The 68,835-nt window shown below is 40.3% G+C and overlaps 9 protein-coding genes, 1 long non-coding RNA gene and 1 other non-coding gene across 12 annotated transcripts in view; 2 read left to right on the top strand and 9 right to left on the bottom strand.

Moving 5' to 3' along the window:
• The window catches only part of LOC149107180 (uncharacterized), a 3,574-nt gene extending 383 nt beyond the window's left edge, over nt 1-3,191 (bottom strand). Inside the window, exons 1-3 of the long non-coding RNA XR_016209552.1 lie at nt 3,086-3,191; nt 1,149-1,261; nt 1-29 (exon numbers count right to left, since the gene is read on the bottom strand). The exon at nt 1-29 is cut by the window's left edge and continues 383 nt beyond it. This is a non-coding gene — a long non-coding RNA (uncharacterized LOC149107180). The remainder of the gene's footprint in view (nt 30-1,148; nt 1,262-3,085) is intronic.
• A 3,161-nt stretch (nt 3,192-6,352) lies between these two features.
• LOC149107181 (uncharacterized) lies at nt 6,353-8,802 on the bottom strand. Its single transcript, XM_089297040.1, has 3 exons — nt 8,678-8,802; nt 7,829-7,941; nt 6,353-6,729 (listed from the first exon to the last, which is right to left on the bottom strand). Exons 2-3 carry the CDS (start codon nt 7,929-7,931, stop codon nt 6,500-6,502), a joined length of 333 nt encoding a protein of 110 aa, XP_089153166.1. The 5' UTR covers nt 7,932-7,941; nt 8,678-8,802; the 3' UTR covers nt 6,353-6,499.
• A 9,865-nt stretch (nt 8,803-18,667) lies between these two features.
• Nucleotides 18,668-18,745, top strand: Trnat-ugu (transfer RNA threonine (anticodon UGU)). The gene has a single exon. It is a non-coding gene; the product is annotated as a tRNA-Thr (tRNA).
• On the top strand, nt 18,685-22,142 carry LOC149107182 (uncharacterized). Of its 2 annotated transcripts, none has more exons than XM_089297063.1 (3): nt 18,685-18,828; nt 20,326-20,432; nt 21,780-22,142. In XM_089297063.1, the coding sequence occupies exons 1-3, from the start codon at nt 18,800-18,802 to the stop codon at nt 22,001-22,003; spliced, it is 360 nt and encodes a 119-aa protein (XP_089153189.1). In that variant the 5' UTR covers nt 18,685-18,799; the 3' UTR covers nt 22,004-22,142. The 2 variants fall into 2 exon arrangements, with proteins under 2 accessions (XP_089153189.1, XP_089153190.1); XM_089297064.1 differs by lacking the exon at nt 18,685-18,828 and adding an exon at nt 19,958-20,065.
• Nucleotides 22,143-24,329: 2,187 nt separating this feature from the next.
• LOC149107183 (uncharacterized) lies at nt 24,330-26,091 on the bottom strand. Its single transcript, XM_089297042.1, has 3 exons — nt 25,936-26,091; nt 25,389-25,500; nt 24,330-24,663 (listed from the first exon to the last, which is right to left on the bottom strand). The coding sequence occupies exons 1-3, from the start codon at nt 26,002-26,004 to the stop codon at nt 24,443-24,445; spliced, it is 402 nt and encodes a 133-aa protein (XP_089153168.1). The 5' UTR covers nt 26,005-26,091; the 3' UTR covers nt 24,330-24,442.
• A 5,148-nt stretch (nt 26,092-31,239) lies between these two features.
• LOC149107184 (uncharacterized) lies at nt 31,240-34,002 on the bottom strand. Its single transcript, XM_089297220.1, has 3 exons — nt 33,814-34,002; nt 32,658-32,769; nt 31,240-31,628 (listed from the first exon to the last, which is right to left on the bottom strand). The coding sequence occupies exons 1-3, from the start codon at nt 33,880-33,882 to the stop codon at nt 31,408-31,410; spliced, it is 402 nt and encodes a 133-aa protein (XP_089153346.1). The 5' UTR covers nt 33,883-34,002; the 3' UTR covers nt 31,240-31,407.
• Nucleotides 34,003-38,659: 4,657 nt separating this feature from the next.
• Nucleotides 38,660-41,397, bottom strand: LOC110041963 (protein phosphatase 2C-like domain-containing protein 1). Its single transcript, XM_020747284.2, has one exon. It carries the CDS (start codon nt 41,125-41,127, stop codon nt 39,394-39,396), a length of 1,734 nt encoding a protein of 577 aa, XP_020602943.2. The 5' UTR covers nt 41,128-41,397; the 3' UTR covers nt 38,660-39,393.
• A 1,332-nt stretch (nt 41,398-42,729) lies between these two features.
• On the bottom strand, nt 42,730-45,704 carry LOC110041962 (solute carrier family 35 member G1-like). The gene has a single exon (XM_089296813.1). The coding sequence runs from the start codon at nt 45,404-45,406 to the stop codon at nt 44,201-44,203; it is 1,206 nt and encodes a 401-aa protein (XP_089152939.1). The 5' UTR covers nt 45,407-45,704; the 3' UTR covers nt 42,730-44,200.
• A 2,195-nt stretch (nt 45,705-47,899) lies between these two features.
• Nucleotides 47,900-50,183, bottom strand: LOC110041952 (uncharacterized). The gene is made up of 3 exons (XM_020747275.2): nt 49,927-50,183; nt 48,482-48,587; nt 47,900-48,283 (listed from the first exon to the last, which is right to left on the bottom strand). The coding sequence occupies exons 1-3, from the start codon at nt 50,026-50,028 to the stop codon at nt 48,063-48,065; spliced, it is 429 nt and encodes a 142-aa protein (XP_020602934.2). The 5' UTR covers nt 50,029-50,183; the 3' UTR covers nt 47,900-48,062.
• An 8,928-nt stretch (nt 50,184-59,111) lies between these two features.
• LOC149107185 (solute carrier family 35 member G1-like) lies at nt 59,112-62,019 on the bottom strand. Its single transcript, XM_089297036.1, has one exon. It carries the CDS (start codon nt 61,847-61,849, stop codon nt 60,635-60,637), a length of 1,215 nt encoding a protein of 404 aa, XP_089153162.1. The 5' UTR covers nt 61,850-62,019; the 3' UTR covers nt 59,112-60,634.
• A 1,582-nt stretch (nt 62,020-63,601) lies between these two features.
• On the bottom strand, nt 63,602-65,649 carry LOC149107186 (uncharacterized). The gene is made up of 3 exons (XM_089296949.1): nt 65,539-65,649; nt 64,210-64,312; nt 63,602-63,986 (listed from the first exon to the last, which is right to left on the bottom strand). Exons 1-3 carry the CDS (start codon nt 65,647-65,649, stop codon nt 63,766-63,768), a joined length of 435 nt encoding a protein of 144 aa, XP_089153075.1. The 3' UTR covers nt 63,602-63,765.
• Nucleotides 65,650-68,835: the final 3,186 nt, after the last annotated feature.

The raw sequence follows: 68,835 nt of genomic DNA on the forward strand, positions 1-68,835 counted from the left end.
GGTGTCGTGAACTTTTGGCAAAACCTCATCTGAAATTAATATGAACAAGAGTGGATGAGACAATTAGTTTCGAGATGAACAACTTTTTATTGTAATACACATTAAAAACAAAGTGTTCATAGGTGTACGGGCACCGTACGAGGAGGGGGGGAGGGGCGGTGAACTTATTGCCCGAAAAAGTTACACAATGCTCGAAAGCGTGACTGTTACTCAAACGCACTCAAATCGCAGTACAAACAAAAAACGTTCACAATTCTCACGTCTAATGAAAATGTTATCATTCCAAAGATAGTTATCTTGAAACCTTGCATACCCTATTTTACATACCTTGATCGAAAGCTTAGTAAAATCAGAAACTCAGGAAAGAAACACTTAATTTTTCCTTGTACGGCGAAAAGTTCATGATCATAAAAAAATTTTAAAACGGCTCTTTGTGGAGTGGAGTCATTCAAAATGACTCTTCATGATAATAAAAAATTTTAAAACGGCTCTTTGTGGAGTCATTCAAAATGGCTCTTTTCAGAGACACCACAAAAAAGTCTCGGTCTTCGTTTGCTTTGATTCTTTCGTCGTTGTTTTGTTGATGGAAAAAATATCCATATCGCGGATTTCCACGATACACATTTAAACGATAATAAGCTTTTCCAAAACAGAATACTTGATCCTTACATCATTTGCCATGACCTCAACTCCGTTTTGACAAGGCAAACGTCAGAGAAAGTAGCCTACAAGCCTGGCCTTCACTGCCTCTTACAATGTTTTCTCCCGAGTAATTTTGCCAGAATCGTCAGCGTTTTGCCTGAAAAATTTCAAAAATTTCTGAAACTGAGGGAGCTGCACCCCCCCCCCCCCCCCGCCCCATCCCCGGCCCGCACGCCTACCTTCCCTAACTTTCCATGGTCATATTCTTTTACCATCTGTTCAAGCGATTAATACGCTTTATTTTGTCGATTACGAGCAAAGGAGTGTCTATAATTGAAATTGTAAATTAAAGTTAGTGTTTATTTGAACACAACTTTTATTGGGGGGACAAGGCGTGATATGGTCATGTAAAATTATTTCTTAGAAAGAAAAAAATCATTATCTTAAATGAAATTATCAGTAAAAACCCTAATTTGGTTCACATAGACAACAAAGCGAACCATTACCGGCTTTCTGAGGTTTGCTTTTATTTCGTTTGATGTGTTTCCCATGAGCTGATAGAAATGTGACGTGCAACAGCCAAACGACACAGGTGTACTTGAAAACCATCTCCAGTTTCCTGAGTGAGTGAAATTTACAAAGTGAAAAGAAAACTTGAACTAAGACCATGCCTAGTACAGCATGGGGCCCAGTTCTCGGCCACAAAAAACGTAAACTTGTATTTCTCACCTTGGAATAGCCGTAAGGAGTTAAAATTTCACGCATAACTAGCTTCAGCATTCAGTTTACACATGTAGAGCTATCGACTGCTCAACGCTGTTTTCTCCCGAGTAATAACGAAAATGGAGGCGTCGTTCGTGGACCCAGTTATCAGCCAGCGGGCCCAGTTCTCGGCCACAAAAGAGTGCATGCGATTCCTCAGAATGAACAACGCTTTATTACCATTTTTTGTTTTTAAATCAATTATAAGGCTTGTGTTTTGATATTTCGATCACAAATTATCCTTAAAGAGCTTTGTTTCATTTTAGAAAAGGAAGTTTTTTGCACACCTAGTTTTTCTCTTAAGTGCAGTCAAGCGAGGCTAAAAGGAGTTGGGTATTTAAAACGGGGTTAAGTCACAGCTCATAGTTTTCAGCATGCCACCCCATTACAGCTTTATTTTTGCAACTGACTTGACACGAATACTCCGCACAAAACTATGAGCGCTTTTAGTGTTGAAGGCGAGCAGGGTGGCCGAGAATAGGCAAATACGCAAAAGTACTAAGGAAATATTGAGGAGTGAATTTAGGTCAAAGAACTAAACACGCCAGGAAAAGTTTATATTTAACAGATAGCTTTATCACTCTACGTTCTTTATGCCAAGAATTGGCTCATTTGGGCTTTCTAGACGGACAAAATATAAACTTGAATTAAACCATGTTATTCGAGTAGCCGTAAACAAATACGTTTTCGGGGAAACCAAATTCACCTACCTTCGCGTCACCTGGATGCGGTCACAGAAAAACTCGGCAGGATGAAACAAAACTCGGCAGAACGGAAGACAAGGAATCAAGCTACCTTTGGAAACAATTGCTTTTTATCCAGATTCATTTGTGACGCGAAAAATAAACGCTGAACAAAAAGTGGCCGAGAACTGGGCCCCACACTGTACAGTAAGCCAGAGAGCTTTGTAAACGCAGCTCGTTTATTTCTACGGCTAGGCCTACCGTCCACACTTACCCGTCACGAAAACGGAGCTTTTCGAAAACGCTCTTCAAACCGGAGGAATTTGAAAACGCTAGCTTTTCGTTTTCGTGTAGACATCTGGAAAAAAATTTGAAAAACGTTGGCGTCATGATAATCATGTGATTTCCCTGACTGAGTTTTCTTCAAACAAAAATCCAAAATGACCGGTTATTGTTGCGTTTCTATATTCCTCCGGCTTAGTGTTGACGGGAAAACATTTGATACGTTTTCAGAGTAATAACTCTGCTTTCAAATTCCTCCGGTGCAGTGTACACAGGGCCTTATTTTGGAAATAGTGTGAAAATCCAATACGGCATTGATTTGATAAGCTGAGAGTAAATGCAGATTCAGATTCAGCTTCAGATTCATCGCTTTAAGTCAAATTTTTAGCTTAATTTAATACAAGCGGGCTGTTCAATAACATACATTTAATACTTTAATTTATTTTCAGTGAAGTTTTGTTGCAAAACTAAAATCATCTTTGGACTTGATTGTGCAAAATGATTGCACAAATAATTGTCGCTCTTTGTTTTCGTCTGGAAATCATTTTTATACGGCAGCTGTTTGAAAAGAAAAGTAAAAAAAAAGCAAAAGCAAAGCAATAGAGGAAACAAGGTTGTTTGATGGCAATAATAATTACAATACTGGTCAAATTGCTATACCGTCAAGGGTCTTACAAATTTATATTGTCAAAAAATCTAAATCAAAAAAAACTTACCTTCAAAGAAATACGTTTAGATGTTTGTATGATGTTCTTCTCTATGATGGTCTGAACGAAGAATGAATGATGTGTACATAGCTTGGATAAAAATATAAGATCTTCGCGTTAGACGTGGAATTCCACAAGCTGTGTTAACCCGCAGAGAAGACTCTCAAACACGTGGTGATATAATTCAACACCAGCTTTTGGAACTATTGGAGCACAAAATACCAGTTAAGGAATTAAACGCGTGGTTACTTTGTATACGATTCCCTGGACTCGGTCGATCGTTGGTCGGTCCTTGCGCTTCTTAAATATTTGACCTGGTCTAAAAGCTGGCCGAATGTAAAACGTTCCGAGAGGACGCGACTCACGTGATCAGATGCACCCTTTTCCTAAGGAAGGATCGCTAACCCCAGTGGAAAAATGGTCACAATCTCTCTTTATAAAAATGACTTCTCAAACTCATTTATAATTCATCAAGTTTAATCAAAGGAAATCATGACCGTGACGATGTTTTGATATCTCATCTTAATTAGCATAGATTTTTTACGATTTTAACTCTCCATTTCTCCTTAGCTTTAGTTTCGATGGAGAAGATATACTAAACACTCAAGACAGTGTTTGACCACTGCGCGTCGCATTTTTCAATTCTCTTCTCGGTGTTTGGAGATGTGGTCAAACATGAGGTCTTTTGTAATTGATATCTGTTACTTTATACCTTCTTGAAAACAAAAACTGATTTCTTGATGCGTTTTAAGTTACATAGTTACATGGTCACACACGAGAAGCGTTTTAACACCTTAAAAGGCTTAGCGGTGTACCTATAGGCATAGAATATATAAAGAGGGTTTGTGGAAAAAATGTGTCTTCGCACCGAAGACAATTTCTTGTATACTGTGGGGAAATAAGGGCTTCGGAGACCTTCTTATTGTCAATTAATTATATTTTATCCGAAAGAATTGATTCATTGCACCAGTTTTCCATTAGTGATAAGAAAGTGTTGCTACTTACCGGGAAAATTGGCAAGACATATTAAAGTTCAAAATTGTTTTTTGTTCACATGATCGATGAAATTTGGGCCATGTTTTTAAACTTGGAGACAAAACTCGCGCATGCTTATTATGTTCCTCTGCTCTGAAGGCTAGCGGAACTTGTCTAGCCGGATTTACTAGTTCCCAGGGGTCCGTTTCTCGAAAGCCCCGGAAACTTCTCGGGCCCGGAAAGCCATAGCAAAATCTCGAACCCTACGATTACAGCGCTGTTTCATTCACATTTTCTTAACATGGACATAGGTTCCCTTCATACAAGAAGTTTCAGGCGTATACACTTCTCCGTTTTTAGATACAGATGAACTAAGAATGGCTTTACGGGCCCGAAAAGTTTCCGGGGCTTTCAAGAAACGGGCCACAGAGCCGTATGCGTGCCCCGAGGATATTGAGCCCAGTTCCTCTTACATCAGCCCAGCCGCGTTCCGAGACGGCAAGATCCAGTGTGATGGATACTGCGGGCAGTATGGTCATTATGATCAATCGCATGTACATATCAGTGTCGTGCGATTTTTATTTTGGGTAAAAAAAGAAAAAAACACAGAAGGAAGAAAAGCCGTCAGGGCAAGCAACCATTCCTGGTTAGCTAAGTAAAAGTCATTTGATATATAAACAAGACTAAAAGCTAAAAATTAAAGAGCGGTTTTTTAATTGAGCGTCGTAAAAACAAAATCAAAGTAATTTCTCTAGCCAATCACAAAGGACACAGACAATACAATGAATCAATCAAAACTCGAAGTAATGACATGTAGCTGACGCGAAGCGCGGGAAAACGTGTGCAAGCGAGTCACGATTGGTTTTGGTTTAACTTCTGATTGGCTTTAAAATTGGCCCGAGATCGCCTAGCGTTGAAAGTGCAAAACCAATTATTTTTCTAAACTCAAGTGATAACCGCTATAAAACCAAACGTTTTCGATTTATTGTGATCATCAAGGTTAAAGATCATTTATAACTAAAGTGCACCACCAATTGCAGAGGTCTGAAAAAGAGTATCTATTGTGTGGGTCAGGTCTGAAATAGGTTATCGCAAATAAGATATTTTGGTTTGAAATAGGGATGTAACGGTTTTTAAAAACAGGCTACAAAATTTTGGGTAATATTCCCCAGGAAACTTGGGTAGTTTCACACGCAATCGGGAAACCAGGAAATGACAACCGGTGTGGTTCATCGTATTTTTATCATGAAAGTCTAACCACTTTAAAGTTAACGGCAAATTCAGAATCAGAATTTAGTGGCTGACAGTAAATATTTGTTTTATATTCGTCCCCCGTGGACGATTCATAAAACTATGATTATTTCGCTAACTGCTGAGGGTGATTCCCGGTTGGCGCCAAGCGATTTCCTGACCTCAGTCGAGAGTGATAAAGAAATTAAAACCGTCCAGCATTTAAAAATGTCAATGAATCGATAACATGGCCAGTAAGACGAGTAATTGAGTGCAAATTGAATGATTCCATGATATGGTTCAGTATCGGCGTAAAAAAAACCAACAACAACAAAAAAGAAATACAACTTCCAAATCACGTCAAGCAGAGCCTGGGTCTTACACCTTGAAAACATCGAAAATTAAAAGTCTTATCACAAAAAATCTCGCTTTTCACATACTAAAGCGTGAAGCTCTTGACTGCAATAGTTCGAACGTAGAATGAATGATAGTTCCCCACACAGTATAGATAATGAAAGTCCATCTCTATGTTTATATCATGGACGTGGGGACGAGTTATTTGCCTCAAGCTGTGTCAACCCGCTGAACCGACAGGTTCATATAATGAGAGGATTCAACTCCAGCTTATAAGAACGAAACCTGAGTGAGGGTCCCAAGTGCATCCCTTCCTCTTGTGCCACGATGGGGAGGTTGAATTTGCTTGCACGTCCGATGCTGGTTGAAATAATTTTCTGAAACGTACACAGACCAAGTTACTTCGGTCCAATTTTATGAGTTATTCATGCACACCATTCGTCGATATTCCCCGGCCGCAAAAATACAGCAAATAGGCTCGAGGAAAACTTGCTGAACTATTCTTTTAATTTATTATCAGAAAAGGCCCGTTTTACGGCTAAAGGGTAAACTTTTCCGATTTTCACGCCTAACCGCTAAATTTTTGGCCCGTTTGACGGCTAACTGTTAACCCCGTTGAGACCGTCGTTTGACAGTGACTCCAGCTGGGTCAGGACCTGAAACTGAGGTCTTTGGTAATCGTTTCGTGGCCATATAAGATAACATCTCACCAAGGAATTTTTTCTTTTCTTTTTATTTTACGGATAACGAAACTAACAACAGTATCATACTTAACACTTACAATGTCACGAAGGATACTTAATGAACCATGCTTTTCGCAAGCGGTGTCTACTTCGTTTTCGTTAATTAGTTTCAGGAGATGCATTATTTTCTATGATCATGGCAGTCGCAGTCTTCATCCTTCATGTCGCGGTAATCGTAATTTTTATTCTTAATAAAACAATGATATGTGCCATAGCAGTCCTGGCCTCCAGTGCAAGCTAGAAACGGGCAACCGCACCATGTGCCAAAATTATTTGTGGTGTGGAAATGATCACAGTTGTAGTCGTTCCCCTTGAATTTAATGGTGTCGTGCACTTTCGGCAAAACTTCATCTGAAATGAATACGCATAGGGATAGTATAAACATTTACAAGTAGTTTCATGATGATAAACAACGTTTTATAGCGGAGCCCCAGATTCATATAGGAAAGACAAGAAAAGCCACAAATGGATTTTCTCATGGTTATCATGGCTAGCGGTATTGCTCGTGGGCGCGTACGCACGACGGCGACGACGGCGACGGAGTCGCGCAACATGGCGGCCATAGTCCTGCTAAAAGGTTAACAGGGACATGCAGCCTTGATTTATAGCCTCCTTCTTTGATATTGGACATCCATGTTATGGTCAATTGACACCTGTCAAAACAAGGTATCCGCTGACCGGTATCACGTGACCATATCGCGAGCTCAAGTTTTGAGCTTGTCGAGGTAACGTGTTTTTTTGAAGTTGACCGCTGACCAAGAGCTGGTTTTCTATTGGATCGCGGGCTCGTGTTAGGTTAACTTGTTGCAAACGGGGGCCGGGTTGTTCGGAAACCGGTTAACGCTAACCCAGGATTAAAAGTTAACAGAAGGATAACTATTTGTTGTATACAAATGTTTTGTTTTGTGTATTTTCAGATTATTCAAACTCCAAACAGAAGGCCAAACAATATACAAAAGATACAAAACTAAAATCAAAATTCTCGCTTAACCTGGGTTATCTTAACCGGACTTTTAACAACCCAGCTCAGGAGCTCCGCTTTTAGGCTTGCCTAAATCTATATATTACCATGCCATAGAAAATACAGCAATCAGAATACAAGAAAGCCGTTGTACTGTCGACGGTATTACACCCAGCCTTCCCACCGTACACCACGCGTACTGTCCCATTGATTCTGTAAGCCACTGCATCTTCTTTAGCAATCATTTGTTGGTACATATTGTCTTCAATGAGGTAATAAATAGTAAAAGCACTAAGATTAAGGTCCCGTCCACCGTACGCCGAAGGAATTTGATAACGGAGTTTTCACTCTGAAAACGCATCAAATGTTTTCCGTCCACACTACGCCGGAGGAACTTAAAAACGTAATAATCACTGTTCATTTTGGTTTTGTGTTTGAGGAAAACTCGGTCAGGCAAATCACATTATTATCTGTGAAAAATGACATTACCGGCTTTCTGAGGTTTGCTTTTGTCATGTTTGTGGTGTTTCCCTTGGGCTGATAGAAATGTCACGTACAACAGCAAACCGGCACAGGTATACTTGAAAGCCATCTTCAGTTTCCTGAGTGAGTGAAATTTAAAATGGGTGAAATAAAAATTTTAACTAAGGTCCTGTCTACATTACGCCGGAGAAATTTGAAAACGCAGCTTTATTTCTATGGTTAGGCCTCCACTCCAATCCCTCGCGAAAACAGACCCTTTTCAAAAACGCTTTTCAAAACCGGAGGAATTTGAAAACGCCGGCTTTTCGTTTTCCTGTGGACGGAAAACATATGTTGAAAACAGATCTTTTCGAAATTTGATGGGTCATGATAATCATGTGATTTCCCTGACAAAAATCCAAAATGACCGGTTATTGTTGCGTTTTTAAATTCCTCCGGCTTAATGTGGACGGAAAACATTTAATACGTTTTCAGAGTAATAACTCCGTTTTCAAATTCCCCTAGTGTAGTGTGCATTTTTAGTTACGTTTAATGCAAGCCCCTTACTGTGAGACACAGGTTGTTCAATAACATACATTTAATACTTTAATTTATTTTCAGTAAAGATTTGTTACAAAACTAAAATCATCTTTCGTCTTGAAAAAACATGATTGTACACATAATTGTCGTTCTTTCTTTACGTCTGGAAATCACTTTCATGCGGTAGTTGTTTGAAGAAAAGACACTTAAAAAGCAAAAACGAAGAAATAAAGAAAACAAGGTTGTTGATAGCAATAATAATTACAAATCACTATACCGTCAAGGGTCTTACAAATTTATAATGTCCAAAACAATCTAAGCTAAAAAATATATTACCTTCAAAGAGCTGCCGTTTAGATGCTTGTATGTTCTTTGCTGTGGTAGTTTGAAGGAAGAATGAATGATCTGCGCCTAGCTTGGATGCAAAATAAGATCTTAGCGTTAGACGTGGAATTCCACAAGCTGTGTTAACCCGCAGAGAAGACCCTCACACACGTGGTGATATAATTCAACACCAGCTTTTGAAACTATTGGAGCACAAAATACCAGTTAACGAATTGAACGCGTGGTTACTTTGTATACGATTCCTTGGGCTCGGTTGGTCGTTGGTCGGTCCTTACGCTTCTTAAATATTTGACCTGGTCTAAAAGCTGGCCGAATGTAAAACGTTCCAAGAGGACGCGACTCACGTGATCAGATGCACCCTTTTCCTAAGGAAGGACCGCTAGCCTCAGTGGATAAATGGTCACAATCTCTCCTCATAAAAATGGCTTCTCCAACTCATTTATAATTCATCAAGTTTAATTAAAGGAAATCATGGCCGTGAAGGTGTTCATTTTCTCCTGAGCTTAAGCTTCGATGGAGAAGATATTTTCGTCGCATTTTCCAATTCTCTTCTCGGTGTTTGGAAATGTGGTCAAACATGAGGTCTTTTGTAATTGATGTGTGTTACTTTGTACCTTCTTGAAAACAAAAACTCATTTCTTGATGCGTTTTAAGTTACACAGTTACATGGTTACACAGGAGAGGTGTTTTAACGCCTTAAAAGGCTTAGCAGTGTACCTATAGGGATACAACACGTAAAGAGTGGCTTCGCACCAAAATTTCTTGTATACCGCGGAGAAATAAAGGGTTCGAAGACCTTCTCATTGTCAATTAATTATTTAATAAAGTGTATTATCGTTTGTCTCACAATGTAGTCACTTGAGATGTAGATCGCGACGTTTCGACTGCTTACTGCTAGTCTTCTTCAGGCGATAAGGTCGACTGATTGCACGGTATCATTTATATCACAAAGGTCGGCTGTGATTGGTGCATTTCGATCCTCCTATTGTTCCATTGTTCCGGCGAGTAGCTGTTCCCTCAGTGGTCCGCTGTTGTACCCTTCTCCTGTTGTTGTGTTTCCTGATCGTGGGTATCCATGCTTTAGGAATTTCAATTCCACTGTCCCTGTTGATGTTGTTAGGGTGAAGTCTTATGTGAATAGCTTCCTTGACCCTACGTGTGTACCAGTGAGGATCTCGATCAATAAACTTGACCTCATTCCAGATAGGATAGTGGCCGGTCTCGTGGGTGTGTTCAGAAACGGCGGAGGTCTGGGTACGGGCGAGTCGTATATCCCTGTCGTGTTCTTTGATCCTCTCCTGCATAGATTTCCCTGTTTCCCCGATGTAGACTTTGCCGCACTCACAGGGAATCCTGTAGACAACACCATCTTGTTTAGCCGGGTTGACGGTGTCCTTTGGTCGCACTAAGTGTGACCGAAGTGTCGTGTCGGACTTAAAGACGGTGCGAATGCCTTGTTGTTCTAGACAGCGGCGGAGAGACTCCGAAACTCCTTGGACATAAGGTAAAACGGCGGTGGATTTAAATTCCGCGACAGGCTCTCTTCTTGGGGTTGTTCGTGCCTTTGTGATCTTCTGTACAAAAGAGGAGGGATATCCGTTAGAAACAAGTACAGATGACAGATGTTTCTTCTCTCCAGCGGTTACTGATGGTTTGGTGACGAGACGTTTAGCCCGGTCGTACAGACACTTCACAATACCGCGCTTTACTGACTTAGGGTGGTGTGAATCATACGCTAGGTACTGATCAGTATGTGTTGGTTTCCTGTAGACACTGGTGGTAAGGCGGCCATCAGGTTCTCTGTAAACTAACGTGTCGAGAAAGGCGATCTTGTTGTTGTTCTCGATCTCCATGGTGAAACGGATTGATGGTTGTTGACTGTTCAGGTGTTGCAGGAAGACGTCAACTCTATCCCGATCCAGGATGGTGAAAGTATCATCTACGTAGCGTTTCCAGATCTTAGGCTTGCAAGGTGCGGACTCTATTGCTTGTTCTTCAAATATCTCCATGTAGAGATTAGCAATAACCGCGGATACAGGGCTCCCCATGGCTGTGCCGTCTCGTTGTTCGTAAATCGATCCGTTGTACTGGAAGTACGTAGATCTTAATACGAAATTCAAGAGGTCCGCGATTTGAACTGGTGTAAGTGTCGTGCGGTCAGCCAGGCCTGCGTCGTTCTCCATTTATTGTAGCGCGGCTTGTACGGCGCCCTCGATCGGTACGTTGGTGAACAGTGACTCTACGTTGAAAGACACCATGATCTCGTGGTCCTGGATCTCTTCACTGGCGATGGTGGAGGCGAAGTCAGTTGAGTTCTTCACTGTGAAGTTCGAGTTACCTGCAAGACAAGATAATACGTTAGCCAAGAAAGCAGACAGGTCGTATGCAAAGGTGTTGACACACGACACAATTGGCCTAAGCGGTGTGTCGGCCTTGTGGATCTTCGGCAAACCATAGATCCTGGGTGGTTGTTTGTGTCGGGGTCTGATCTTATAATAAACCGCCTCTGATATGTGTCCACTCCGTTTCAGGGTTAGCAGCTTCTCAGATAGCTTCCGGGTCAAGCGGTCTGTCGGATCTTTGTTGAGAAGCTGGTACGGTCCGTAATCAATTAGCGCTGACATTTTTGCGTGGTATGTGTCAGCGTCCAGGATTACGCTGGCGCGTCCTTTGTCGGCCGGAAGGACCATGATGAGTTGTCCTCTTTTAAGCTTTTAAGAGCCTCCTGCTGTTCCTTCGTGATGTTGGGCGTGGGTGGTTGTGCCTGTTGAAGGATGGTGTTGACAGATCTCCTGACTGTGTCTGCTCGCTCCGCATCTAGTGGCCTGACTGCTGACTCAATCTTGGCGATGATCTCGGTGGCTGGGACGCTCGTAGGAGTCACGGCGAAATTTAGACCTTTCTTCAGTAAGGACACCTCAGCTTCGTTAAGGGTCCTGGATGACAAGTTGATAGCCCACTGCCTTGGCTCTCTGCGTCAGTCTGATTCTTTCCCTCAGGAATCTCATGGATGCTAGTTCAGTGACTCTGCGTGCGCCTCTGGTGGGAACTGGCGGCCGAACTTGCAGATCTCTTGGAACAATGTGGTTCTTAATGCACCTTGTGAGAAAGGTGAGATGGTTGGTATAGCGTGCGAGCTTGCGTGAGCAACGCTCATGTCGACGAATCAACCTTAGGGCTGTGCGCCCATATTTCTGGTCAATGTCGAGGAAAAGGTTGTTGTTATTCATCGTGGTAGATGCAATAATAAAGTGTATTATCGTTTGTCTCACAACTTTTGTTGACAAAACAAAGTGGGCTATCAACTTGTCATCCAGGACCCTTAACGAAGCTGAGGTGTCCTTGCTGAAGAAAGGTCTAAATTTCGCCGTGACTCCTACGAGCGTCCCAGCCACCGAGATCATCGCCAAGATTGAGTCAGCAGTCAGGCCACTAGATGCGGAGCGAACAGACACAGTCAGGAGATCTGTCAACACCATCCTTCAACAGGCACAACCACCCACGCCCAACATCACGAAGGAACAGCAGGAGGCTCTTAAAAGCTTAAAAGAGGACAACTCATCATGGTCCTTCCGGCCGACAAAGGACGCGCCAGCGTAATCCTGGACGCTGACACATACCACGCAAAAATGTCAGCGCTAATTGATTACGGACCGTACCAGCTTCTCAACAAAGATCCGACAGACCGCTTGACCCGGAAGCTATCTGAGAAGCTGCTAACCCTGAAACGGAGTGGACACATATCAGAGGCGGTTTATTATAAGATCAGACCCCGACACAAACAACCACCCAGGATCTATGGTTTGCCGAAGATCCACAAGGCCGACACACCGCTTAGGCCAATTGTGTCGTGTGTCAACACCTTTGCATACGACCTGTCTGCTTTCTTGGCTAACGTATTATCTTGTCTTGCAGGTAACTCGAACTTCACAGTGAAGAACTCAACTGACTTCGCCTCCACCATCGCCAGTGAAGAGATCCAGGACCACGAGATCATGGTGTCTTTCAACGTAGAGTCACTGTTCACCAACGTACCGATCGAGGGCGCCGTACAAGCCGCGCTACAATAAATGGAGAACGACGCAGGCCTGGCTGACCGCACGACACTTACACCAGTTCAAATCGCGGACCTCTTGAATTTCGTATTAAGATCTACGTACTTCCAGTACAACGGATCGATTTACGAACAACGAGACGGCACAGCCATGGGGAGCCCTGTATCCGCGGTTATTGCTAATCTCTACATGGAGATATTTGAAGAACAAGCAATAGAGTCCGCACCTTGCAAGCCTAAGATCTGGAAACGCTACGTAGATGATACTTTCACCATCCTGGATCGGGATAGAGTTGACGTCTTCCTGCAACACCTGAACAGTCAACAACCATCAATCCGTTTCACCATGGAGATCGAGAACAACAACAAGATCGCCTTTCTCGACACGTTAGTTTACAGAGAACCTGATGGCCGCCTTACCACCAGTGTCTACAGGAAACCAACACATACTGATCAGTACCTAGCGTATGATTCACACCACCCTAAGTCAGTAAAGCGCGGTATTGTGAAGTGTCTGTACGACCGGGCTAAACGTCTCGTCACCAAACCATCAGTAACCGCTGGAGAGAAGAAACATCTGTCATCTGTACTTGTTTCTAACGGATATCCCTCCTCTTTTGTACAGAAGATCACAAAGGCACGAACAACCCCAAGAAGAGAGCCTGTCGCGGAATTTAAATCCACCGCCGTTTTACCTTATGTCCAAGGAGTTTCGGAGTCTCTCCGCCGCTGTCTAGAACAACAAGGCATTCGCACCGTCTTTAAGTCCGACACGACACTTCGGTCACACTTAGTGCGACCAAAGGACACCGTCAACCCGGCTAAACAAGATGGTGTTGTCTACAGGATTCCCTGTGAGTGCGGCAAAGTCTACATCGGGGAAACAGGGAAATCTATGCAGGAGAGGATCAAAGAACACGACAGGGATATACGACTCGCCCGTACCCAGACCTCCGCCGTTTCTGAACACACCCACGAGACCGGCCACTATCTTATCTGGAATGAGGTCAAGTTTATTGATCGAGATCCTCACTGGTACACACGTAGGGTCAAGGAAGCTATTCACATAAGACTTCACCCTAACAACATCAACAGGGACAGTGGAATTGAAATTCCTAAAGCATGGATACCCACGATCAGGAAACACAACAACAGGAGAAGGGTACAACAGCGGACCACTGAGGGAACAGCTACTCGCCGGAACAATGGAACAATAGGAGGATCAAAATGCACCAATCACAGCCGACCTTTGTGATATAAATGATACCGTGCAATCAGTCGACCTTATCGCCTGAAGAAGACTAGCAGTAAGCAGTCGAAACGTCGCGATCTACATCTCAAGTGACTACATCGTGAGACAAACGATAATACAGTGTATTATTGCATCTACCACGATGAATAACAACAACCTTTTCCTCGACAATTAATTATTTGTCCGAAAAAGATCGATTCGCCGCCAAAACATTGCACCAGTTTTTCAATAGTAAGGAGGAAATGTTAGGAAAACATATTAAGTTCGAAATTTTTTTGTTTACATGATCGACGAAATTTCGGCCGTGTTTTTTTAAACTTGGAGCCAAAACTCGCGCATGCACATTACGTTCTTCCACTCTGAAGGCCAGCGGAACTGTTGTCCAGCCGGCTTTACTAGTTCCCAGGGTCGTGTGCGTCTTCTGAGGATATTGAGTCCAGTTCCTCCTACATCAGCCGGCCGCATTCGGAAACAGTAGGATGCAGTGTCATGGATACTGCGGGCAGTATGGTCAGTGGATCAATCATCTGTACATTGCAGCGTGTTGTACGTGGTAAAAGCAACACGGTATTTCTTCCGCATAACAGAGAACCCAACGCTAGAGTATTATGGAACTAAAACAAGCCTTATTCTATAAATTACTTATAGAACTGGTTCGCTATGATGTCTGTGATGTAATATCATATCTGAAACTCGAAGGATCGTGTTTTACTACATTCCCAGACACTGAGAAGAGCAATGAAACTACAACGCGAAGCGGAGTGCCTTTGACGAACTTCGAGGTGTCTGAAAATGTTATCTAACACTCAAGTGAAACACGGTCTCGAGTGTTTGATATATCTTCTCAATCAAAACCAATACTAAGAAGGAAACGTAGAAACATAATCGTAAAGACCTAAACTAATTAAGATCAACCTCGATCCCAGGCTCTCTCTCTTTTGCCTCCCTTGTCGTTGGAGAGAGAGGGAGGCAAAGGAGAGAGCGCCTTCGATCGAGTTTGAATTAAGATCAGATATCCAAACACCACTAGAATTTTGGGCAGTATCCCTCAGAAAACTTGTTTAGTTTCACTCACGACTACACCATAACAACTGGTGGTTTATTGTATTTTTATCATAAAAATCTGGTTAGGCCTATTCTTCCACTTTAAAGTCAACGGCGATTCAGAATCAGTATTTAGTAGCTGACAGTAAGTATTTGTATCATATTTGTCTCTCATGCATGATGGCCAAAGGTTAAAACTTTCCGATTTTCACGCCCAACGGCCAAATTTTTGGCCCGTTTGACGGCTAATTGTTAACCCCATTGAGACCCTCGTTATCACAGTGACTCCAGCTAGGTCAGGACCTAAAATTGAGGTCTTTGGTAAACGTTTCGTGGCCATATAAGATAACATCTTACCAAGGAATTTGTTTTCTTTTCCTTTTTTTTTATTTTACGGATACTGAAACTAATAACAGTATGACCCTTAACACTAGTTACAATCTCAACAAGGAGACTTAATGAACCATGCTTTTCACAAGCGGTGTTTACTTCGTGTTTCGTTAATCAGTTACAAGTGATGCATCATTTTCTATGATGATCGCAGTCGCAGTCTTCATCCTTCATGTCGCGGAAATCGTAATTTTTATTCTTAATGAAACAATGATATGTGCCATAGCAGTCCTGGCCTCCAGTGCAAGCTAGAAACGGGCAACCGCACCATGTGCCAAAACTATTTGTGGTGTGGAAATGATCACAGTTGTAGTTGTTCCCCTTGAATTTAATGGTGTCGTGCACTTTCCTCAAAACTTCATCTGAAATGAATATGAATGGGGATAATGTAACAATTACATGTAGTTTCATGCTGATAAACAACGTTTTATACTATGGCATAGAAAATGCAGCAAATCAGAATACAGGAAAGCCGTTTTATCCTCGAGGGTATTACACCCAGCCTTCCCACCGTGCGCCACGCGCACGGTCCCATTAATGGTGCTGGCCACTGTATCTTCTTTAGCAATCATTTGTTGGTACATATTGTCTTCAATGAGGTAATAAATAGTAAAAGCACTAAGATTAAGGTCCCGTCCACAGTACGCCGAAGGAATTTGATAACGGAGTTTTCACTCTGAAAACGCATCAAATGTTTTCCGTCCACACTACGCCGGAGCAATTTGAAAAAGCAGCAATCACCGGTCATTTTGGTTTTGTGTTTGAGGAAAACTCGGTCAGGCAAATAACGTTATCAACGTGACGCCATCGTTTTCGAAAAGCTCCGGTTTCAACGTATGTTTTCTACCCACACGGAAACGAAAAGCCGGCGTTTTCATATTCCTCCGGTTTAAAGAGCGTTTGCGAAAAGCTCCGTTTTCGTGACGGATTAATGTCGACGGTAGGCCTAATCGTAGAAATAAAAAAACCGCGTTTTCAAATTTTTCCGTGACAGTGTGGACGCTGTCTTAAACAAGAAAGCATACAAAGAAAAGTGAAATTATAATGATGGGTAATCGCAAGCAAACGGTACCCTTTTGAGGCTTGCTTTTGTCCTTCCCTTGAACCGATAGAACTGCTAGGGACAGGAGCAAAAAAATACACGTGTACTTGAAGCCCATCTTCAGTTTCCTAGGTGGATAACAATATAAATATATGCAATGAAAATTTTCACTATGGTACGCTAATCAAAAAGAATGAGTCTTGGGTGAGTAACTTAAAATATTATGTTAAAAATGTTAAATGTTGAATGTTTATAGCGGTCGATGTAGTTAGCTACAACTAGCTAGTTTTCAGGCATGCCACTTAAACTGGAAGAGAGAAATATTACAAATAAACATAATAGGCTTAAAAATCGATCCCAACTGGTGGGAGGCAGACCAGTTAGCTATTTACAAGCATGACCGAGGAGTTGAACTAGGGTCTACCGAGAAACAATTCTAGCTTAGTGGTCAGAGCGAGACTCGAACCCGCGACCACCGGATTTCAAGTTCGGCGCCCTAACGCTGCCTCCGCTTAAAAGTATAAGCTAGTATAAATATCCGATAAGGCGTATATCTGCTAATCACATTAGATAAAGTTTCAGATTCATCTGCAAGGAATATAGCCCGGTTTGACGCAAAAAGACTCCAAGCTTTTTTCCTGCGTTAAAAGCGCTTAACTGTAAGACAGGTTGCTTACTAAAATACATTGAGTAGTTTTATCGGTTTAAGTATGGATTTGCTATTAAACTGGAATCATCTCAGTTCGACTAAAAAGACCATGCTTACAAAAACAATTGTATCTCTTTCTTTATGTCTTTAAGTCTCATTCTTAAGGTAGTTATTTAAGAAAAAAAAAAGCAAAAACAACGAAATAAAGAAAACAAAAGTTGTTAATAACAATAATAACATCACTATATACTGGCGAGAGTCTTACATATTGAAATTATCGAAAAACTCTTATACCTTCAATTCAAGTCTTACCTTCTACAGAAATACAGTTTTGACGCTGATTCTCACACTGATAACTTGAACGAAGAATAGATCTTATGCAGGGCTGAGATGAAATACGATCTTAGTGTAAGACGTGGAATACCTCAAGCTGTGTTTACCAGCAGAGCATACCAGAAGCGCGTAGTCATATAATTCGACACCTACTGGACCATAAAGCAGCAGTTAAAAAATCGACGTAAAATCGTCAAGAAACAAACGCATCAAGGCTTATACCGCAGTAAGAACGCACGCGTCACAAATACACTCAAAATTCACTTTGAGCCTGAATTTTCGAATATATCACATGCTGTGTCAAACCAAAAGTCATGGTGGAATCTGCAATGCTTTTTAACCGTCGAGGAGGGCTGGTATCCATTCTCGTCCCCAGAGCCACACTGACGTATTTTGGCGCGAATGAGCTGGTATTGATAATCCCGTTTATCTTGCACTCCCTCACTTGCTTATGCTCATGCGCTAATGGAAAAAACCATCCTATAAAACTACAAATACAATAAATAGAAACGCCAAAAAAATATGTTCGCACCTGTAAATACCGACCTTAGCTTTGTCGTGATTTTATACTTCAATTACCATGATTTATATTTCATATTTTTATACTGACCACATTATAAACTTATATTCAAGAGGTTTCGAGTGTTGTTTAAGATGAAAATGACTTCACCGCCAACCTAAAACCTGCAATTTTAGATTAATCGCAGATTTAGACACTTAACAAAGTGATGCATTACGTAAGTGCATTTGTTGCTTTAGATTGTCGAACAGTAATTTATTAGAAATGTTTATATATGAATTTCAGAGGTCTGAAAAATAGTATCTATTGTGGGTAAGGTCTGAAATAGGGTATTGCAAATAACATAATTTGGTCTGAAATGACGATTTGATGGCTTCAGAAAACTGACCACCACGTTCCATCAAAAATTTTGGGCAGCCTCCCTCAGTAGACTTGTGCAGATTCGCAGGCGACTAAATCAGGACACAACAACTAGTGGTTCATTGATTTTTATCATAGAAGTCTGATTAATACAAGACATGATTGATCATCATAGTTATACTTACAACAAACAAAGCTGCCTAAATTGTGTGTGTAACCACGATCATGTTGATCAATCATGTCTTCATATCTATCTCCGAAGTCCAAATAAGCGATCTTTCATATATTCATTTGTATCTTCGAATCCCCCATCTACGCGTATGTTACGCTTCCAGTCGGCTGCGCTTGATAGCTCAGTTGGTAGAGTACTGCACCTGTATCGCAGAGGTCGTGGGTTCGAATCCCGTTCAAGCCTGAATTTTTTTCAGGCTTATATTTCACAGCTGCTTAAGTTGTGTGTATAACTTCGATGATTAATCATGTCTTCAAAACCAAACAGTACGTATTGTTACAATGTGCTTTGTTCGGTGTTCAGTATCAAAGAGATCTCCCGCATTTTATTTTGCTATTGTCTAAAAAAGCTCTCAAGCTGGTAAGAAAAAACTAGGCACGCTACCTTCTTAACAGATTGCTACATAGTTTCCTAGCATATAACTTGGTTTTCATCTATAGAGGGGTTTCCCCATTTAATCGTCACTAGGGAATTCGAAGCGCTTCTGAAATGTTTGTGCAAATGGACGCCATTCCTGGTTAGCTAACTAAAAGTCATTTAATAGAAAAGTGTACGAATTTCAGAGGTCTGAAAAATAGTATCTAGTGTGGGTCCGGTCTGAAATAGGGTATCACAAATAACATATTTTAGTCTGAAACAGTGATGCAACAGGTTTAGAAGGCAAGCCACACGCCCCACCAAATTTCAGGGCGATATCCCACAGGAACCTTGTGTGGTTTCACGCGCGACTAAACCAGGGTAACAACTGGTGGTTTACTGTATTTTTATCATGAAAGCCTGTATAGGCTTTTTTTTTTTTTACCACTTTAAAGCTAACGGCGAATTCAGAATCAGCATTTAGTAGTTGACAGTAACTGTTTGTTTATAATTTTGTCTCTTAGGGATGATAGCTAAAATATGATTATTTTACTAATTACTCTGGTGGCATGTATGGGTTGTCACCCGTTACGACCTGATCTTCTCCCTCCGCTGAATCACTACAAAAAGTTTAACGAGTAAAATCAAGGGAAGGCGATACTCTATAATTTCCTTTTGCCACAAAATTCGCCTCCGTGAGTTCATTATTCAAAATGCCGGCATTTGTCTATCCTCACTACATTTCCATTGATGTTGTTTATACAGTTGAACCACGTTAATTCGGTCACCAACGGGCCACAAAATTCTGGTCGTGTTAACGGGGTGGCCTTATTAAAGGGCTTCTTTAAATACGAAAATGACTGATTTCGCTTTTGTTCGGGCAAGAATAAAGTGGCCGTAACAACGAGGTGGCCGTATTTACGAAATAGCCGCAAGGCGGGGTTCCACTGTAGTACTCTAGGTTAAACAGCGGTAGGTGTGGAATTATTTCACAACGTGTTTCTGGTGAGGTTCTGCGGGTCAACACAGCTTGAGGTATTTAACGTGTTGCACCCAGATGTTGTGTTATCAAAGCCTCGCGTAAGAGAATTCATTCTACGTCTAAACTGTTCACCGTCAAGATCTCTAATTTTTATAACTTAGAAGGTAAGAGTTGTCGGAAATTGCAAATTTGGTAGACTCTTTTTGGGGGAGCAATTTGACCAGTATCGCTATTGACAATACAACCCTGTTTTCTTTGTCCAATTTCTTCGCCTTGTCTTGTTTTTTTGTTTGTTTGTTTTATTTTTTTCCAACAGTATCTCGAAGAAAGATGGCTTTCATCTGCAAGAAAATGAAAGAACAATTCACAAACACAACAATTCATTCGTTTTATACATTTTTTTTATTATTATTCGTTTTTCCAGGCAACTAAATATGGGTTTCAAGTTCACCTGTGTTGTTTTGTTGCTGTGCGTGATATTTCAATCTTCCCAAGCCAAGCACCTCAAAAAAGAAAAAAGCACGAAAAAGGGTATGGATTTACTTTGAGTTCGCTAATTTTAAAATAGAAACAGAATTTTTTTTATCAATTGTCTTTGTTTTGGAGGGGGCTGCAGGCGCAAGTGGAAATCAGAAAACGTTCTTTCTGTTAATTTTAACAAGTACAGCGAACCCCTGTTTGCTTCGAGAAGAAGCCCGATTTACCATTAAGTGACTATGCTGCGGTTAGTGGGATTCTTTTCAAGGAAAATACCTTCTTTTCTTGAAAGACGTTACTACAGGTAAAACCACGCTGCATGAGATTAAACATTGTAGCGTCGTTTCTTTAAAATTCTCTCCTGGCTCCTCGGACGTGTACGGTTCTGTTTTCTGACTCCATTCCTCATTTTAGTGTTCCACAAAAAGCTATTGATACAGTCTGAGATAAATTTAAGGATCTTCTTTGGATTAATTAGAAGCTAAGGTGGCCTGCTACAGTTTTAACAGAGGAGAAGAGCCCAACTTTTAACTTTCTCACCTTTCTCGGCTAGTCAAACTTGCCAAGACGATTGATCTAAGGACAAAACCGTCTTGGAAAATTTGACCCAAAAAAAGAGTCAAAAGTTAAACTCTTTTAATATTTTATATTATAATATAAATGAGTTTTGAAGCTAAATGTTTCAAGCGAGATTTAAAGTTATGATTCAACTCATGGACTGGCGTTCGAATCTCTAAGAGAGTATACAACACAGAGGAGGTGATAGTACTAATGTGTTCATGTCAAACAGACCCCTGTTGCCGTCACAAGAAAGCTACCGGTCCATTGTTCTCGTTTTTCGTTTTGATTGGTTAGCTTCCTTCTAGGTGACTCGGGCCCGTGAATTGGGCCCTTATACTCCCTAAAAGCTGTAGTAAGTCACATAAGGGAAATCCTTGTTTACAATATTTGCCTCATTAGCATAAGCAATTCAGTTTCTGATGGAGCTACAAATAAATCAGTTCTGAATATTGAGAGGTCATAGTACGATTAACTCTGCCAATGAATATGAGCCTGATGTATTAAATACTTTTTGTGCAATACGGGTTTAAAAACTCAAAATTTTACAAAGAATGTATGAGTCAGCTCATTAGTGTGCTTTTGCCACCAAGAAATTTTGCAGTTTTTGAAAGAAAATATCTCCTTGAATATTCCACCCAAAGAGCTAAAAATTTCACCATGGGATAAGTTTCACTAGCTCTTTAGCTGTTAGGAGTCAATTTGTATCTGACATGTTTCCTTCTATCCGCAAAGCCGTATGCAAATGGCAAAAATGTAAACAATCACGTCAGCATGAACCCCCCTATAAAGTAGTATGGTCTTTGAACTAGACGTATTTGCGCCTTGTATTCCTTTTTACAGTGAACGATTTTCCCAAAGTGCATGACGAAATTGTATGGAAGGGCAGAAAGTACGAATGCGGCCCCATAGTTGACACCGACACCGGCACTGGCATATTCTGTGGCTGCCCGTTTCTGGCTTGCTCTGGAGGCCAAGACTGCACAGGGAATTCACTTCACTGTTACATTGTCAATAAAGATTATAATTTCCGTGACATGAAGGACGAGGATTGCGACTGCAAGTAAAAATGTACTAGCCTAAAAATGCAGTATCTATAACATGTAATACGTGTTAAGGTTAACGGTGTGAGGGAGAAAATGGCATCTTTGTAATTTCGTTTTGAAGATATGGCTGTTTATCAAATAAAGACAAATCATTGAATAATTGTGGTAGACTGACCTCATATGAGTCGCACGTAAATAACTTGAACTTGAATTTTATTTTGTTTTCTTTCATACAGTTGCAATTGCTTTTCCCCGCAACTAGTTCAGGAACTAATCGAGGCGACAGCAATGGTTTATATTAAAAAGGAGATAAAGAAAAATATAATGATAGAGCTGAAATGAGCTGCGCTCGATTTGGGGTTTAATTTGCTGTTGATTGTCCTGTTGGTTGTCTCGGAACACCCAGGGTTTTTCCCCGGGTTTTTCCGTTGTTGTTGTTGTTTTTTTCCTTCTCCCACCTGAAAAACCAACCGTTTCCAAAATCCAGATTTGAACTGAATAGAGGACCAACGTGAAAACCAGGGAGGGCCGATTTGGTTTCCTTTCTAAAAATTGCAATTTGTTTATCGATTATTTATCAATTAGACTCTTGATGTATTAAATTAATCAAAATGGTGCTGTTGTTCAAAGCAACTTTTTATGTGAATTTGGAAAAAGCAAACAGCCTCATCTACAAATGACAGAACCGGCTGGATATTTCACAATGCTTTGCATAAAGCTTTTTAAACTTTATCATATAAACTCTTTTTCTTACGTCGCTTGATTAAGAATATAACACAAACAGCGGTGATAAACATTGTGTTCCAACGCATTTAAACCAGTGCTGCAGAACATTTTTCTCAGTTCAGGTTCCAGACCTCCAATATTTTCGATCCAAATAGTTTTCAAAAAATTGTAACGGTCACTGTCGAAAATGTACGTTGAATAGCATACGAAACGTCAGGTAAAGGTAAAGTCTGCATGCGGGCCAAGTGGCCCATCAGGCCGGAGCTTATCCCGGTTTCTGTAGCATGAAGCGACTAGGAGTATTTCTACTCCCCCCTGGATGGGATGCTAGTCCATCGCAGGGTTACCCCCAGCATTAAGTTCGCCGGTACCCATTTATACACCTGGGTGGAGAGAGGCACTGTGAGAGTAAAGTGTCTTGCCCAAGAACACAACACAATGTCCCCGGCCAGGGCTCGAACCCGGACCGCTCGATCTGGAGACGAGCGCACTAACCATGAGGCCACCGCGCCTCCCTATACGAAACGTCAACTCCACTATTAAGATGCGTTCAAAGAGAAGGTTTATCACCACTGTTTTTGTTATATTTTTAAACTTTACATTCATATTTCCCGAGCTAAGATACCGGTTACCCATTGAAGATTAGATGGATCATGGAAACCAGGCGATAGAGTTCTTGAAGCCATCCAAGGGTTTGGGAATCATCCCGATTTTCCCCCTGGTATTCTTGTCGCTCCCCAAGCACCACTCGAAACAAGCTTAGACAGGTTCCACCACTTAAGGCCCCATCCACATTACTCTGGAGAAATTTGAAAACGTAGCTTTATTTCTACGGTTAGGTCTACCGTCCACACTTAATCCGTCACGAAAACGCAGCTTATCGAAAACAGTCTTCAAACCGGAGGGACTGATTTGAAAACGCTCGCTTTGCGTTTTAGTGTAAAGGGAAAATATTTTGAAAACGGAGCTTTTCATAAACGGTGGCATCACGATCATCACGTGATTTCCCTGACCGGGTTTTCGTGAACAACAAATCCAAAATGACGGATTATTGTTACGTTTCCAAATTTCTCTGGCGTTGTGTAGACGGAAGGATAACGAGTTTTCCGGCGGATAGTGTTATCTACCCTTTAATCTTTAATATCGATTTACTCCTTTCAGTAGCTGATAAAGGAGTAGCGGTCCATAAAATTTTGTGATACTAATGTCAATGAAATCGTAATAGCCAATTACAACAGACTTATTTGTCAACGGAGCAGATTTCACAGAAAAATGCAATTTTGGCACGAAGAGCAAGCGCGTGACTAAATCGTGGATCTGGCTCGGCCCCAGAAGTCTGTTGTGCCCTCGTAAAGTATCAAGGGCGAGAGTCGGCTGAGGGAGACAGGGTGAAACGCCTCGCTCGCTTCCGTCCCTCAAATAAACTCTCAGGAGAAGATTGGAGATGAGTCAGATCTTGGATAGCTTTTCATGTGACTAGCACAGAAACTGGTGTAAGTTTATTTCGGCAAGTTTAAAACAAAAAATAAGCAAATGTGAATTTCTTTCGACAATGGATATCCGTGATAGTGCAGTAGCTCCTGATGGTGTTATAATTATAAATAAACTTGGAACAGCGTCATTTTGTTTTTTTTGTCATGTTCTTTATTATGCACTACATCCGTAAATTCTACTGTTGAACACCACTATTTCGGACTGTTTAGGCCGGGTAACGAAGGATTTCTGTATGCTCCATCACTTGCAACACGCTGCGATGTACAGCTCTCCAATCCACTGGCCATACTGACCGCAGGATCCATGACACTGAATCTTACTGTCTCCGAACTTGGCCTGAGTGATGTAGGTGGAACTGGCTGCGTATATCTTCAGAGCTCGCATATGGCCCTGGGAACGAGTGAATCCGGCTGGACAAGCTCCACTAGCCAGAATACAGTAATGCCCAGGAGGCCATTGGCCTGTAAGAGAAAGACACTTGATTTGTTCGTTAAGGAAATGATGAACTCGTGTGCCTGATCAGATATTGAGAACGTGTGGTGACTCATCAAGTCGGTGCTTAGAGCTATTTTTTTAACATGTGTATGGCAGAAAGGCGGTCCGTATCAGATACGCAGGTAGAGGATCTCACCCAACAACAACAACAACAACAACAAACTTTATTTACTCGTACAATTACAATTTTGCAAAAATACCACTCAGTATAAATCTTCATATGCAATAGGGTATTTGCACCTTAGAAAGTTGGATTTTTTTATAGGGAATTCATTTATCGCGCAGGTAGCCAATCAGATTGTCCTTTCGTATTAGATTACCGCAAATGATCATGTATTTCATCCCCTCTTAATTTAATGGAAGAATCGGAGTCCCACCATTTACACAAGATGTGGATAGGATAACCGTATCGCGGGAAAAGTCGACCGCCTATAAAATTAACATTGTGCATGTCATTTTGTCTGATACAATTTCCTGGATCGATAGCTTTACTTCCAGTATTTTGTTAGAACTTATTTCCCAACTATTAACTGGACTCCAAAGAAAATGATTTTTGCTTTCAGAATATAGCTGCGGGCCCAAGAAACTACAAGGACGCTTTGTTGCTGCATTCAGACCTATATCAATCCAAAATGAAAACACGTTTTCCTGAATAGATTAGTTTTACAGTAAGGCAGCAGCAGGAACTTACCAATGGCTTGTTGCAGTTGCTGTTTAGTGGCAGCAAGGTCACTTTTGACGGCGTTCAACATGTTTTCCTTGTTCTGAAGGTAGGTTGCCAGGGCAGGTAAACACTGGGGTACCTATTCGAATGGGAAGGGGATCGTTTTTGATACTGGTAGAAAGTAGCTAGGCGTAGTCTTTTTTACACTTTATGGTCTTGAAAACAAGCTATGTCTAGAACTACTGTGAATGTTTTTCTAAGATACGTTTGCAACTGACTTCAAATATAGCATCGTGGCGAGACTGTGAATTGTTTTCTCGCCTTTTGAAACTGCCCCGCCTTGAAAAAAGTGCTACAACCAGATTATTTGAGTTCCCTTTAATTTAAAAATACTGAATTCATGACCAAACAAACTACAGGAGATAACCATCATGAAGTTTCAGGCAGAAAAATATATAGTGAGAATAATAGCTGAGAAAAGGGAGAATGAAAGGTTTTGACGAAGTTAGCAATTCAGACAAGCTCATTCAGAAAATTTTCAATAGTCCTTTAACACGAGATTAATCTTACTTACCGAGGCATGGGCTTCGCTTGGATTGTCCAAGAAGTAGACAAAGACAGCCAGGACGAGAAAGAACTTCATGTTCTCTCAGCTCAGAAGAAGGATTTTGTCTCAAACGAAGTTGGCGGATCGGAGACGAACACCAAATGGCGCAACCAAATAGCGTGAAAGCAGTATAATATCGATGACTGTGGGAAACTAAGGTGTGTGTTTACGAATAGTTAATTGAGAGTAAAAGGTTTTTGTGGACTCATATTTAGACAGCTTTCGAAAGTTTGTGATAGAACATGCAGTAAGTCATCGGTCAACATTCAAAAGGGTGTTAGTTTCTGGATCAAGACTTACTAGTGACTCCATTCGATTAAACAAGCATTGGATCAGAGGTATTAAGTTTTGAACAGCTGATTTCATAAAACATCTCTTCACTCTTCAAAAGTCATCGATTTTTTTTTTCGGACAGCTCGGCACAATTGAGTGTTTAATTTTTTTCGCTTAAATTTGATGAATGCAAAGAAGGGTCAGACAAAGTGAACCTTTTCGCTGGTTCTTTTTCAGTGGGGGTCAAGTTTAAGGTTCTGTTCTAACCCCTAGTCAGATTCAAGCAAAGTCGTGCCCCCGTAATAAAAGATGCAAAAGAAAAAAATTTCAAAAGTGCACTAACAATTGTTTTCCCTTTCAATAAACTGATATGACTTTTAAAAAATTAAGCAAATGAGTTTAAAGATTTTCAGAATGGACATCGTTTTAACTTGTTAGCTTAGTGGTGCGAATTAATAAGATTTAAGACAAATGGTCGACCATTTGTTTTTTTACTTAACATGTTTGCTTAGACATTAATTGCTTAGAAATATCTCTCGCATTTCGATTTACACACTGTATTTACTTTACAAAAAACTGCTGTCCGGTCTTTTTCACGTACATCAAAATAAAATAACGCTGAAATATTTTAACGCAAAGTGAGTCTTTTTAGATTATTAGGTTATTCCTTGCATTTTCAGGGTAGTTCCTCTAACTTGTTTTTTCCTTAATGGAGAACGAAAAGTCGACTTAACAAAAGCAGATGATTTGTAGCAGTATCTATGTTAAGCAAACAATTTGTTTAACATTTCTTAACATCGTGTTATTTTTCAATATTTTGACGGTGTATGTGTGTGCGGAGAGTTGATTGTGAGTAAAAGGTTTTTGTGGACTCATATTTAGACAGCTTTCGAAAGTTTGTGATAGAACATGCAGTAAGTCATCAGTCAAAATTCAAAGGGATGTTTGTTTAATTTCTGGATCAAAAGTGACTAGTGATCAGAAATATATCAAGTTTTGAACAGCTGGTTTCAGAGAGCGTCTCCTCACTTTTCAAGAGTCATCGATTTTTTTCGGACGGCTGGGCACAGTCATTGACAAACATTTGAACTCTCTTCAAAGCTAGGATTCTTATAAAGATCACACTTTTCGACTGATATTGCCGGCTCATAGTTCATCTGGGATGAAACTCTCGGAGAAGAGGGAGAGACTCCCCTAAGAAAAGGTCAGGGATGCTCGGCGGAAATTTGAGCTAAACCCCTAAAAGAGACCAATTTGGGTGTGGCTCAAGTTTTATCTGACGCCTAAACGATACCCCTAAAAACAGAATAAGCTTGATTACCAGCCGCTGTTCAGGAAAGGAGCCGGCGCGAGTAGACCGAACTCGATAGACCAGCAGAAATCAAGCCTAAAAACGGAAATAAGATGTTTAATTCTTTCGTTATTATTTCTTTGGGTGCACATTTAAGTATAGTTTGACAGCTGAGAATAGTGCCGTTTCGTCATCAACAACCTAAGTGAGACAAGAAATCTTGATTTGTACCCCTAAGCGAGACGGCGAGCATCCCCGACCTGATCATATAGGACTCCCCCAACCCCCACCCCAAGCCCCCGTTTCAGGCTGAAACTACAACAGAATAACCATGTTAAGATTGGCCTTGAGCCGTCTTTTGGAATCTTTCAAATCATTGGATAACACGTTAATGATCGAGTATGCCGCCCTAAACAATCACAACACCAAGACGATGTTAAAAAATCTTTATTCAAATGAATTGTTGGTCTAATTAGACCAAAACGTTACTAGTTACTACATCTGATTAAACACGCATTAGAACTGACGATACGATTCTCAAACGAGTATCACTTTTCGAAGCGTAAAGTTGTTAGTTAAAACGACTTTATTTTTGACACCTCTTTGAAGTCCTTCGAGGTTTTTTTTTTTTTTTTTTTTTTTTTAGATTTAATGAATGTAATGAAAGGTCAGACAGAGTGAAGCTTTACGCTAGTGAACCGGGCCTCGGTTCTTTTTCACTCGGGGTCAAGTTCAGGGTCTGCTCTAACCACTAGTTATTCAAGCAAAGTCGTGCCACCGCAGTAAAAGGTACAAAAAAAAAAATTCAAAAGTACGCTAACAATTTTTTTTTTCCCTTTTGAATAAAATATATCACTTTTGAGAAATTTAGCAGATGACTTAAAATATTTTCAGAATGAAGAGCATTTTCTCTTGTTAGCTTAGTGGCGTGAATTAATGAGATTTAAGAGCAAACCATTTGATTTTTCTGAATTTGTTTGCTTAGACAATAACCGCTTAGAAACATCCCTCATCATTTCAATTTACCTAACATTTTCTCTTTACAAAAACTGCTCTCTTTTTTTCACGTAAATCAAAATAAATTTACGTTAAAAATGAAATAAAACGATGCAGTGGTCATTTTGGATCAGGTTATTCCTTGCATTCTCAGTGTAGTTCCTCTAACTATTCGTCTGACATTTTCGTTAATGGAGAATAAAAAGTGGACTTTTTCAAAAAACAGATGATTTCTAGCTTTGTCTATATTAAGAAAACAATTTGTTTAACATTTTCTTAACATCATTTTATAATATTGTGATGGTGTTGGTCTTATTTATCATTTACTCAATAATTTTAAAGACCTGGAAGTATCTATAACGTGTAATGCTAACAGGCCGAGGGTGAATATAGCATCTGTCAGTATATAATTTCGTGTTGAAGATATGGTTGTTTATCAAATTGAACGACTCAGTGGTAGACTGACCTCATATGAGTTGCATTTATGAAACTTGGAACTTGGCGGCTTGAACTTTAATTTTATTTTGCTTTCTTTCATACAGTTACAATTGTTTCCCCCTGAAACTAATTTCAGAACTAATCGAGGCGGGGGCAAGAGTTTACATCAAAGAGGAAAGAAAGAAAAGAGATAATGACAGAGCTGAAATGAGCTGCGCTGAATTTGGGGTTTAGTTTGCTGTTGGTTGTCCACTGACTCCGAGAACTTTTCTCCGAGTTTTTTTTTCCGGTTTTCCTCCCTCTTGAAAAACCAATGTTTCCAGATTTTAATTCGACCTGGATAGAAGACCCGCGTGAAAACCAGCCAAGGCCAATTTGGCGTCTTTTTTTAAAAATTTGCAATTTGTTTAAACCTTGATGTATTAAATCAATCAAAAAGGTGTCGGCTGTTCAAAGCAACTGACTATGTATATTTAAAAATCCCAAACAGCCTCGATCATCTAGATCTAACGACAGATCGAGAACTGCATGGTTGAATATTTCTCATTGCTTTGCATAAACCTTTATAAACTTTACTTTCATGAGTACTTTCCAAGTTAAGATACCGGTCACCCATTGACTTGGAAGATTAGATGGAAACCAGGCGATAGAGTTTAAAGTCGTTCAAATGATTTTAATCATCCAGATCGCCGCAATTTTCGTTCTGGTAGTCTTGCATTTTCGTCCCCATAGCCCTTTTCGCTTCTCGTAGCCGGCGGGGCCTTGATACGAAAAACGAAGGGCGTTCGTTCTCATGCCAAGGCCCCTCCGGCTAAGAGAAGCGAAAAGGACCATGGGAACGAGAATGGTAGTCTTGTCGCTCCTCAAGCACCGCTCGAAACAAGCTTAAACAGGTTTCCCTGACAGAAAAACAACGGGCCCCGGTGGTTGACCTGCACCACTTTAAATTAAAGCTCTATTTTCATCGTTCTTGTTAATCTTCCTCTCCTATGTCCTCAGGGCAACATGGGGAGCATTGTTTGTGTTCTTTAGTTATTGTTTCGCTTGTCTAATTATAAAAACTCTTGAAAAAGGTGCAGGTAGCTTCCTCCCCCCTCCCCCTCCCAAAAAAAAGCGTAGATAACGTTAACGCACCTGTTAAGGTGGCCGAACACAGTTTTCGCGCGCGCTTTTGCTGACGCAATTCAGCGCGCGCACGAGGATTGCAAGAAACAAACATGCCGTCAATAGAGCGATTATTTTATTTACTCAACACTCGCAGTATCTGTGCTATTTTTCTCTATATTTGAACGTAGTGTATTGGTGGCTTTAGTCTTTTACTACAAAGATACATCAGCTTTTTCTTTGTTACCGAAAGAACCCAGTTAAATGCAGCGCATGCGCAGTTGCTCGAAAAATTGAGACCGATTGCTTTAGCAGAAACTTGCCAATTTCTAACGATCCAGTAGTTAGAATTTCAAGAAATTTGGCAAAAAAAAATAGTTCAGAAACCACGTGAATGATCTATCAGAAAAAATCTGAATTTTGACATAGGGAATTTTAAATAATTCAGAACATGCAGTGAAAACGATTTACGGCGAATTACGAAAATCGTCTATGTCAAAATTTTATTAGAACAGTGTTGACAGAAGGGATTTAAAGTCAATTCGTAGTGGGCAAATGATGAAAAAAATCTGACTGGATTTTTTTTAAATACACAAAAACCATTTTTAAGCCTTGTTTTTAACCAGCCCCGTTGCCATGGCAACAGCACACACCTTAGCCAAAATGCGAGAATAAACCCTTCTGAGGTTAACCTTGACTCTTGCAAAAAACGGACGCCAAAGCATAAATAGTTTAAAAGTAATGGTGAATTAGGCATGGGCACTTGAAAACTGCGTTTGGCCACCATAAAAGTCACTATTAAGTAGATATCGTATTTGTTTTGTCAACAGTTATTCACTGGAAAGCGATTGGTCCAGTAGATAACATTATTGGTCCTTTGGACAACTAGGCCCTGAATTACAACCTCTTTGTAAAAAGAAATAAACATGGTAGCTCTTCGTCTTTTGTCAAAAATCTTTAAAAATTCTCACGCTTTTTTCAAGTTTTTGAATGGCGTATTAAGCAATTGGGAATCCTTATGTGATATAAGGCTAGATTGCAACCATCATTTTAATACTAGCGGGACTTCAAACGCGATGTTTGACGAGTTAGCTGAAAGGCCTCTGATGAGTCCTTTGGCAGGGACGAAACATACGTGTGTAAGGCTAGCCATTGTAAAATTCTCACACTTTTTTTCAATATTATTTTGCAATGCCCTTTATTAGAATATTACATCTACCATACACATTCGTTTGATTGGTTAGCATATCGAATACCCTATATCCCTAAACCCGACTGTTTAACACCATTGTGTAGGACTGCTTAGGCCGGATAATGAAGGATTTCTGTGTGCTCCATCACTTGCAACACGCTGCGAGGAACAAATCACCGACCCAATTATCATGCTGACCGCAGCGTCCATGGCACTGGATCCTACTACTTCCGAACGTGGCCGGGGCGATATAGGTTGCACTGGCGGCATATTGTTTCAAAGCTCGCAAATGGCCCTGGGAACGAATGAATCCGGCTGGACAACCTCCATTGGCCAGAATACAGTAATGACCAGGAGGCCATTGGCCTGTAAGAAAAACACATTCGGTGTGTTCGTTAATAAAATGTTAAACTCATGCGCTTGATAAGGTATTAGAGGACGTTTGGCAATAACACGTTAGGTCCTGTTTCTGCAACATGAACAGGAGAGTAAGGCTGTCCATCGAAGGCAAGTAGAGGTTATAACCCAGTAACCTTCATCTGCAACAGCGTATTTACACCTTGAAATATTTTTTTGGAATCATTTTGCAGCGTTAGCATTTAACCTTCTCGATTAGGCAGCCAATAAAATCGTCATTCCTCTGTTAAATCTATCGAATGAAACTAGCACAAATTATGTGTCCGCTCTTTTTTTTTTTTTACGGAAACTGTAGACGCAGCTAAGATCAAAGCATTGCCGTTAAAGTCAACCTAAAAATAGCATTGTGTATTTTGAGATTTATGCAGTAGAGATGGGCGCTCCTTGGTTATCAGCTCCAGGGTATTTAAACTTCCAGTATTTTGTCAGAATTTATTTTCATTTATTTGCTGACCTCTATTTAGATAAATAAAAAAAACAAATTATTTGGAGAGGAAACCACATCAGCTTTTGCCGGTTTTTATTCGGGTCCTCTATCCTGGTCGACTTGAGTTTTGAGATTAGTTTTTGCTAAGGGAAGGAAAACTGGAGAACCTGTAGAAAAATCCTCGGCGGAAGACGAGAACCAACAAGAAGCTCAATCCACGTGCACACATGGCACCAGGTTGAAATCGAAACCGGGTCACATTTGTGGCGAGGGCTCTCACCACTATGCCATCCCTGCTCCCCCAATATCTAATTTATGACAAAAACTTCGCCGTACTCAAGTGGAAAAATTGTTGTGGGAATGCTTATTTGTTGTTCAGCTTCGTGGCCATGACGGTCCAATGCAGATTGAGCTCTGACAATTGGTTTGTTGCGTGCCTTTGGCTCACAAAAGACCTCAAGCTGTTTGCCCACATTTACATTTGAAAGAGCAGTGGAGGTGCTGATTAGCAATGTTTATATCGAACCCTTATGAAAGCTTTGCAGACTTACCAATAGCTCTTTGCAGTTGCTTTTTAGTGGCAGCAAGGTCACTTTTGACGGCTTTCAACATGTTTTCCTGGTTCTTAAGGTAGGCTGCCAGGGCAGGTAAACACTGGGGTAGCTGTTCGAAAGGGAAAGAAAGCGCTTTTGGCACCGTTAGAAAGTAAATACACTAAATGGTAGATAAACGTCCTTGGTAAGGTAGGTTAAGTCTGCTTACGAGCCAAGTGGCCCATCTGGCTGGAGCTTATCCAGGTTTCTGTAGCAAGCAACGACTAGGAGTATTTCTACTCTCCCTGGATGGGATGCCAATCCATCGCAGGGTTACGCCCTGCATTAGGTTCGCCGGTGCCCATTTATACCCCTGGGTGGAGAGAGGCACACACAACACAGTGTCTCCGGCCAGGGCTCGAACCCGGACAGCTCGATTCGGAGACCAGCGCACTAACCATGAGGCCACCGTGCCTCCCACAAAAAGTCCTTGAGACGCTGATTTAATGTAACGAATCACTTTTTTTTTTAACAACTTCGGTTTGAAAAGCACTGCTATCCTTTTAAAAACGCGTTGCTGTTTCCCCCTCACCACACAGTACAACGTTTAGGGAAACTCGGGAGAAATTGCAGGTTTTCAACTTTGCATGTGGAGTGTGGGGAGGGGGAGAAGGGGGCGGGGAGAACCTAGGCTGGTGAAAACTGATATATTCGCGTCTGGCGTATATGCAACAGCGCTAAAAGCGCAAATTTGTCCCCAAAGCCTTTTTCCACGATTGTAGGCTTATTCTATACCACATTTTATGGTTTCTTAGAACGAGCTATGTCCAGAACTACTCGCAATTTGTTTTTCTAAGATGCGTTTGGGACTGACCTCAAATTTAGCATCGTGGTGAGAATGTGAATTATTTTGTCGCCCTTGAAACTGCCTCGCCTTGAGGAAATTTTGCCTCAGCCCAATAATTTGGGTTATCTTTAATTTAAAAATACTGAATTCATGATCGCTACGAACTACCCGAGATCACTAGCAAGAGCTTTTAGGCAGAAACATTTATAGCAAGCACGGCTGAGAAAAGAGAGGTTCGAAAGGTTTTGACGAAGTTAGCAATTCACAAAAGCTCACCCACAAAACATTTCAAAGGCGGTCCTATATCAAAACAAATATCTTACTCACCGATGCATGGGCGTCGCTTGGATTGTCCAAGAAGTAGAGAAAGACAGCCAGGACGAAAAGGAACTTCATGTTCTCTCAAAAGAGGGATTTTGACTCAAACGAACTTGGTGGATCGAAGAGGAACACCAAGTGGCGCAACCAAATAGCGTGAGAGCAGTATATCGATAACTGTGCGAAACTAACGTGTGTGTGCGAATAGCTGAATTAATGAGCGTAAAAGGAGTCTGTGGACTCATATTTAGACAGCTTTGGAAAGTTTCTGATAGAACATGCAGTAAGTCATTAGTCAACATTCAAGAGGGTGTTTGTTTCTGGATCAAGACTGACTAGTAACCCCAGCCGAATAAACAAACATTGGAACAGATATCAAGTTTGAACAGCTGATTTCAGAGAACGTCGATTCACTTTTCAAGAGTCATCGATTTTTTTAGGGCGCCTAGGTACATAACATAACATAATGTTTTATTCAAGATACAATAATAAAAGCAAAATAAAATACATCTTGAAGAGGAAGAAACAGAGGCTAGCCCTTAGTCATCCATGTCCAATACACCCAAACTGAGTCGATTCGTCTGAGGTACTTGACGATTCGACTCGATTCGCACGAAGTCGATCCGCTCCACCGGAAGTCAAGCCCAGTGAAATAATGATACATGAACCTTCCTCGTTGTTAAAGCTTGACAACAAACTTCAGTCGATTCGCCTGAGGTACTTGACGATTCGACTCGATTCGCACGAAGTCGATCCGCACCACTGGAAGTCAAGCCCAGTGAAATAATGATACATGAAACTTCCTCGTTCTTAAAACTTGACAACAAACTTCAGTCGATTCGCCTGAGGTACTTGACGACTCGACTCGATTCGCACGGAGTCGATACGCACCACGTGACACGATGACCCACGAGAAAATGATCACAGACCTTCCTCGTTCTTAAAACGTGACAGCAAACTGAGAGTCGATTCGTCTGAGGTACTTCACGATTCGAGACGATTCGTCGCGAATCGTCTGAACGGAAGTCGAATCGCGGTAGGCAATAACTGGGATGTCAAATTGTTAACGATTCGACTCGATTCGCACGATTCGTCGCGAATCGTCTTCTGCAAAGTCAAATCGTCTGAACGGAAGTCAACTCGCGAAAGACAATAACATTATGGAGAGGACGTATTACTAAAATATAAACCTAATCATATTGCAAGTATCCAATATCGTACCGCAGAAATGATATACATTGAATAGCTTTTCGCACGAAGGTTATTTTTACATAGAAGGGTCATAGATGCTAAGTATATAAATAGCTTATTTAACGAAGGTGTCCGCTTAATACAGGTTTAACCGTACTCTATTGCCGAAAAGGAAGATATTGAAACTCACCAAATTGATGAGCTGTTAAACGTTCGAATGATTCAAGCCGTGATTAAAAGTTTTAGACGATCAACAGACAAGAAAATTGATTGAAGAGAATTCGAACGACCAGTTTCACTATTATTAATACGGTATTGTGAATAAATACACGTAAACACGGACATGGCGAAATTATATGAAAAAATAGTTGAGAAATAGAGGAAAAGACATAACACAAGGCTGGGAGTCCTGGAAAGGAAAGAAAAAGAAAAGAAAAAAAGAAGTTATTACAACACGGGGTATTCGAGTTTGGTCACCCAGCCAAGTACGAACCCCACCGAACAGGGCTTAACTTTTTAAATTTGTTGAGCTGACGAACCTTTATAAGTTACGAGGACGGGAAGGCCAGAACGAGAACGGCAGTGGACGTGGGCAACTTTCGCGGGTCCCGTCGTGTCGCCAAATACAAAAATGTTTGACACGTGTATTTTCTTAAAGAACGGTGACGTCAATAACTTGAGCTTCGTAAAAGCTATTCACAAAAGCAATGACATTCTTTATAATGAAAGGCTCCTGTGAGCCAGCTCATGGGTGAATTGGATGAAAGTAGAAAAGTTATTTGAAGAAAAAAAGACAGGAATTGATCATTGTGGAGTTCTTCTTGGTATAGCAGTGAAAAACAGGATTTTAAAGAAACATCCTTTGATCCATTGGTTCTGATGTCCAGTGGTTGCTCATTGACACCCTTTGGGTAAAGGTCAAGTCTGCATACAGGCCAAGTGGCCCACCAGGCCAGAGCGTATCCTGGTTCTGTAGCATGAAGCGACTAGGAGTATTTCTACTCCCCCCTAGATGGGATGCTAGTCCATTGCAGGGTTACCACCAGCACTAAGTTCACCGGTACCCATCTGTACACGGGGGTAGAGAGAGGCACTGTAGGAATAAAGTGTCTTGCCCAAGAACACAACGCAATGTCCACGGCCATGGCTCGAACCTGGACCGCTTGATCTGGAAACAAGCGCACTAACCATGAGACCACCACGCCTCCCACCCTTTACACTGTAGGTGGCTGAATTTGCTCTGTGTTAAAATTATTTCATAAATTATCAATAATTATGTATTACATAATTGAAAATAGATTTCAAAAGAGTGCAACAACAACAATCAAGATTAACATTGCTTTTATTAGGAGCATTTTCTTCTTATTAAGTCCGCTAAAATACTGACTACCATAATGTAGCACATAAAAGCTAACATCCTAGCTAGCAGTCTCCTATACACACAGATTATACAATTTGTACTGAGTTATAAAAAACAAGAACAGCATGATAACCACCATTTTAATTTAATTGTAGTCCTAATATAAAGACTGATTGTGATACTCTACATGTATGTGTTCATGTATATGAACATGATATAGAACTGCTAATTTTAAGCTTTATTATATAATTTCTGTATTCCACTGTAAAGCTATAGGTTCATTCCTTGAGTTGAAGTTTGACACACGTAGCGAGTTCAGATGGATTTCACTTGTTGACATTCTTGACTTTAAGAAACATACATTGACAAAGTTCTAAAGTATTTCCAACTCTGTACATACATGCAGCTTGGAGAGCCATTTTATATGCTTGTAACCAATGTCTTTTGCAAAGAATGAGTTTCAACAGTTCAAGTGTCAGCTGACTTAAGGGAGACAATTCGCGTCGATTCGATCGAATCGAGTCGAATCGACAACATTTTCAACCCACCCTGCATAGCCCAGATGCGCTATATTTTTTAGGACTCGCGCAAATCGACTGCCGGTAACACGAATCGACAACAAGGGAGACGATTCGTGTCGATTCGATCGAATTGAGTCGAATCGACAACATTTTCAACCCACCCTTAAAGCCCAGATACGCAATATTTTTTAAGTCTCGCGCAAATCGACTTCCGGTATGACGAATCGACATTAAGGGAGACGAGTCGTGTCGAGTCCATCAAAGAGGGTTCTCGAATCGACTTCCGTTGGTCGAATCGTCAATTCCAGAGACGAATCGACTCTAGTTGGGTGTATTGGACAACCCTCCCCTTAGTGGCGGGATTAATGAGATTTAAGAGCACACCATTTGATTTTTCTTAATTTGTTTGCTTAGACATTAATCGCTTAGGAACTGACATCCCTAGTCATTTCAATTTACCTAATATTTTCACGTAACAAAAACGCTCTCTTTTCTCACGTAAATCAAAACAAATTTACGCTAAAATAAAATAAAATAAAATAAAATAAAATAAAGCAAAGTTGGTCATTTTAGATCAGGTTATTCCCTTCGTTTTCAGTGTAGTTCCTCTAGCTAATCCTCTGACATTTTCATTAATGGAGAATAAAAGTTCGACTTTTATATAAACAGATGATTTCTAGCTTTGTCTACATCAAGTAAACAATTTGTCTTAACATCATTTTATAATATTGTGATGGTGTTGGACTTATTTATCATTTATTCAATAATTTTAAAGACCCGGAAAGGAGGAACAAAGCGCACCATTTGAAACCTTTATCTTCTCTGTTGAAGTTTCAGTCTAGCTAATTAACCAAAGTCGAAACGAAAGACTTTCATTCATAATACTAGGTTGAAGGCAATCATTTACATGTGCCTAGTCGTCCAAAAATTTTGACGACTTTTCGAAAGTTAAGAGTCGATTTCTGAACTCAAGCTTTTGAAAAATTGATGCTTCAGGCAGTGCTCATTTTATGGCCTACAAGGGGAGGCTCTGCCGGAAAGAGGTACCTTTTTCAGTCTCAAAACCACTCGCGCGTGCAATCCCGCAGCAAAGCAGGCGTAGGCTGACTAGCTGAGCACAAACACACATCTTTGTTTCTTACGGCCTCTTTTTGCTCACGGGGAGGGGGGAGGGGCTAGCCACCCGATCTGCTCCCTCTAAATCCAACCCAGGATCCACTAATTAAATGCTGGCCTCTTAAGCTGATTTACTTTAGGCTTGTCATCAGTATTGGATCCAGACCTTCAGCTAAGGGGTGGGGTGGGGGTTGTTTTGCTTGCCCTGCTGGCTTTTCTTCCTTCTGTTATTTTTTTCTTTTTTACCCAAAATAGGGGGGGAGGGCCTAGATCCACCACTGCTCATGAAATCTTTTCTTACCAAGATTGCATGACAAGCACAAAGAGCATCTGGTTAAGAGGCCAGCTTAACAATACTACCATACCTGAGTTTGCAATTAGCCGATCAGAAGCCATGACTACAGCCCTGATATCCTGCGACATCAAGTCACTGACCTGATATGGCTATGATATCATGATCACTTGGCTGAATTTGGGTACGGTAAATACCTAATCATACCTTTTTGGTATGCTTCAGTGGAACATCAGGCTTGTTTGGTTGAGGCATGGGTATTTTCCTTGACTACATCTTACCAAAATACAAATTATGGCACAACCAAACATACCAAAAAGGTTCGATTAGGTATAAGTACTGCTTAAAAATTATAACAAAATAATAATTCAAATATTCCACGTTCCTAAACTTTATTTCCTAAATTCAGCAAATGGCAGTCTCATCATGGTACTTGTGTGACAGTGAATGCATGATTGATATCTTTGACCATCAATTTCATTTTAAACTGCATTTATCTAGCAGATAAATAATTGGCAATCAGTCAAGGGTGTCAGTTTACATCACAGCAGTTCCTGTAATAGTTACAGGAACTTTTGCATAATTAATTATAATTATTATCATATTATTAGCACAGAAAGAAAGAACAATTAAAGTTACTGCAAAGTAGAGTGAGAATTGATTTAAATGAATGACCTGGTTAGTATCTTAACTTGAGGATTTTTCAAAAGAATTTAACATCAATAGTACAAGATTAATTTCTTGAAACGAAGCTGATGAGCAGACAAAATGACCTGGATTGAAACCAGGCAAAAATGTTTGCACCTAAAAGAACGAAATTCTAGAGCTTATTTGGGTCAGAAACACAAAAATTCATTTCCAAGAAGTTTTGGTGCAATTTGTCCCTGTTCTGTTGGATTCTCAAACAAGGTCAGCTTTGATTAGCACCTCAGTGAGATAAGCATTCAAACTCTCCACACACCATCCAGACACTATGAAACAAACACGTAATGAGAACAAAGTAATCATCAACATTGGGTCATTGTTTTGATTAACCACCAAATTCTCAGAACGTGGATACAAAAGAAATGAATGGACTCACTGGTGAGAATTTGAGACTTCAACAGGCATTATATTTTTGGTAGAAAAAACAGCTGAAGTGGACAGCCATTCAAAAGAACAACTGCAACTGTAATATTGTCACGGCTTCCTGCAAGGATGGCACCTTCCACTAGTCTTTCACTTAGGGCCTTTGCTAGCGCACAAGCCTTTTCATTTCTTTGGAGCGTTGACCCTCGCGAACTTAATGAGGGGGCAGGGGGTTGTAGTAAAACTGGCGATTTCATGATGGGTTTATCTTCATCCATTTCTGTGGGACTCTCACTAGAATTATCTTCCTCATTGTCACTATATGTATCCTTGTTTACAATGTCCCCTTGTGACATTTGTTCAGTGGAGCTCACCGCTTCAGCAGACTTGTTCCCTTCCGGAGAAGCCACGCCCTTGCTCCGTCTGGGAATTTCATCCCATTTTGGGACAGGCAGCCCTACATCCAGAGCTGAAGCCCTGTCTTGCATTCGCCTCACAATAGCTCTCACGTCGATATCGGGTATAATGTCTTCCAGGAGAAGAATGACTTCTTCTTCGCTGAAAACTTCCCATACGCCATTCGACGCGAGGATGAGGAATTGATCAGCGTCCTCGAGGGTGAGACAATTAACAAAGGGTGTTCTTATCACGCTAGTCTTCAGATTCGGGTCGCCGTGATTCCCTAGACCCCGGGTGCTCTTCACCACGCCATTAACCAGGGCAGTTTTGTCGCTTTTAGAAACGTCCCCTTTAGCCTTTCGTATTCGATGCCGCTCTTTCTTATCCCAGGGGCTGTGATTGTCCGACAAACGTTCGATCGAACCGTCACCGCGGCATAACACCGCTCGAATATTTCCCGCGTTCGCCACGTACAAATTATTTCCTCGTAACAGACAAGTCAGAGCAGAACACCCGCTCCAACGGTTTCTCGATTGTTCCTCCACGCCGTAGAGCAGTATTCTGTCCATCTCTTCGAACGCTTGGTTAAAAGCCACTACAATTTCCTCATTGACATCTTCATGTTTCATACTTGTTTGGTAGATACTTTCGACCTTGTTCTCGAGAAGTTCGCTCAGGTAGCGCGCGCATTTCTCTGCTGCCATACTTCCAGAATATCCGTCATAAATAGCAAAGAATCCACTCTGTGGATCATTACAGAAGAAATCCTTAAACGCGTATCTATCTTCCATCGATGTCTTCCATCTTGAATTCGCATGTTGACAAACGCCGAACGCAAGCGCACAGGTGAGAGTTGTTCCCCGTCCTTGTATATTCCGCTGATCGAGGAAAAATTCGTCCACATTTCGAAGAGTGGTGTTTGTGCCTTCAATATCAGCCTTGATTGCCTCGTAGGCGAGGTTCAGTTTTTGAAGTTTCTTCATCGAAACTGGATTTTCGGAGCTCGCCGTTTCGTTGAGTCGTCTCAAAATCGCCCGACGTCGCCTGATTAATTGTTTCACGCTAGAAGGCTTCCTGTCCATGGTAAATCGGAACATTTCCAACGCGTTGTGGAATTCTTGGTGTTCTTTCAAGTGTCGAACCTTAATTTCTTCTTCGCATTTCATGCAGACAATCGAGATTTCGGGTTTTACAGGCGGCGTTATTTGATTAATCGGAGGCAAGTGGTCAAAACCCAAATTACCTCTTTCGTGTGTCTCTGAGTTGTCGCTGTCGTTCATTTCCATACCGATTTCCAAATGTTGATCTGAGTTGTTTGCGTCGTTTGCACTCAGTTCCTTCGCTAACAGTACGAATCCTTCGCTTTGCCAGTCCATTGTAAACAAAAATCTTAGACAAAAGGTAAACTACGTTTGGTTGGAATACTGCATTAGAAATGCAACAATCATTTCCTTTTGCTCACAATGTACATATCGTTACTATGGTGACCATCAGTTTCAAATTAGCGGTTTGTAACGCCATCAAGTGACAGCTAATGTGAAGCCATCGCGCGCGAAACAAGATTATTTTCTTTCCTTCTGCTGTAAGCTTCCCCAAATCAGAAACGTAGAAATCAAGAGGCCTTTTGTCATTTTTGGAAAATCTGGTCTGAAACACTGCGACCTTAGCTTCAGACAGTCTCGTTGGGTCACTTTTGCTTGTCACGCAATATTTCTGTTGACAGGTTTTTTCCAAAGGCGCTGGGTTTGGTGAAGCCACTGGCAAAAGAAAAGTTATGAAATTGGATTAAATGCATCAAGCAAAGCTCATTATGTAACCATTGGGGTGTATATGTGTATGGTATGAGCAGGCAAGAACTGAGGTAAGGAAAAATTGTCATTTAAATATTTTGGAGTAAATATTGTCAATATTCAACTATTTGAGAACCTGGTAACAGAACACCAGGAAAACTCTCAAGCCCCAAGTCAGACCAAGCTAAAACGGGGAAAGTGGAGGGGGAGGGGGTAGCAGAGGTGAAAAGAGAGAGTTTAGAGGTAGAGGATGAGCCTGAAAGTTTTCAGGTTAGCTTGTTTACAGTTAGTTCTTAATAATGACAAATACAAAACCCCATTTGACCCCCTTCCTCCCTTCCCCACGTCTCACCCCCCCCCCCCCCATCCCTGTTTTAGACCTGCCACTCAGGTCATGGTCTTTCACCAATGTTGGGATTTGCAGAATGATGCGGTATCTCTTTGTGATAAGTACTTCAGTGCAAGTGTTAAATATACAAAGAATTTTAAAAAAGGTCAGTATTTAACATCATAAATTTGGCAGGTACTGATTAGACAGAGGAGGGGAATGATGCAATATCTCTTTGTGATAAGTACTTCAGTACAAGTGTTAAATACGCAAAGAATGTTAAAAAAGGTCAGTATGTAACATCATAAATTTGGCAGGTAGTGATTAGACAGAGGAGGGGATTTCTGTGCACAAGACCATAGTTAACAGAGGGGAATGGTTATGAAACTTGACAGAGTTCTTTGTTGTATGTTTTTGTTCTCTTTTTTGGCCTCAACCGTGCACAAAACACAATAGTTTCTTTGGACCAGACCTGCACAGTTAATAAAGGGGAATGACGGTTATTAAACCTGACAAAGTTCTAGTTGTATGTTTTTGTTCTCTTTTATGGCCTTGACCATGCACAAAACACAATAGTTGTTTACTACTGACCAAAGAACTAGCCAATACAAACATTGTGGTTATGTAACTCATGCATAGTGTATGAGCGTAAAACAAAAGATTGTGCATGGTCGTGGACCTTCCAACATAAATCTTGGCATTTTTGTTTGTTCCTTTGATGTTTGCCGGGCTTCATAACCAGTCCCCTCGATTAACTATGACCAGACTGACCACATCACGAATTAAACTACACCAGAAAACAAAAACAAAACATTTTTTTGTGTTCATTCACTTCAAGTTTAACCACATTTTATAAAAAATAAGCCTAAAGAAATGTTTTATTGTGATCATGAAAATTTTTGATTTTAAAATAGATTTAATTTATTAATATAAAATAATTGCTAATTCCAGTGAATTCACCACTTAATTATCATTGAACATCTGTTTTCTTTTTTAAATACTACACTTCATTCTGATATGGCATCTACTTGTTAATAATATTCAATCAATCACGCAATCAAATTTTTATTTTGCCCCAATGGGATTTTATTGTATAGTGACCAGTCAGATGGCTGATCAAATCTCAGGGATATTTACCTATGCCTATGGTCTCACTTTGATTAGAACCTCACAGAGGCCCAATTATGACCATGACCCCCAAAAGTAAAACCATAAAGGCACATAGTTTTTCATCAACACAAACGCAAATACAGATTTTTTATAAAAAAAATTACTACCAGTATATAAAAGCACTGACGAGGTTTTGGGTATCAAGCTAACAAGGGAACATGAAAATTTGTTTTAAGAGAAAAACAGATATTTCTAAGATAAATAATAAAATTGCCTAAAAACTTCAAGAAAAAATGAAATTTACCAATGAATAAAAAAGTGAGAAAATGTAAACCATTTAAGAGGGCCTAAGAAACATTGTATCCCTCGCCCCTGGGTGGCTCTTGTTCTTGTCAAATGCTCTGGGTTTTCCCAGAGCATATTCTTCAATTAAGCTGTTTATGTTTTCCTTGTTCACTAGCCAGACACAGTTTTGTCTATAGCAAATTATTCAATTTTTATTTACAATAGTAAGATAATTAAAAAATATATGTAACTCCAGTCATACTTCTTGTCATACTGTGGGTGTGACAAGAAGTAGAAACAAATCTTTGCCCTAAGCACCAAATAATGTAATGGTATACTCGGACATCCATAGCCTAAACTATATGATACTGTGGGCAATTTTGACACCAGGAGTCAGGTAAAAGAAAATTAACCACACAGAACAGACTTTGTTGGAAGAATGTTGTTGAAGCCCCTTGTTCCACATGCAACATAAGTTCCTATGCTGCAGTGTTACTTGCGTTACAAGAAGATGTGATGACAATAATAATAGTCACGCAACACTTGACATGGTCACTTCTTTGAAAAGACTTATTTTCAGATGTGGGGGGGGGGGGGGAAGTGGTGACATCACAGCTGGTATTTTGCATTTCAAATGGATTCTAGTAAAATATAACTGATGGGAAAGTTCTGTGCAAAAAAAGTTTAAACTCTTAAACCACAAATGAACATTACAATCATATTGTATCAACATAAACTAAAAACCACCACTGCAATAGTCCACTGATATGAATGAATTACTGAAATTTATAATCATTCTTTTTATATCTGGGAGGGGAGCTTGTTATAAGCGTTTCACTGTTTACATCTAAGATTTTGGGGCTGGTTTTGGGAAGGTTTTGTTCTGAGGATGTTTCTCTCTTGTTAATTTATGGTAAGAGCTGAGCATTTTTACCATTATGGATGTTTTGGGTCCATCTTTTTCATGTCACGAAATTTCTTGATAAAAATAATCACATTACAAAGCAAGACAAGGATAGCACCACCAATACTCATGTTGTTTGGAACAACATCCAGAGCTACCAGCTGGAGAATAAATGAAAAGGCAATTCCTATCGTGCTTACCAACGCAACAACTGATGCCTTTTCCATGGCTAAAGCCTTCGATCTAACCACTAACGCAAAGTAACCCAGAACTCCGATTGCAAGCATGTAAATTGAGTCATAAGTTCCACAGTCTGGGTATTTAAAACCAGAGATTAATGAACCTACAAAGCTGATGATTGATCCAAGGACAGCAAAGTAAAACACCACTACTCTTGGGCCAACTTCCTGGGACATCTTGCGTGTTAGGACAGTTGATGCTGCTGAACCAATTGCAGCTCCAACTGCAAGGAGGGTAGGCACCCACACCTGTTTAGATCCAGAGTTTTTTCCAAGAGAGCCAAACAAGAACGTTGGCCTTCCAATTAACACCACCCCTCCTATACTTAGTATCATTGCTAGCACATCAAACTTGCTCACTGACTCTTTGAGAAAGATACGTCCAAGTATGGCTGTAAACACCGGAGAAGTGTAAAATATCACCCTAGCGTCGGCTAAAGGCATGTGTTTTACAGCATAATTCATTAAATTCATCGCCGTCGTGCCGGAGATGCCACGAAGCAATAAAAATCTGCTCTGCTTCCACGGATAAATAAATTTATCTTTGAAGAATATCATTGCTGGCAGTGAGAAAACCATTTGAAATGTTAGTCGCATGAATGTCACCTCAATGCTTGGAACGCTCTCAGCCAGTTTAACCATCAGTGAGCCCACAGACAAGATCAGCGCCGCAATGATTCCCAAAATGATGCCTATGAAAGCCAACTTCTTTTTCCTCGGTGCTTTAATCTTTATGTTTACCACTTCCGCGTTTCCATTTCTCGCAATACGATTGTCGCGAAGCTCTATAGCAAGATCATTTCTCGCACTTGTACTGTCTGAATCAAACTGGTTTGCCTCTATCGTTAGTTCAGTTGTAACGTTCTCTGTAGAGCCATCTTCCTGAACTTCAAGGAAATCTTCTCTCACAAGGAAGCTTTCGTCGTTTTCCAACAGGCGTTCGCTCTGGACCCTCCTCCGAAGTCTGGCGATGAATGGAGAGAAAATTTTCGCCGCCATGTGTTTGAGATATTTTGACTTCTCTAGAAAATGAGAAAAGTTTCTGTTAATTTATCACATGATTCAAGCTACAGATAATTGAAAGTATTGGTAATGCTTCGCAATTATTGCATGAAAGCTTATGTAACTCTGACTGTGCATTTTTTGTCATCCGGGCAGTCACGCAATGAAATCCCGACATTTTCTCTCCAGTCCCTATTTGACTCCGTCAGATTCCGCCCAAAGAATTTTTGATGGGAAATGCACCTTGCATACGACCGATGCGTATGCAACGACGGGCGCAGCTACTGTATACAAGGCAGCTGTAGAAAACGCAAATAAGGTACTTTTAAACGAAGAAACAGATCCCCCCCAAAAAATGAAAAAAATCTACCCACCAGATAGGCCTAGACAGATTCTGCTCAAAAAAATGTTAAAAAGTTGCTCAAAAATATCCCCAAAAGTTGCTGAAAATCGCAAAAGTTGCGTACAAAATTTTTATAGTTGCTTGCTGAAATCAAAGAGCAGCAAGCCAGCTCTGTTTCGGTACAGCAACTAAACGAGTGGTTTCCTTGATTGATTCGGTAATAAACAGGGGTTTTGCTCATTGACTTTTGCATCCGACTTACCTTGTATTTGCCTTTGTTCTCGACTACTTTACGCTTTCGGGAGATGGAAGCCCTTTCAGGCTTCGAAAGCTCTGGACCATTACCAATTGCAGCCTGGATTGGATCTCTTTGATGTTGCTCTTCATCGGATTCTTCAGCGTCAGAAGAAAGCGCCTTACCGTCCGCCATTTTGAGCTAGTTGTACCATATTTAGAATAAAAACACAGGATCGCCATTCTGGAAATGGAGTCACATCCGCCATGCTGATATTTTGGAATCTATCTACCCAAGATACCGATCAAAACGCAAGAGAGTTTCTAATGAAATTCTTGTGAATTTCCAAAGAAAACGTGTTAACATAAGGTCGTAATACTAGCAATAATGATAAATATTGCATAAAACGTACAACAGTTTTTAAAGACATGTTTCGGCATGCTTATGCCATCTTCAGTTTAATAGAGTGACTAATGATACGTGACACAAGTTATATACTACAAAATATGAATAAATTATTTACAATATGCATTACAAAACAGTGGAAACGGAAATTACAGAGTTAAAAAGGTGTTGAAGTGATGTAACTGTTTGTTAAGGTCAGGTTTGTTCTTACTAATATAAAAGGCTTCTTTAAGTTTAAGATCAATAGAGCTATTCGCTGAGTCTAAGATGCGAAAACAAGAAGGTGTGTACATGCCCCTGCATGAAGAAAATTGAGAAAGATGTTTAAAAATATGCGAGTTTTTATCGCTTACTGTATGTTCTTTAATCCTGGTAGAAAAATGGCGACTGGTTTCACCAATATAACAGGAATTACATCCCGCACAAGTAAATTGATAAACTACCATGGATTTTAGAGCATCAGGAGTACGATCTTTAAAACTGAACATATTCTTGATTTTGAAAGAAGTAAAAACTAATTTGATATTAAGATCCGTTTCACAAAAACGTTTAAGTAATTGCCGTAGTTTGAGTTCCGTTATTCTAGAGTACTGGCCGATAAAAGGAAGCTTAAAATAGCGTATATTGTTTTCATCATTAACGTTGCGGCTTTTTTGATCAGAAGGCTTGTTAAGATACCGCTTGAAGGTTTTTTCAATGATGTGTGAAGGAAACGAGTTACGTTTTAGAGTGTCCGAAAGCTTGATCAAATCGTTTTCAAAACCGGAAGAAGTGTTGTTGATTTTATAAGTTCGGTCAATGAGAGTACGGACAAGGCCAATTTTATAGCGAAACGGAGTGAAACTAAAAAAAATTGTTAAGAGACCAGTGTAGGTTTTTTTATGAAAAACTGAAAAAACGCAGTCATGCGAAGAGTTGTCAATCAGAACATCCAAAAAGGAAAGTTTACCGTCGTTCTGTTTCTCGATTACTTATGAATGTGGTTTCGAAATAGTGAAAATATGCCAAAAAAAGCTAGCTTTTAGAAAAGATACTGTAAAGTTCCTCACTCTCCGAAAAGTTGCTCAAAATCGTAAAAGTTGCTCAAAAGTTGCCGAACAAAATTAATCTGTCTAGGCCTACCACCAGGGATCAGTGTTTTGTTATACAGTGCTTTGTTATATAGTGTATACAGTGTTTTGTTATATAGCTGGAGTTTAGTGTAAAGTAAGAAGGGAAGAGGAAGTTAAAGTAACCTCTGGTTAGTGGGAGAGCGGGCAACAATTTATTGCTTGTTGTATCGCCTTCCGGGCGACGTTTAGATTTAGCCATTGCCACGTGACCCAATAAGCAGCGCGCATAAGATTCAACTAAACTCCAGCTATTCCACTGGACGTTTAAGGTTGGAAGGGGTAAGGCGAGTCAATTTTTACATTGGACGTCAGTGCGGGGCATTTTTAACCAAAAGCAAAAAGACACAAAAATTACTTGGAATTTGACAATGGATGCTCAGCAAATAATAAGAGTATTTTGAACAAGATCGTTTTATTGTGCCCTCATTATAATATCACTGATACCACACTTAGCCATGTTTTTAATACTTTGCTTGGCAAATGAGCTCCCTAGTTTCCTAACTTCAAAAGTTTTTAATTGCAGTGCTTTTGGTTGGAACGATTCTCGTGTTGCGTCCATCACTTGCAACAGGCCGCCATGTATAGGTCGCCGATCCACTGACCATACTGACCGCAGCGTCCATGACACTGGATCCTACTATCTCCGAATTTGACCGGGGTGATGTAGGAGGCACTGGCGGCGAATTGGCTCAAAGCACGCAAATGGCCCTGGGAACGAGTGAATCCGGCTGGACAACCTCCACTAGCCAGAATACAGTAATGCCCAGGAGGCCATTGACCTGAGAAAAAAAGAAAAGACATTAGTTGTTTTAGTTGCAAAGGTCGGCCAGCCCACTACGGCAAGCTGCAGGTTACACTATCTCTGAAACGAAAGAAATTCAGTCTATTGTACACCGCTAATTAAGCAGACTTTGTGAAGGTCGTTTTTATATGTCAGGGATACGGTAAAGGTAATTTGTTAAACGTTTTATACTTACCACTTGTAGCTTGTTGCAACTGCTTTTTAGTGCTTTCAAGGTCGCGTTTGAGACTCTGTAACGATGCAGCCTGGGTCTGAAGGTAACTTATCAAGCACTTGGGTATCTGTTGAAACAAGAGAGAACAAGTCTCTAATTAATACGGCATGGGAAGGTCCTGTGATTTTTTGTTTTCATATATGGAGAAAAAAGTTTTTTTATGGAATGGGCCTTTTCAATAACTAGGCTGTCGCGCGACCTTGTCAATTATTTAAACATTTAAACGTTTACTACTTCAATATTATAATGGGGCTCTAGATCTCTACGACGTTGTCGACATAAGAACCTGAAGAACAATCTGTCCCAGGTGCAACATAGCGAGGTCTATTCTGTGTCCGCCGTCGTGCTGTTTCTAGCAATTTGAACATTTTTGTTTCCTTTTGATTCTTGTTTATATATGAGTAGCTCGCTTAAGTTTAATTCTTATTAGTACCCTGGGATCCACTGTAATTGGCTAGGCTGTACTGGTCTCCCTGCCTAATGAATTTTGTTGTGTATAAGTCAGCATTTTAGTTTAGGCGAAGTTAAATAAATAAACAAAAATGGCCGTGGTACGAATATAATACCAGAAATGGAAACAACGTGATAAAAAAGTAAGATTTCCAATTTTGAAGCCACTGACGTTATAGTGTGAGTTGTTACAGTGACTTGTTAGGAAAAACCCTGCTGGAATCCAACGTACAAATGGTTTCAAATCTTCAAACCCTAAAACTGTCCAAGAATCTCGGCTTATTTGGCACTGTAACAAAGCTACTAAATTGAACGCATTGTGCTGTTTTTATTTAGGTTTTCAGGTACACCAACTCAGATTGGTGGAATATATTGGGAGAATTTGGTGATGGAGATAATTAGAGGAGCGGTGGCCTAATAGTTAGTGGGCTCGTCTTCGGATCGAGCGGTCCGGGTTAGAGCCCTGGCCGGGGACATTGTGTTGTGTACAGTTGGACAAGAGACTTTACTCTCACAGTGCTTCTCCACGCAGGTGTATAAATGGGTACCGGAGAACTTAATGCTAGGGATAACCCTGCAATGAACTAGCATTCCATCAAGCGAGGAGTAGAAATACTCCTAGTCACTTCATGCTACGGAAACCGAGATAAGCTTCGGCCTGATGGGCCACTTGGCTCGTATACAGACTTAACCTATTAATTAAAGACCATGATGATCGAGCGGAATATATATGTTGAGGGAAATATCCGATTTAAGTCTATTGTATTACCAGTGTTAGAATTGACCCACGCTCTCCCTTCCCGTCACAATCAAAGCCAGCCTAACCTTTTCTGAGACATGAATTAACAGGGTTGACGTTATAGAATATATTCACTAGCCAGAAGGAAAACAAGAACAGAACAGTGAACTATAAAAATACACAAAACTGCACGTGTGTGATCTTTGAGTCTTCTCACCTCGCAGTCAGGCTGAGTTACAGTGCCAGTCGTGTCATTACAACACACTCTTCCAGCGACAAGAAGTATAATGAGCATCGTCAAGGCCATCGAGCTCTTCATCTTGCTTTACTCTTCGATTTCAAGCGATCGCGAAGAGCTGTTTTCAAAACTTTTGGTGAGGTAAATGTTCTGTAACACTCTTCAGAATACAAGTCTACCTCTATAACTGAGACTCAGAAACGACATTTGTTTATTACTCAACTGTTAATTTTTAGTTTGTCTTGTGTTAGACTCGTGATCATCCACTTTTTTTAATGATAATCCATGACAGTCAAGTGCTTCGAAGAATGAAAGCCACTGAAGTCCCCAACCACCCTTCCCTAGAGACTCTCAGTACCTCTCCGTAATTGTTTAACGTAAGAGTGCGTTTGCGCACTTCAACTGAACAACACAATAGCTCATACATATATTTGTGACCGGAGTTGTTTCATTTAAAACCCAACGTGCATTTGCAGGTATACGAGCAGAATAAAAACAGTCAAATTACTCAGTAGCGACGAGGAACGAGGAAGTGAAATGTGATCATTTAAGTTCACCGCGAAGAGCGTACAAAATTGCCTTCGGTTGACACATCCTATCAGTATATGTAATAGAACTACATGCTGTCCAATTTGGAAATAACTGGATGAGAAAAACTCCGAGGATTGCCAAAATGGACGAGGCTGTAGTCCAATTTGGCAGTCCGAGGAATTTTTTGAATCGAATTATTTCCAAATTGGACAAGCATGTAGCCCTATTACCTATTAATTACATAGCATCCAAAAATAGATGAACATGGCGAACTTGCGGTCTCGTAGTATGCTGTAACTCTTGCTGTTATTCTTCAGATGGCGGTCTAAAGAGCCTTGCATAACAGCAAGACTATCTGGCTCGTATTCATCTCCGGTTTGCTTTCTTATCTCTACATAAAATCGGCAAAGAACGTCGTCAAGCTCGTCTTCGGGAATCTCAAGCTTTCTTTAACTCTTTAACCCAGCCGGGTCTTTGTGCTTCTTTGCGTGTTCTTCTTCTGATTATTCTCCCTCATCTCAAGTAAATCAGTAGCATCTATCTCTGGAAACCCAGCTGAAGACTCCATTTAAAAGTTTGAGACGTCAAAAAGGTGGAGAGAAAAGTCAGTAAATTCCGCCTTTATCAGAACATATCAGAAAACATAATAAAAACTGCGAGCTACAATCGCTCGCTGACGCTTGATCAGATTGCAGTGATAATAGCTGTAACCTGATTGGCCAATATACACTTGCTTTTTTTATATATCTTGACATTTGATTGGTTGATGGAAGGTATCCAGATTTTTCTCAAATTGGACAGTTTGTTCAAAGCTAAACTAAACGTTTCGAGCAAAAACTATCCAATTGGGACAGTTGGCAAAAATTAATAAAAAATAGATCTGTTGGCAATATTGGATCTTGATGCAGCTACATAATTAAACGTATTAAATCGGCTTCTGACACTTTTAAAGAACTTTTGATTTGTATTTTGTAAAATGCAGATAAAATTGTAATTTGTAATATGGCGTGAAAACGAGAAACTATTAGCCTTCTCCAACCGACCATGGGTGTGAGAGAATCTTCATGGGCGCTTTATTTCCTGTTTCTGTATAAAGCCTTTATATTGTTTACATATATAAAGAATATTACACGGTGACGAGAAGATATGAATTTTATGTTCGAGTGGCAAGAACAGTATAATAGACATACTGATGACTGCGTTTTTGACGATTTCCCGAAGATTTCCGACCACTAATTTCTAACGTCCATAAGAATTTCCTCGTAAGGGATGTAAACTTGAAAATTGACATGTAAGCTCATCCGATACCAGGATTCATTATAAAAGAGATAAAAAACGTTCTCTGGTAAAAGTGTTTGAAGTTGTGAGCTTTCAACAGCCAGTCTGCTGTCTTCGACGGACAAAAATGAAATGATAAAACAGACCTTTTATAAAATTGAAGTGTTACTCAGTCGCGGTAACGGGAAAAATTAATATTTTTCTTTACAAACTAACTGATTAAGAGCACGTACAATCATCCTTGTAAACCAAACGTGAATAAATAATCCGTTCCAAACGCGTTACGTTGGCAACTCTCAACATCTTTAAATGTCTTTGCTTACAACTGTACCCACTTCCTTAATTCTAAACGGGCATCTTTTCCGACAGAAACTTGAATCATAAATTTTCGATGGACCGAATTGTATTCTTCGATCGAAATACAGGTTTTGGGTTATTTCTAGTTTTGCAAATTTTTGCACGAACAAAGAAACCCTATTCAATTTCACATTCATTTCGGAGGGCCTGTTAGGGAGGGTACCCATGTCCCCTGTCTGAAACTCGCCACCAGCCATGTCGACATTTCGCTGGATTCCTATGTCGACTGTCGGAATTTCGTCTCAGAGGAGTTGTGTCGGGAAATTTGACCTTGTTCGATTAAAACGAATCTACACGTATAACACATCGTAATGCCTTTGTTTATTAAAAGAAAAAAAACCGACACAGTGCTCTCAAGTCTCACGCATTGAGCATCAAGTTCACGCAAACGAATTCAATCTTGCGCTCTCACGCTGAAACTATTATTTCTCACGCATTGAAGGTTCCTTGCTGTTTTAGTCAAGTACATATATAATTAAGTATCTCTTTGGATATAACTTACTCCTTGTACGCTTTGCACTTGCTTCAAACACTTTTCAGCACTATGAATTCTTATGCAGAGCCAGCATTTCTCCGGTCAGTGGGTTTAATGATTACTTTATCGTTACTTTTAAAGCATCACATTTCGACTCAGAATGAAGGAAAAGACTTCTTAGCTACTTCAATTTTTCAAAATTTTCTAAGGGGCTGGGGGCATGTTGGTGGGGGGGGGGGGGGTGGGGGCATATTGAGGGCATGCTTTCTAAGGGCTTGGGCATGCTTTCGAGCGCTGAAGTTGCTAACCTCCAAGGGGATGCGGGGGCATGCTTCCCCCGGGAAATTTTAAAATTTAGACGCTTGGAATTGTTATTTTCAGCCATTTTCTAGTCAGTATTTGGGCCTAAAGTACGATCGAACCTATGTCTATTTTTACCATGTTTATGTTTAACAACCGTTCCTTAACTCAAAATCTCAACGGCCTCAATCAGATAATCTCTCCTATCTATAATCTTCCTTTGAATTTGGCGTAACCCTTATCTTCTGCTGAAGACAAGCAGACCTTGGCAGGTTTCCCCTGTCTCTCTTTTCCGTCCATAATGCCATTCGTTGATAATACAGCTTCATATATTCTTTTACTGGTGACCCACTAATAAAAATATGAAGCAGACGGTCGAAGATTTCTTTCCTTTTTCCTTAAGCGTTTTTTTAGGCGTTTTAGGGCACTGCTAACTAAGCTGAGAGTGAGAACCGTACTCAGCAATGACGGACTCGATTTATTCGACGTGGACGTTTTAGCATATATAAGAAAGCCTGTGTTTCCCGACCCGTCGACATCGCGCGTGAGAGAGGAAAACACATTTAAAACTCTGGAAATGCGTCGTCACTTCGACTCAGACGTTTAAAATAATCACTGCATTCTCAGTTCCGAAATTCGTTGTCGGTTTATCTTACCATTTCTCTATTTCGCTGGAGTAGTCTGTCGTTCGTCGCCAATTCATAGCTCTCATGTCGCCGTTTCAAGGCCATGTCGATTGTCGGAATTTATCCCTAACAGGGTCTCATTTTGCTTTCCGTCCAGTGCGCAGCTAAAATCATCGATTATTCGTATAAGAATAGCCTTTATCTATAGAACCAATTACCAATTATCAATTACCAATCGCCTATATCGGCTGGGATATATTAAGCGGCTTGTAAAAGCGGCTTCCTGTTTGAACAAAAGTAAAAAAAGCTTTAGATAGTTTTCGCCTCATCTCACTTGGGTGCCAGAACACATGGCACCTGTCATTACATAAGAATTTTTCGACTCAAACCGGCTGTTCCAAAAACGAGGGGTACGGAATGCGGAATGCGGAGTGCGGAGTGCGGAGTGCGGAGTGCGGAGTGCGGAGTGCGGAGTGCGGAGTGCGGAGTGCGGAGTGCGGAGTGCGGAGTGCGGAGTGCGGAGTGCGGAGTGCGGAGTGCGGAGTGCGGAGTGCGGAGTGCGGAGTGCGGAGTGCGGAGTGCGGAGTGCGGAGTGCGGAGTGCGGAGTGCGCAGTGTACAAAAAAAATTAAAAAATAGCATAAAGGAAAAATTAGAAATTAAAAGTAAATTGAAGGAATAATTTAATATATAATACATAAATAAACTTAACATAGAAATTTAAGCACTAATAATAATTAAAAACTTACATCGCCTGGACCGTCATTTCATTGAGTCACAATGGCGTACAGTATTTCTTGATAATACTATAAACTAATATAGTTTATTTATGTATTTAAAAATTCTTTCAATTTACTTTTAAATTTTATTAAACTTCTAATTTTTCTGATAATTTTTTTAAATTCTTTTTTGTACACTCCGCACTCCGCACTCCGCACTCCGCACTCCGCACTCCGCACTCCCCGCTCCGCACTCCTCATTTTCGGAACAACCTTTCAAAACCTGTGTTTAACGTGCAGAAACATTCAGGCGGAGCTCTCAAAACCTGACATGTTCATGTTCTAAAAGTTAATTGGTTCAATTTAAAAACGCGACAGTTCGCCTGGACAAACTTGGATGTTTTAAGCGTGGAACAACGCGGAAAAAGTTGGCCGTTTACGGTAGCTCGAAAATGGTAGTAATTTCCCTCTCTACAAACTCATGGATTCGGGGCACGAAAGCTCAAACTCGCAAACCAAACCAGAATAGTAATTACTTCCAGTGGCCTCGTTGAAAACCTGCTACGTCAGCTAATCAATACCTCCAAGTGTTTTCAGTAAATAGAGAAAAAAGATCAAAAGATTAATTAAACAAATATGACAAGATTTGTGTTGGAAGGTCCACGACCGTGCCCAATCTTTTGTTTTGCGCTCATACACTATGCATGAATTACGTAACCAAAACGTTTCTATTGGTTAGTTCCTCGGTCAGAAGTAAACAATTATTGTGTTTTAATCCCAATCAAGACCAAAAAAGCGTCATCCGACCTGTGAGCAGCAGGAAACGCCCAGTTTCGCATAAGAATAGTCTTCATATCGAAAGAAAAAAAATAATTAACCACGCATATCAGCTAGGATAAATCAGGCAGCTTGTAAAACGCCTAGTCATTTAGACTTCCAACTTCGAGCTGAATTGTATCTTCAGGAGCGATCCGTGATGGCCAACTTTTTCTTTACTGAGCTCAGCGAAAATCTTCTTTCCGACAAAGCGAGAGCCATTCAGTATGATAACGATGCCATTCAGCGAATGTCTTACAGAAGAGAAGAAAGCGGAGGAGAGCCTCGGCGAAAGTTCGCAAACTCTCCAGCTGAAGCGATAGTTAGTCTCTCCTTGGCGTGCAAGCTTCCTCAACCAACGCTAGCCTCGGATGAAACTGTTGCACAAGAAAAGTCTCTATTCAGCCCAACCATGACAAAGCAGTTTGACAGCAAAACAGCATGCTTTCTGCAGACTATGAAAGAAGCTCTGAGCAAATCGTCGCTTTCAATGGGCGAGCAAATTATATCAGAGAGGTTCACCTACCTTGAGATGCCATTCAAGTGGATTCCAAAACACACAGCTGCCTTCATCCGTCAAACCAATCTAGCAGAGTTCTGCGTTTGCTTCCCTGGCCACATTGTAAAAACCAGCCACGTCAGACGGGAGACAGGATGCAAAGACCTCCTTTGCTATGAGAAACCTCAATTCCCTCAGATGGTCAGTACAAAATCTGCCGTCTCGTCCATTGCCAAAACTCTCGGCGAAGGCCTGCTAAGTGGGGTCCTAGGCAACGTGGCTGTACTTATGTTTAATTCCATCTTTCCATCTGGCGTGCCTGACTACTTTGATGCTGTTTACAAGGAAATCGAGAGAATAGTTAACCAGGAGCTGACCCAGAATACGATCAACGAAATTAACGGGCACATAAACGGCATCCAAAGCTGGGTGAGAATTACCTACACTGATTCCAAAGAGAGCGGGCAACTAACCAACCAAGAGCTGACCAACATGCTGCAGCCAAGAGAGGAAGAGACTGCTACCCAAATCATTGGTACGCTGATGGTCGAGAGGTACGCTGAGCCCGGTCTCTTTACCTTCATGATTGGCGCTGACATGCACCTTTGTATTCTCCAGGAGCTGGCACTTGTTGATGCACATGTTTCCCCAGCTGAATCGCACTACGTTACGTCCATCAAAAACTACGCCCAACAGTACGCTGATTTTGCCAAAGCCACTACCAAGAGCATCTTTGACAAGCGCATGGAAACGATCGTGGCAGATAGCGACGTCTACTATGACGGCTATTCGTATTACGACTCTTACTGGTGGGAAGATCACTTCAGTGGAGAAAAGAGTGAAATTTTTATGACGATCGTCGACCCAAAGGGAGAGGTCAGTAACCCAGAGGCGTGCGACCAAAGCTTGGATGATATGGCAAAGCACAAGAGCAAAGTACGCCAAGAGCTCAACGATAAGATGCAAGATCCAGAGGTGACAGCAGATCTGTGGCTCAAGTTGATTGACCAACCCCTCCCTTCTCAGTGAACAGTTCAGGAAAAATCTGAACACAGCGGCGGAGCTGAACTGAACAGTAATTTAGCGGTAGAAAACAAGGAGTTTTGATTAGGGTATGATCTCAATTAACGGTTTCAGATAATGCCAGGGAACTATTAGGGGTGTAACGTATAGACTGCTAATGTCATCGTTATTCGGTATTACCGACGCCGTTGTCTCTTTAGTTTGGTTCTGTAAGTTTTAGACTTGTCAGTATTACTCAGCCGTTTTCAGCATAAGCCTTAGCGCTGAATTGTCAGTGACTTGCCGATAGAAAATCAGGACCTTTCAATCTAGTTTAAGCACCAAAACGTTTAGTATCAAATAGGGGTTTCCGTAAAGGCAAATATTAAAAATAGGAATATTAATCGTTCCATTCAGAGCTTGTTTGGTTTTCAAATGTTGTATTGGACTGGTTTTGTAGATTTGCTTTTATTGGAGTGTTGTTAATCCGAACCAGTGAGCTCCTTGCTCTGTTTGAGCTCCTTAGGATTGAGGTTAATGAATGTGTCTCGGCCTGATACACTCGAGTTATCTTGGGTTTATATCTATCTAAAATAATTGAGGTAAAGAGCCCAACTGAATTTATTACGTTTTCTAAAATGCCTCAGCGACATGAGTTTTTGTTGCTAAATCTATCCTCGGTAGTAGAAGTCGGGGCGAATGACCGAACTCAGAGGTCAACAATCCTGTTCTATCTGTAAAAACCAGTGGAAATAACGTTACAAAGAGGCGAAAAAGCAGAGGTTTCATTTTTTCATGGGTGTGCATACTTCACTCAGTTGTCGTTTGTCTGATGTGTCTGGCAGCATATTTTGAGATCATTTGGGGTGTATTTGGAAATTTCTGTATTTCAATCGTTTGGAAATTTTGATATATTTTTGAGCTGTTTATTGAGGTATTTGAAACGCAGTTCCAAACGTGCTATACCTTTGGCCACCCTCAACACCTTTAAGTGTCTTTGGTTGCAACTGAGCCTTTCAAAGCCAAAGTTCTCTCACTCCTTCATTATAAACGGGCTTCTTTTCCGATAGGAACTTGAATCATGAATTTCCGATGGACCGAATTGTATTCTTCGATCGGAATACAGGTTTTGGGTTATTTCTAGTTTTGCAAATTTTTGCACGAACAAAGAAACGCTAGTCACTTTCATATTCATTGCGCAGCTGGAATCACCAAGTATTCGTATAAGAATAGCCTTTGTCTATAGAAATGCCTCAGTGACTTGAGTTTTTGTCGCTGAATCCATCCTCGGTAGTAGAAGTCGAGGCGAACGGCTGAACACAGAGGCCAACAATCCTGTTCTATCTGTAAAAACCAGTGGAAATAACTTTGCAAAGGTGCGAAAAAGCAGAGGTCTCATTTTTTCAGGGTCTGTATACCTCACTCCTGATCAGTTGTCGTTCGTCTGATGTGCCTGGGAGCACATTTTGACATCATTTGGGGTTTATTTGGGAATTTCTGCATTTCAACCGTTTGGAAATTTTGATATGTTTTTGAGCTGTTTATTGAGGTATTCGAGGTAGTCTTATAGCAAAAATAAATAACGAAAAAAAAAATAGAAACAGAAAAAAACGGTATAATATTTCAGTTAGTGATCAAAAGGCACAGACGAGCAAATATTTGGAATGGACAGTGTCACTTGTCGTCACTTTCTGTGTTCCATGTTCATAAGAATTTTTAACGTTGTAAGTTTTGTTGCTTCGGGATAATAGACCAATTTCAATATATTAAAATTCAGCCTAAAACGATAAACCTCAGAAAAAAAATTCAAATGAGAGAACCTGGTGACAGACCACCAACAAAAATTTCAAGCCCCAAGTCAAACCAAACTAAAACGGGGCAGGGGGGTGGGGGGAAGAAGTGAGAGTTTAGAAGTGAAGGATGAGCCTGAAAAGTGCTCAGGTATAAGCCTGTTTACAGTTAGTTCTCAATAATGACAAATGCAAAACCCCCTTTCACCCCCCCCCCCCCTTCCCCTCTCACCCTTCATCCCTGTTTTAGACCTGCCACTCAGGTCATGGTCTTTCACCAATGTTGGGATTTGTGGAATGATGTGGTATCTCTTTGTGATAAGTACTGCAGTGCAAGTGTTAAATATACAAAGAATTTTAAAAAAGGTCAGTATGTAACACCATAAATTTGGCAGGTAGAGATTATACAAAAGAGGGGATTTCTGTGCACAAGACCATAGTTAACAGAGGGGAATGGTTATGAAACTCGACAAAGTTCTTTGCTGTATGTTTTTGTTCTCTTTTATGGCCTTGACCATGCACAAAACACAACAGTTGTTTACTACTGACCGAGGAATTAACCAATAGAAACGTTGTGATTACGTAACTCATGCATAGTGCGTGAGCGTAAAACAAAAGATTGCGCACGGTCATGGACCTTGCAACTTAAATCTTGGCATTTTTGTTGGCTCCTTTGATGTTTGCCGGGCTTCATAACCATTCCCCTCTATTAACTATGACCAGACTGACAACATCAAGAATTAAACTACACCAGAAAACAAAAACAAAACAATTTTGTTTACAAACTTGAAGTTTAATTACATTTTATTGCTAAAAATAAGCCTAAAGAAATGTTTCATCATGATCATGAAAATATCTAATTTTAAAATAGATTCTATTTTCTTAATATAAAATAATTGCTAATTCCAGTGAATTCACTACTCAATTATCAACATCTTTTTTTTTTTTTTTTTTTCAAATACTGCACTTCATTCTGATATGGCATTTACTTGTTATTAATATTCAATCAATCACTCAATCAAGTTTTTATTTTGCCCCAATGGGATTCTATTGTATAGTGACCAGTCAGATGGCTGATCAAACCTCAGGGATATTTACCTATGCCTAAGGTCTCACTTTGATTAGAACCTCACAGAGGCCCGATTATAAGCATGACCATGACCAAAGTAAAACAATAAAGGCGCACAATTTTTCATCAACACAAATGCAAATACAGAGTTTTTATAAAATAGTACTACCGGTATAAATTATATAAGCACTGATGGGGTTTTGGGTAACAAGCTAACAAAGGAACATGGAAAATTTGTTTCCAGAGAAAAACAGATATTTCTAAGATAAATAATAAAATTGTCTAAAAACTTCAAGAAAAAATGAAATTTAGCAATGAATAAACAAAGGAGAAAATGTAAAACATTTAAGAGGGCCTAAGAAACATTGTATCCCTTGCCCCTGGAAGCTCTTGTTCTTGTCAAATGCTCTGGGTTTTCCCTCCATACAACATATTCTTCAATTAAGCTGTTTATGCTTTTCTTGTTCACTAGCTAGACACTTGTCTATAGCAAATTATTAATTTTTTATTTACAATAGTAAGATAGTTAAAATATATATATAACTCTAGTCATACTTCTTGTCATACTGTGGGTGTGACAAGAAGTAGCAACAAATCTTTGCACTAAGCACCAATTAATGTAATGGTATACTCGGACATCCATAACCTAGACTATATGATACTGTGGGCAATTTTGACACCGGGAGTCAGGTAAAAGAAAATTAACCACACAAAACAGACTTTGTTGGAAAAATGTTGTTGAAGCCTTTTGTTCCTCATGGAACATAAGTTCCTATGCTGCAGTCTTACTTGCGTTACCAGAAGAGGTGATGACAACAATAATAGTCACGCAACACTTGACATGGTCACTTCTTTGAAAAGACCTATTTTCAGATGGGGGGGGGGGGGGGGGAAGTGGTGATCATCACACATGGTATTTCGCATTTTCAAATGGATTCTAGTAAAATATAACTGATAGGAAAGTTCTGCGCAAAAAAAGTTTAAACTCTTAAACCACAAATGAACATTACAATCATATTGTATCAACATAAACTAAAAACCACCACTGCAATAGTGGGCTTATATGAATGGATTACCGAAATTTATCATCTTTCTTTTTATATTTGGGAGGGGGACCTTGTTATCAGCTTTCATTGTTTACGTCTAAGATTTCAAAGCTGGCTTTGAAAAGGTTTTGTTCAGGGAATGTTTCTGTCTTGTTAATTTATGGTGAGAGCTGAGCATTTTTACCATAATGGACGTTTTGGGTCAATCTTTTTTATGTCACGAAATTTCTTGATAAAAATAATCACATTACAAAGCAAGACAAGGATAGCACCACCAATACTCATACTGTTTGGAACAACATCCAGAGCTACCAGCTGGAGAATAAATGAAAAGGCAATTCCTATCGTGCTTACCAACGCAACAACTGATGCCTTTTCCATGGCCAAAGCCTTCGAACTAACCACTTGCGCAAAATAACCGAGACCTCCGATTGCAAGCACGTAAATTGAGTCATAAGTTCCACAGTCTGGGTATTTAAAACCAGAGATTAATGAAACTACAAAGCTAATGATTGATCCAACAACAGCAAAGTAAAACACCACTACTCTTGGGCCAACTTCCTGGGACATCTTGCGTGTTAGGACAGCTGATGCTGCTGAAGCAATTGCAGCTCCAACTGCAAGGAGAGTAGGCACCCATACCTGTTTAGAACCATAGTTTTTTCCAAGAGAGCCAAACAAGAACGTTGGCCTTCCAATTAACACCACCCCTCCTATACTTAGTATCATAGCTATCACATCAAACTTGCTCACTGACTCTTTGAGAAAGATACGTCCAAGTATGGCTGTAAACACCGGAGAAATGTAAAATATCACCCTAGCGTCGGCTAAAGGCATGTGTTTTACAGCATGATTCATTAAATTCATCGCCGTCGTGCCGGAGATGCCACGAAGCAATAAAAATCTGCTCTGCTTCCACGGATAAATAAATTTATCTTTGAAGAATATCATTGCTGGCAGTGAGAAAACCATTTGAAATGTTAGTCGCATGAATGTCACCTCAGTGCTTGGAACGCTCTCAGCCAGTTTAACCATCAGTGCGCTCACAGAAAACATCAACGCCGCAATGATTGCCAAAATGATGCCTAGGAAAGCCAACTTCTTTTTCCTCGGTACTTTAATCTTTATGTTTACCACTTCCGCGTTTCCATTTCTCGCAATACGATTGTCGCGAAGCTCTATGGCAGGATCATTTCTCGCACTTGTACTGTCTGAATCAAACTGGTTTGCCTCTATCGTTAGTTCAGTCGTAACGTTCTCTGTAGAGCCATCGTCGTGAACTTCAAGGAAATCTTCTTCTCTCAGAAGGAAGCTTTCGTCGTTTTCCAACAGGCGTTCGTTCTGGACCCTCCTCCGAAGTCTGGCGATCAATGGAGAGAAAATTTTCGCCGCCATGCGTTTGAGATATTTTGACGTCTCTCGAAAGTGAGAAAAGTTTCTGTTAATTCATCACATGATTCAAGCTACAAATAATTGAATTCGTATTGGTAATGCTTCGCAATTATTGTATGAAAGCTTATGTAACGTTGACTGCGCATTTTTTGTCATCCGGGCAGTCACGCAATGCAATCCCGACGTTTTCTCCCTAGTCCCCTTTGACTCCGTCAGATTCCGCCCAAAGAATTTTTGATAGGAAATAAACCTTACATACGACCGAGCGTATGCAACGACGGGCGCAGCCACCGTATACAAGGCAGCTGTAGAAAACGCAAATAAAATATTTTTAAACGAAGAAACAGATCCACCAGACAGGCCTAGACAGATTCTGCTCAAAAAATGTTAAAAAGTTGCTCAAAAATATCCCCAATAGTTGTTTCAAAATTTTTATAGTTGCTTGCTGAAATCAAAGGGCAGCAAGCCGGCTCTGTTTCTGTACAGCAACAAAACGAGTGGTTTCCTCGATTGATTTGGTCATAAACAGGGGCTTTGCTCATGGACTTTTGCACCCGACTTGACTTGTATTTGCCTTTTTTCTCGACTACTTCACGCTTTCGGCTTCGAAAGCTCTGCACCATTTTCAATTGCAACCTAGATTGGGTCTCTTTGATGTTGTTCTTCATCGGATTCTTCATCGTCAGAGGAAAGCGCCCTGCCGTCCGCCATTTTGAGCTAGTTATACCATATTTAGAATATTAACACAGGATCTCCATTCTGAAAATGGAGTCACATCCGGCATACTCATATTTTGGAATCTATAATAATAACAATAATAATAATAATAATAATAATAATAATAATAATAATAATAATAATAGTAATTTACCCATTTATATAGCGCATATTTACGTATTCTGATCAATAGCGCTTTACAATCACCATAAAAATGAAATAAAATTATAAATTATAAAAATACTTCTTAAAAAAATAAGTCTTAAGTCGAGATTTAAAACTGTCATGTGATGTTGCTGAATCTATCAACATAAGATACCGATCGAAACGCAAGAGAGTTTCTAGCGAAATTCTTGTGAATTTTCAAAGAAAACGTGTTAAAATATCAATTACTTATGAATGTGATTTCGAAATAGTGAAAATATGCCAAAAATATGCTAGCTTTTAGAAAAGATACAGTAAAGTTGCTCACTCTCCGAAAAGTTGCTCAAAAGTTGCCGAACAATATCTGTTTAGGCCTACCAGCAGAAGTTTGAAATCCCCGGAGAATTCCGCTCTTTCGGATTGCGAGCTCATCGTTCAGCTGTGAAATGGCAAGGAGCCGTGAAATGATACACCATATTACTGGCACCGAGGGAGAAAGTTAGCTTTGTTTCCCCGAGAATCGAGGTTCGAAGGAAACAAAACTAACTGTTTTCAAAGCCAGATCAGTGTTTTGTTATATAGCTGGAGTTAAGTACAAAGTAATAAGGCAAAAAGAAGTTAACGCAACGTCTGGTTAGTGGGAGAGCGGGCAACAATTTATTGCTTGTTGTATCGCCCTGCGGGCGACGTTTAGATTTAACCTTGTCACGTGACCCAATAAGTAGCGCGCTTAAGATTCAACTAAACTCCAGTTATACTACTGGACGTTTAAGGTTGGAGGGGGTAAGGCGAGTCAATTTTTGGACGTCAGTGCGGGGCATTTTTAACCAAAAGTAAAAAGACACTAAAATTACTTGGAATTTGACAATGGATGCTCAGCAAATAATAAGAGTATTTTGAACAAGATCGTTTTATTGTGCCCTCATCAGAATATCACTGATACCACACTTAGCCATATTTTTTAATACTTTGCTTGGCAAATGAGCTCCCTAGTTTCCTAACTTCAAAAGTTTTTTATTGCAGTGCTTTTGGTTGGAACGATTCTCGTGTTGCTTCCATCACTTGCAACAAGCCGCCATGTATAGGTCGCCAATCCACTGACCATACTGACCGCAGCGTCCATGACACTGGATCCTACTATCTCCGAATTTGGCCGGGGTGATGTAGGAGGCACTGGCGGCGAATTGACTCAGAGCACGCAAATGGCCCTGGGAACGAGTAAATCCGGCTGGACAACCTCCAGTAGCCAGAATACAGTAATGCCCAGGAGGCCATTGACCTGGAAAAAAACAAAAACAAAAACAAAAACAAAAAAAAAAGGCATTAGTTCTTTTAGTTGTAAAGGTCGGCCAGCCCACTACGGCAAGCTGCAGGTTACACTATCCCTGAGACGAAAGAAAATCAGTTTATTGTACACCGTAATTGAACAGACTTTGCGAAGGTCGTTTTTAAATTTGAGGGATACAGTAAAGGTAATTTGTTAAACGTTTTATACTTATCACTTGAAGCTTGTTGCAACTCCTCTTTAGTGCTTTCAAAGTCGCTTTTGAGACTCTGTAACGATGCAGCCTGAGTCTGAAGGTAACTTATCAAGCACTTGGGTATCTGTTGAAGCAAGAGAGAACAAGTCTCTAATTAATACAGCGTTTACTACTTCAATAGGGCTCTAGATCTGCACGACGTTGTCGACATAAGAACCTGGAGAACAATCTGTCCCAGGTGCAACATAGCGAGGTCTATTCTGTGTCCGCCGTCGTGCTGTTTCTAGCAATTTGAACAGTTTTCAGGTTTCCTTTCGATTCTTGTTTATATATGAGTAGCTAGCTTAAGTTTAATTCTTATTAGTACCCTGGGATCCACTGTAATTGGCTAGGCTGTACTGGTCTCCCTGCCTAATAAATTTTGTTGTATATAAGTCAGCATTTTAGTTAGGCGAAGTTAAATAAATAAACAAAAATGGCCGTGGTACGAATATAATACCAGAAATGGAAACAACGTGATTAAGAAATAAGATTTCCAATTTTGAAGCCACTTACGTTATAGTGTGAGTTGTTACAGTTATTTAAAGTTTTAAAAAATTATCAAGACTTGTTAGGAAAAACCTTGCTGGAATCCAACGTACAAATGTTTTCAAATCTTCAAACCCTAAAACTGTCCAAGAATCTCGGCTTATTTGGCGCTGTAACAAAGCTACTAAATTGAACGCATTGTGCTGTTTTTATTTAGGTTTTTAGGTACACCAACTCAGATTGGTGGAATATATTGGGAGAATTTGGTGATGGAGATAATTAGAGGAGCGGTGGCCTCATAGTTAGTGGGCTCGTCTTCGGATCGAGCGGTCCGGGTTAGAGCCCTGGCCGGGGACATTGTGTTGTGTACAGTTGGGCGAAACACTTTACTCTCACAGTGCCTCTCCACGCAGGTGTATAAATGGGTACCGGCGAACTTAATGCTAAGGATAACCCTGCAATGGACTAGCATTCCATCAAGCGAGGAGTAGAAATACTCCTAGTCACTTCATGCTACGGAAACCGGGATAAGCTCCGGCCTGATGGGCCACGTGACTCGTATACAGACTTAACCTATTAATTAAAGACCGTAATGATCGAGGAGAATATATATGTTGAGGGAAATATCAGATTTAAATCCATTGTATTACAAGTGTTAGAATTAAGCCACGCTCTCCCTTCCCGTCACAATCAAAGCCAGCCTAACCTTTTCTGGGACATTAATTAACGGGGTTGACGTTATAGAATATATTCACTAGCCAGAAGGAAAACAAGAACAGAACAGTGAACTATAAAAATATACAAAAGTGTGTGATCTTTGACTCTTCTCATCTCGCAGTCAGGCTGAGCAAGAGAGCCAGTCGTGTCATTGCAACAAACTCTTCCAGCGACAAGAAGTATAACGAGCATCATCAAGGCCATTGAGCTCGTCATCTTGCTTTACTCTTCCATTTCAAGCGATCGCGGCGAGCTGTTTTCAAAACTTTTGGTGAGGTAGATGTTCTATAACGCTCTTCAGGATACAAAATCTGTCTCTATAACTGAGACTCGTGATTTTACAATTGCTAAGAAACGAAATTGTTTATTACTCAACTGTTAATTTTAGTTTGTCTTGTGTTAGACTCGCGATCATCCATTTTTTTCATGGTAATCCATGGCACTCTAATTCCAACAGTCTGAGTGCTTCGAAGAATAAAAGCCACTAAAATCCCCAGCTACCCCTTCCCAGAGACTCTCAGTACCTCTCCGTAATTTTTTAACGTAAGACTGCGTTTGCCGCACTTCAACTGAACAACACAATAGCTCATACAGATATTTTTGACCGGAAGTGTTTCATCTAAAACCTAACGTGCATTTGCAGGTATACGAGCAGAATAAAAACAGTCAAATTACTCAGTAGCGACGAGGAACGAGGAAATGAAATGTGATCATATAATTAAGTTCACCGCAAAGAGGGCACAAAATTGCCTTCGGTTGACACATCCTATTAAACCTATTAAATTGGCTTCTAACACTTTTAAAGAACTTTTGATTTGTATTTCGTAAAATGCAGATAAAATTGTAATCTGTACTACGGCGTGAAAACTACAAACTATTAGCCTTCTCCCCCGGGGTGGAGTACTCCCAGAAAAGTTGGGTAGGTGTGTGCGGCCCACCTCCCAAAATCCTTAACCTATTTATGACCAAAATCTGTGATTTTTGCTACCCTTTTTAAGACCTGGCCAAAAATTCGAAACCCTAATTGTGACCTTTGTAGCTGGCACAGTTGCCCTAAACATAGGTTATGAAGGGCTTTTGTTGACGGTCTTATTGATAATGATGAAAAAGTAGCTTCTTCTAAGAAATATACGCAATCCAAGACTAAAGTGCTAAAACCATACCCAATTTAGGACCAGAATGGCCAAAATCGATACCTTATTTATGACCAAAACGGCTGATAAACCCTACCCTTTGGGGCCGCACATACCTATATAGCCCATATAAGGGAGTACCCCCCCCCCCCCCCCCCACCGGGCCTTGTCCAACCGACACTGGGTGTGAGAGAATCTTCATGGGCGGTTTCCTCTTTCCGTATAGAGCCTTTATATTGTTTACATATAAATATTTATATATTAAAGCTTTGTATTATATCATTTTATTCTCACGGTTTGGCCACTCGTTTGCCGCGGCATAAGCTAGAAACAACCTCTGGTACCCAGAGAATATTTATCCAAGAAGGTAATGAATAAAGGAAATTCAAAACAAGAAAAAGCATGCTTCAATTAGCCAGAATACTAATTTTCAAACCAATGCCATGTAACATTTGAATAGTGCAAAAAATTATTTGAAGATGTTGTATGAAAGCGAGGAAGCTTTGCATTCCAGAGACCTTTTCGTTATTTATCTCAACAAAGGATTACTAATGGGCATTCAACTATTGGAGATAGAAAGAGCGGATAAGTAACAGCAAGGGTGGAAAATGTTAGGCTCTTAAATCAAGAGGTAAAATTTTAGGGCCGTTTGAAAGCTTGTAAAATTGCAAGGATTTATATTAGAATTTATACTGAAAACCACTGGAGCCTGACTGGATGGCACAGCGTGATCTTGCCATACAAATCCTTCTAATTTCTAACGTCCATAAAAACTTCCTCATAAGGATAAACTTGAAAATTGACATGTAAGCTTATTTGTAAATGTTCTTTTCATTTCTACTAACATTATGCATTACCAGTGAAAAGCACGTCACGCGGTCAACTGTTCAATCTCGTTCCCAGAGCCTTCGTTACCCTTGTCCAGCGGAACAAGGGTAACGAAGGCTCTGGGAACGAGATTGCCTATTGTTTCTTCTTGCATTCAGTAACCAGCGAGCAAATAGTTTTGACATCTAACACAGACTGTTCACAAACACACAGATTGCTCGAGATGTTTATAACGAAGCATAAAAGTTTTGAAGGCTCGCTAAGTTGTCTGTGCTTGTGTGGTCTTAGCTTTTTAACATGGATTTACGGACAAAACAAGCTTGTGAAATTTACATCACCTTTACCATGGAATAATCTAATCGCAGGACAGAGGCCTCGTCATATGCACCAGAGTGCCTTGGAGACCACTGGATGTTATTTCACAATACTTACAAATCCCCCTTTAATGTTGTGAAACAGGTCGTCGTTTTTAAGTATTACCCTAGCCTCGCGCCACGAAAAAACGGAAAAACCGAAAACCGCGAGCTATATTTATGATTCACCAGCACCAGCACAGTTAAACGGCCGAACACAGAGACCAACAATTCTGTTCTATCCGTAAAAACCAGTGGAAATAACGTTGCAAAGGGGCGAAAAAGCAGAGGTTTCATGTTTTAAGCGTGTGTATACTTCACTCAGCTCAGTTGTTGTTCGTCTGTCGTGTCTGGTAGCATATTTTGAGATCGTTTGGGATACATTTGGGAATTTCTATATTTCAACCGTTTCGAAATTTTAATACATTTTTGAGCAGTTTATTGAGGTATTCGAAGAAGCCTTAAAGCAAAAATAAATGACGGAAAAAAGAAAAAACAGAAAAAAAACGGTATAATATTTCCGTCAGCGATCAAAGGGACAGACGAGCAATTATTTGGAATGGACAGTGTCACCTGCTGTCACTTTCTGTGTTCCATATTCATAAGAATTTGTAACGTTGTAAATTTTGTTGCTTCGGGGTAATAGACGGACCAATTTCGATATATTAAAGTTCAGCCTAAAACGATGGGGTTGTGCTGAGGTGGCCTGAGGTCTATTGTTTTAGGCTGAACTTTAATATATCGAAATTGGTCTATTCACTTTTCAAAAAAGACCAATATACTTTTGCTGGTAAGAGATTGAAACGAGAACAGAATATCAACTAGAGGCTAAATAAGCACGTTTATCCACAACTTCCAAATGTGTTAATAAATTTAATTTATTTAAATGTTAGGTGTAAATTAAAGTTAATAAAGTTAAGTTCGCTTAAATTATTCTGTCCCTTCTTCCATTCGGTTCTCTAAGTTAGTCCCAGACCACACTAGGGCGGTTTTAAAAATATGCGTTTCATCTCAACGAAAAACAAGCAAAATATTTTCGACTACACTAGCGTTTTCGTTTGGTTTTCACCTGGCCACACTAATTCCTT

This window comes from Orbicella faveolata, unplaced genomic scaffold (assembly GCF_042242905.1).
Source record: "Orbicella faveolata isolate gen_17 unplaced genomic scaffold, um_ofav_v1 contig_27, whole genome shotgun sequence".
NCBI lineage: Eukaryota > Metazoa > Cnidaria > Anthozoa > Scleractinia > Merulinidae > Orbicella > Orbicella faveolata.

What these genes read in the sequence shown, in the direction of transcription:
- LOC149107185 (XM_089297036.1), bottom strand. Translation starts at nt 61,849, where the DNA reads ATGGCGGCGAAAATTTTCTCTCCATTGATCGCCAGACTTCGGAGGAGG.
- LOC149107183 (XM_089297042.1), bottom strand. Translation starts at nt 26,004, where the DNA reads ATGAAGTTCTTTCTCGTCCTGGCTGTCTTTGTCTACTTCTTGGACAAT. An exon ending in CAAGCGAAGCCCATGCCTCG is followed by an intron (nt 25,501 to 25,935) that starts GTAAGTAAGATT and finishes CCATTCGAATAG; the next exon opens with GTACCCCAGTGTTTACCTGC. An exon ending in GCAACTGCAACAAGCCATTG is followed by an intron (nt 24,664 to 25,388) that starts GTAAGTTCCTGC and finishes TTTCTCTTACAG; the next exon opens with GCCAATGGCCTCCTGGGCAT.
- LOC110041963 (XM_020747284.2), bottom strand. Translation starts at nt 41,127, where the DNA reads ATGGACTGGCAAAGCGAAGGATTCGTACTGTTAGCGAAGGAACTGAGT.
- LOC149107181 (XM_089297040.1), bottom strand. Translation starts at nt 7,931, where the DNA reads ATGGCTTTCAAGTATACCTGTGCCGGTTTGCTGTTGTACGTGACATTT. An exon ending in AAGCAAACCTCAGAAAGCCG is followed by an intron (nt 6,730 to 7,828) that starts GTAATGTCATTT and finishes TATTCATTTCAG; the next exon opens with ATGAAGTTTTGCCGAAAGTG.
- LOC149107186 (XM_089296949.1), bottom strand. Translation starts at nt 65,649, where the DNA reads ATGACGAGCTCAATGGCCTTGATGATGCTCGTTATACTTCTTGTCGCT. An exon ending in CTGACTGCGAGATGAGAAGA is followed by an intron (nt 64,313 to 65,538) that starts GTCAAAGATCAC and finishes TTGCTTCAACAG; the next exon opens with ATACCCAAGTGCTTGATAAG. An exon ending in GGAGTTGCAACAAGCTTCAA is followed by an intron (nt 63,987 to 64,209) that starts GTGATAAGTATA and finishes GTTTTTTTCCAG; the next exon opens with GTCAATGGCCTCCTGGGCAT.
- LOC149107182 (XM_089297063.1), top strand. Translation starts at nt 18,800, where the DNA reads ATGATTAATCATGTCTTCAAAACCAAACA. An exon ending in CATGTCTTCAAAACCAAACA is followed by an intron (nt 18,829 to 20,325) that starts GTACGTATTGTT and finishes TCGTTTTTCCAG; the next exon opens with GCAACTAAATATGGGTTTCA. An exon ending in AGAAAAAAGCACGAAAAAGG is followed by an intron (nt 20,433 to 21,779) that starts GTATGGATTTAC and finishes TCCTTTTTACAG; the next exon opens with TGAACGATTTTCCCAAAGTG.
- LOC149107184 (XM_089297220.1), bottom strand. Translation starts at nt 33,882, where the DNA reads ATGAAGTTCCTTTTCGTCCTGGCTGTCTTTCTCTACTTCTTGGACAAT. An exon ending in CAAGCGACGCCCATGCATCG is followed by an intron (nt 32,770 to 33,813) that starts GTGAGTAAGATA and finishes CCTTTCGAACAG; the next exon opens with CTACCCCAGTGTTTACCTGC. An exon ending in GCAACTGCAAAGAGCTATTG is followed by an intron (nt 31,629 to 32,657) that starts GTAAGTCTGCAA and finishes TTTTTCTTACAG; the next exon opens with GCCAATGGCCTCCTGGTCAT.
- LOC110041962 (XM_089296813.1), bottom strand. Translation starts at nt 45,406, where the DNA reads ATGGCGGCGAAAATTTTCTCTCCATTCATCGCCAGACTTCGGAGGAGG.
- LOC110041952 (XM_020747275.2), bottom strand. Translation starts at nt 50,028, where the DNA reads ATGAAGAGCTCGATGGCCTTGACGATGCTCATTATACTTCTTGTCGCT. An exon ending in TAACTCAGCCTGACTGCGAG is followed by an intron (nt 48,588 to 49,926) that starts GTGAGAAGACTC and finishes TTGTTTCAACAG; the next exon opens with ATACCCAAGTGCTTGATAAG. An exon ending in GTTGCAACAAGCTACAAGTG is followed by an intron (nt 48,284 to 48,481) that starts GTAAGTATAAAA and finishes TTTTTTTCTCAG; the next exon opens with GTCAATGGCCTCCTGGGCAT.